Source organism: Lepisosteus oculatus, chromosome 14 (assembly GCF_040954835.1).
Source record: "Lepisosteus oculatus isolate fLepOcu1 chromosome 14, fLepOcu1.hap2, whole genome shotgun sequence".
Lineage (NCBI taxonomy): Eukaryota > Metazoa > Chordata > Actinopteri > Semionotiformes > Lepisosteidae > Lepisosteus > Lepisosteus oculatus.
Genome location: NC_090709.1, coordinates 26,657,200 through 26,727,951, shown reverse-complemented (window position 1 = coordinate 26,727,951; position 70,752 = coordinate 26,657,200). Strand labels below are relative to the sequence as shown.

The following is a 70,752-nucleotide window of genomic DNA, read 5'->3' as shown; positions in this document are numbered from 1 at the left end:
TATGACGTTGGCGGAAGGGGGTAGGGTAAGTACGTCACAGCCGGGGGAAGCCCCTATCACGTGAGAGGGGTGCTGCGGGCGACGAGCCCCCGGGGGCGAAGAGAAGTTGATTTGCGTGGGGTGTGGAAACACTACACGACCGGGCAAGCGAGCCGTTTTTTTTTTTGTTTTGTTTTTTCAGAACATCAGAACAACCGCAGAGATGACCATCGATCCACTCCGGACGTTTCCTTTTTTGTCCTTTTTGGCCTCCAAAATAAAAAAAAAAAAACTGGGATCCATCGTGGCGTTGCCAAATTAAAACGTCAACCACTTTTCGGGCTTTCGTGCTGTCCATGATGAAACCGTCATGGTTGTGTAAGGATACGTTACGTCACAGACCGGCGGCGCTCGGACGTGAGGAGTGTCGTTACGTTTTTGAAACGGGCACGTCAGACAAGATCTCTGACAAGATCTCTGAAAAACCCAAACCTGTAAGATTCAATTTCAATTCAGTTTTTTTTATATAGCGCCTTTCACAACAAGAATGCCCCAAGGCCCCGAACAAAGGAGTTGTTCCACACCCCCGCCACCCTCTGTGTACAGTAGAGCCCCCTGTACTGACTGGAGGAGCTCACCCAGCTGTGTCTGGAGAGAAGCCGGGGTATCGGCTTCAACCACAGGGCTGGGCGGCTTGTTCCCCACCCCCACCCCCTTCTGTGTACAGAAGAGCCTCCTGTCCTGACTCCAGTAGGAAATGTCACCTGGAGGCAACACACCGGCTTCTTTTAACAGATCACCTCGGGAATCGGGAACAACGGAGCTGTGTGCGGACGTCTGTACGGAGGGGTTCAGCGCGGGGGGGCTCCGGGCTCGGGTCTGGACCGGGGGGGTGGGGACTGTCTGTGTGGAGTCTGCATGTTCTCCCTGTGTTCTTCGGGTCCAAAGACAGGCTTTTGGGCTAATTGGCTTCTGGGAAAACTGGCCCTGGTGTGTGTGTGTCCTGTGATGGAGTGCTGTCCTGTCCAGGGTGTGTGAGTGTGTGTGTGTTTGTCATGTGATGGACTGGTTCCTGTCCAGGTTGTGTGAGTGTGTGTGTCTGAGTGTCCTGTGAGGGACTGGTGTCCTATCCAGGTTGTGTGTGTGTGTCCTGTGAGGGACTGGTGTCCTGTCCAGGGTGTGTGAGTGTGTGTGTGTCCTGTGATGGACTGGTGTCCTATCTAGGGTGTGTGTATGTCCTGTGATGGACTGGTGTCCTGTCCAGGGTGTGTGAGTGAGTGTGTGTGTCTGTGTGTCCTGTGATGGACAGATGGTACCAAGCCTGGACACCCATGAGACACTGGCTTCCTCAGAAGACTCTCACGGAGGGCACACTGTCCCTAACCCGGGTCCAGAAGAAACTACCGTGATCTATAATTCCTGCGCCTCGGAAGGGTTTATGACGTCTATGTCCGGCGCCCGCGCCCGTGGACCGGCGGTTTGGCGTCGCGCTCCGCAGCTCGAGCTTCGGTGCGAGGCAGGGCGGGAGGGAGTCGATGTGGCCTCGGCGCCATCTTTGCTGGTGAGTCAATTGTGACCGTTGCGGTACAACAAACCATCAATCAAGCTTTTCCCACCCCGTCCAGTATTTCTGTCGCGGCCCACGTCCCTTACAATCGACAAACTATAAAAAAAACAGTAGCCCTTCGCAACATTACACGCCATTTTTTTTATTTTAAACGTCCGCTAGATACGCAGGTGGCTCGATACCTGTCTTATCCTCGCCGGCGTCTTTATACCGGCAAGTGAATTTTATTTGGGGTCCCTCAGAATTGTGACAGAAATGTCAGTGAACCACAATAAAAAACGAAACTTTTTTTTAAAGGCGGTGAATGGATTTTTTGAGTAACCGTGTAGCGACTAACGTAAGGAAAAAAAAGTTGTCTTTCCCTACGAAGACGTTTTGGTACAGGACTTTCTTTAAATATCAGTTGTGCATAGCGTTTTACAAAAAGTTGATGATGATCTTGGAGATAATTGCAAAGGAACATTGAGATAACTACCAAAACGTTACGTGTGAAACGACAGGACAGAACTTTGAACCCACAAAGAAACAAAGGTATGAAATATTGCCTCGTCATGGGGGGGTTGATAATTGTAGTAAGTGTTCCTAATTTTCGTAAAGAAATGTATATTATGGGAGTCACACGTGAGATTTAGTGTATATACGTTTCATATTGTGCATATATACGGGGTTAAAAAGTGGAATGAGTATGATTATAAACTCGTGTGTCCTATAATCAGATAATTTTTGAACAAGCTTTGATTAGACAGGTGAAAAACAACATCAGATCCTTTTTTTAATATATTCTCACGTCTGAATATCAGCTTCTCCCCTCTGGCCAACATTTCAGGGCTCCCAGGTGTAGATCCCAAATTGAAACAAATATTAATTTGTTACCCAGTTAAACAGTTAATAGAAGTGAGTGACCAGGGTAAATAAAGGTGGGTCAGTGTAAACTGTTTATTCTGGACCAGACTTCGTCATGTGTGATATGTCATGACTTCTTATATTAAGTTTTATCTTTATATTTAGTTCTACATGTGTAATAGATGCGATGTGTGTCCATAAAAAGGTTTCTCCAGGGGAAAATCAAGTTCGTTTTAAAACCGTGTTTCCTTTTTAGGGTACGTTTGCATTCCAAGTGTGGGGTTTTTGCCTTTTTGTATTTTTGCTGAGACAAGTTGCCTTTCTTATACGCGGAGGGATCTGCTCGTGAGATGTCCGCTTGGTCCATTTCTGAGCTCAGTATAAGGTGTAGAAAGCATGACTGTCATCATAACCCGCATCTCACCCAGGTGTGGAATAATGTTGTGACTATTGCTTCAGCAATAACATGCTGATTGCATGTTTCTAGATGGGAATAACAGAGATCTCAACTACTGAGGGGCCTTATTAATAAAGTCTCCACAGCCGAAGCGCTGTGTCTCTTTTCAGCTGGCGATAAACCTTTCCTCGATCCTTTGCGGACTTGTTAAACTGTTCCTGATCAGAATAAAAAACGCTCACGCTAATACACAAGCACCCGTGTCTCGCCAAAGCTGACAAATAAAGAGACGGACAAGCCGCACTGCACGTGTGAACAGGGGAATGAGCGAGCGAGCGGGGATAGGGCGCCTCCTGCGCTTAAAAGCTTACAGCACCTGGTATTCCCAGGCGGTCTCCCATCCAAGTACTAACCAGGCCCATCCCTGTTTAGCTTCCGAGATCAGACGAGATCAGGCGTGCTCAAGGGGGTGTGGCCGTAAGCGAGAGCAGGGCTCGCTGGCACCCTTCTTATTGAGAGGACAGCTCCGTCACCTCTTTTACGACGCTGCTTTTTTTCCCTTGAGTTTTTCTCTTCTTCCCACGTTCTCTCTCTTCACTGCCTTCGTCCCCGCTCTATTTCACTTCAGCCTTTCACTCTTGCTTCCTTTCAATGAGGACGGAGCTGCGGGAGAAAGGGCGCTATAGAGGATCGCTGTGGAGAGCTGCTGCTGTGCTTTGACATCTGAGCTCTGTGGAAAACGATCTCAATACAATTCTGAAAAACGCGACTCTCCGAACGCCAGCCGAACAAGTCTCCACAGCCGAAGCGCTGTGTCTCTTTTCAGCTGGCGATAAACCTTTCCTCGATCCTTTGCGGACTTGTAAAACTGTTCCTGATCAGAATAAAAAACGCTCACGCTAATACACAAGCACCCGTGTCTCGCCAAAGCTGACAAATAAACAGACGGACAAGCCGCACTGCACGTGTGAACAGGGGAATGAGCGAGCGAGCGGGGATAGGGCGCCTCCTGCGCTTAAAAGCTTACAGCACCTGGTATTCCCAGGCGGTCTCCCATCCAAGTACTAACCAGGCCCATCCCTGTTTAGCTTCCGAGATCAGACGAGATCAGGCGTGCTCAAGGGGGTGTGGCCGTAAGCGAGAGCAAGGCTCGCTGGCACCCTTCTTATTGAGAGGACAGCTCCGTCACCTCTTTTACGACGCTGCTTTTTTTCCCTTGCGTTTTTCTCTTCTTCCCACGTTCTCTCTCTTCACTGCCTTCGTCCCCGCTCTATTTCACTTCAGCCTTTCACTCTTGCTTCCTTCCAATGAGGACGGAGCTGCGGGAGAAAGGGCGCTATAGAGGATCGCTGTGGAGAGCTGCTGCTGTGCTTTGACATCTGAGCTCTGTTGAAAACGATCTCAATACAATTCTGAAAAACGCGACTCTCCGAACGCCAGCCGAACAAGTCTCCACAGCCGAAGCGCTGTGTCTCTTTTCAGCTGGCGATAAACCTTTCCTCGATCCTTTGCGGACTTGTAAAACTGTTCCTGATCAGAATAAAAAACGCTCACGCTAATACACAAGCACCCGTGTCTCGCCAAAGCTGACAAATAAACAGACAGAGAAGCCGCACTGCACGTGTGAACAGGGGAATGAGCGAGCGAGCGGGGATTGGGCGCCTCCTGCGCTTAAAAGCTTACAGCACCTGGTATTCCCAGGCTGTCTCCCATCCAAGTACTAACCAGGCCCATCCCTGTTTAGCTTCCGAGATCAGACGAGATCAGGCGTGCTCAAGGGGTGTGGCCGTAAGCGAGAGCAAGGCTCGCTGGCACCCTTCTTATTGAGAGGACAGCTCCGTCACCTCTTTTACGACGCTGCTTTTTTTCCCTTGCGTTTTTCTCTTCTTCCCACGTTCTCTCTCTTCACTGCCTTCGTCCCCGCTCTATTTCACTTCAGCCTTTCACTCTTGCTTCCTTCCAATGAGGACGGAGCTGCGGGAGAAAGGGCGCTATAGAGGATCGCTGTGGAGAGCTGCTGCTGTGCTTTGACATCTGAGCTCTGTGGAAAACGATCTCAATACAATTCTGAAAAACGCGACTCTCCGAACGCCAGCCGAACAAGTCTCCACAGCCGAAGCGCTGTGTCTCTTTTCAGCTGGCGATAAACCTTTCCTCGATCCTTTGCGGACTTGTAAAACTGTTCCTGATCAGAATAAAAAACGCTCACGCTAATACACAAGCACCCGTGTCTCGCCAAAGCTGACAAATAAACAGACGGACAAGCCGCACTGCACGTGTGAACAGGGGAATGAGCGAGCGAGCGGGGATAGGGCGCCTCCTGCGCTTAAAAGCTTACAGCACCTGGTATTCCCAGGCGGTCTCCCATCCAAGTACTAACCAGGCCCATCCCTGTTTAGCTTCCGAGATCAGACGAGATCAGGCGTGCTCAAGGGGGTGTGGCCGTAAGCGAGAGCAAGGCTCGCTGGCACCCTTCTTATTGAGAGGACAGCTACGTCACCTCTTTTACGACGCTGCTTTTTTTCCCTTGCGTTTTTCTCTTCTTCCCACGTTCTCTCTCTTCACTGCCTTCGTCCCCGCTCTATTTCACTTCAGCCTTTCACTCTTGCTTCCTTCCAATGAGGACGGAGCTGCGGGAGAAAGGGCGCTATAGAGGATCGCTGTGGAGAGCTGCTGCTGTGCTTTGACATCTGAGCTCTGTGGAAAACGATCTCAATACAATTCTGAAAAACGCGACTCTCCGAACGCCAGCCGAACAAGTCTCCACAGCCGAAGCGCTGTGTCTCTTTTCAGCTGGCGATAAACCTTTCCTCGATCCTTTGCGGACTTGTAAAACTGTTCCTGATCAGAATAAAAAACGCTCACGCTAATACACAAGCACCCGTGTCTCGCCAAAGCTGACAAATAAACAGACGGACAAGCCGCACTGCACGTGTGAACAGGGGAATGAGCGAGCGAGCGGGGATAGGGCGCCTCCTGCGCTTAAAAGCTTACAGCACCTGGTATTCCCAGGCGGTCTCCCATCCAAGTACTAACCAGGCCCATCCCTTTTTAGCTTCCGAGATCAGACGAGATCAGGCGTGCTCAAGGGGTGTGGCCGTAAGCGAGAGCATGGCTCGCTGGCACCCTTCTTATTGAGAGGACAGCTCCGTCACCTCTTTTACGACGCTGCTTTTTTTCCCTTGCGTTTTTCTCTTCTTCCCACGTTCTCTCTCTTCACTGCCTTCGTCCCCACTCTATTTCACTTCAGCCTTTCACTCTTGCTTCCTTCCAATGAGGACGGAGCTGCGGGAGAAAGGGCGCTATAGAGGATCGCTGTGGAGAGCTGCTGCTGTGCTTTGACATCTGAGCTCTGTGGAAAACGATCTCAATACAATTCTGAAAAACGCGACTCTCCGAACGCCAGCCGAACAAGTCTCCACAGCCGAAGCGCTGTGTCTCTTTTCAGCTGGCGTTAAACCTTTCCTCGATCCTTTGCGGACTTGTAAAACTGTTCCTGATCAGAATAAAAAACGCTCACGCTAATACACAAGCACCCGTGTCTCGCCAAAGCTGACAAATAAACAGACGGACAAGCCGCACTGCACGTGTGAACAGGGGAATGAGCGAGCGAGCGGGGATAGGGCGCCTCCTGCGCTTAAAAGCTTACAGCACCTGGTATTCCCAGGCGGTCTCCCATCCAAGTACTAACCAGGCCCATCCCTGTTTAGCTTCCGAGATCAGACGAGATCAGGCGTGCTCAAGGGGGTGTGGCAGTAAGCGAGAGCAAGGCTCGCTGGCACCCTTCTTATTGAGAGGACAGCTACGTCACCTCTTTTACGACGCTGCTTTTTTTCCCTTGCGTTTTTCTCTTCTTCCCACGTTCTCTCTCTTCACTGCCTTCGTCCCCGCTCTATTTCACTTCAGCCTTTCACTCTTGCTTCCTTCCAATGAGGACGGAGCTGCGGGAGAAAGGGCGCTATAGAGGATCGCTGTGGAGAGCTGCTGCTGTGCTTTGACATCTGAGCTCTGTGGAAAACGATCTCAATACAATTCTGAAAAACGCGACTCTCCGAACGCCAGCCGAACAAGTCTCCACAGCCGAAGCGCTGTGTCTCTTTTCAGCTGGCGATAAACCTTTCCTCGATCCTTTGCGGACTTGTAAAACTGTTCCTGATCAGAATAAAAAACGCTCACGCTAATACACAAGCACCCGTGTCTCGCCAAAGCTGACAAATAAACAGACGGACAAGCCGCACTGCACGTTTGAACAGGGGAATGAGCGATCGAGCGGGGATAGGGCGCCTCCTGCGCTTAAAAGCTTACAGCACCTGGTATTCCCAGGCGGTCTCCCATCCAAGTACTAACCAGGCCCATCCCTGTTTAGCTTCCGAGATCAGGTGTGCTCAAGGGGGTGTGGCCGTAAGCGAGAGCAAGGCTCGCTGGCACCCTTCTTATTGAGAGGACAGCTCCGTCACCTCTTTTACGACGCTGCTTTTTTTCCCTTGCGTTTTTCTCTTCTTCCCACGTTCTCTCCCTTCACTGCCTTCGTCCCCGCTCTATTTCACTTCAGCCTTTCACTCTTGCTTCCTTCCAATGAGGACGGAGCTGCGGGAGAAAGGGCGCTATAGAGGATCGCTGTGGAGAGCTGCTGCTGTGCTTTGACATCTGAGCTCTGTGGAAAACGATCTCAATACAATTCTGAAAAACGCGACTCTCCGAACGCCAGCCGAACAAGTCTCCACAGCCGAAGCGCTGTGTCTCTTTTCAGCTGGCGATAAACCTTTCCTCGATCCTTTGCGGACTTGTAAAACTGTTCCTGATCAGAATAAAAAACGCTCACGCTAATACACAAGCACCCGTGTCTCGCCAAAGCTGACAAATAAACAGACGGACAAGCCGCACTGCACGTGTGAACAGGGGAATGAGCGAGCGAGCGGGGATAGGGCGCCTCCTGCGCTTAAAAGCTTACAGCACCTGGTATTCCCAGGCGGTCTCCCATCCAAGTACTAACCAGGCCCATCCCTGTTTAGCTTCCGAGATCAGACGAGATCAGGCGTGCTCAAGGGGGTGTGGCCGTAAGCGAGAGCAAGGGTCGCTGGCACCCTTCTTATTGAGAGGACAGCTCCGTCACCTCTTTTACGACGCTGCTTTTTTTCCCTTGCGTTTTTCTCTTCTTCCCACGTTCTCTCTCTTCACTGCCTTCGTCCCCGCTCTATTTCACTTCAGCCTTTCACTCTTGCTTCCTTCCAATGAGGACGGAGCTGCGGGAGAAAGGGCGCTATAGAGGATCGCTGTGGAGAGCTGCTGCTGTGCTTTGACATCTGAGCTCTGTGGAAAACGATCTCAATACAATTCTGAAAAACGCGACTCTCCGAACGCCAGCCGAACAAGTCTCCACAGCCGAAGCGCTGTGTCTCTTTTCAGCTGGCGATAAACCTTTCCTCGATCCTTTGCGGACTTGTTAAACTGTTCATGATCAGAATAAAAAACGCTCACGCTAATACACAAGCACCCGTGTCTCGCCAAAGCTGACAAATAAACAGACGGACAAGCCGCACTGCACCTGTGAACAGGGGAATGAGCGAGCGAGCGGGGATAGGGCGCCTCCTGCGCTTAAAAGCTTACAGCACCTGGTATTCCCAGGCGGTCTCCCATCCAAGTACTAACCAGGCCCATCCCTGTTTAGCTTCCGAGATCAGACGAGATCAGGCGTGCTCAAGGGGGTGTGGCCATAAGCGAGAGCAAGGCTCGCTGGCACCCTTCTTATTGAGAGGACAGCTCCGTCACCTCTTTTACGACGCTGCTTTTTTTCCCTTGCGTTTTTCTCTTCTTCCCACGTTCTCTCTCTTCACTGCCTTCGTCCCCGCTCTATTTCACTTCAGCCTTTCACTCTTGCTTCCTTCCAATGAGGACGGAGCTGCGGGAGAAAGGGCGCTATAGAGGATCGCTGTAGAGAGCTGCTGCTGTGCTTTGACATCTGAGCTCTGTGGAAAACGATCTCAATACAATTCTGAAAAACGCGACTCTCCGAACGCCAGCCGAACAAGTCTCCACAGCCGAAGCGCTGTGTCTCTTTTCAGCTGGCGATAAACCTTTCCTCGATCCTTTGCGGACTTGTAAAACTGTTCCTGATCAGAATAAAAAACGCTCACGCTAATGTAGCGGCGAGGCTTCATAATAAGAAAGAATTAAGTGTTCTGAGCCTTCCCAAAAGAGGCCCCATCTCACCCTCCATCTCTGTGGTGCAGCCACAGAGAAAGAATTCATGCAAGCTGATTTAAGATGTTTTCTTGTGATAAGAAACCAGCTCCCAAAGGGGGATGCACTTAGCTAAGCCTGGCTATCATGATCAATGGTCACCCATTGGCGCCTATCTGTCTAGGGAGTGCCAGTTGGACATCTGGACTGCATTACTAAGTGTCAGGACTAAGTGACTCATATCTCACCTTGATCAACCAATCAGGGACTGGTAGGGCCGAGTAACCCACGTGGGACTCTGATGCCCATGAACTTTCAGCCAATCAATGAGCTGAAGTTCCTCCAGGTAAAACAGGCAACACAGAGAGCCTGTGAGTTTCAGAAGGGAGATTCAACAAGATTCAGTAAGATTCTGGAGAGGATTCTGTGGACTGTTCTAAAGGGAATTCAAAGGAGAATTCCAGGGCAGGACGGCCCAGGAGCAGAAGGCTCCCAAGGGCAGGACATTCTCACAGCGCGCCTCCTGACCATCCTGAGACTCAGCCCGGACAACCACGGAACGGCCAGTGTGTCCGAGTGCCAGAACTTTCCTTTGTTCTAAGAGTCTAGAGTGGAGGTTGCCAGAGAGTAACCAGCAGCAGGCCTCGTGAACAGGTCGGAACTGTGGACAGCTGAATCACTATTCAGAACTAGCTCTTCATCAGGAACGAACCGGTCCTCTTCCTGACTTGCTGGGACCCACAGTCATCTTTTCTCCTGTGCACAAACTTTGCCAACTAGCCGGACAGTGAGCATCAGCAGCGCACCGTCGCAAGCCGCACAGCACAGCCTGGCACGGAGCCAGAGAGCGCGGATTGGACAGCAACAGCCTGCAACTGTTTCTTTGTGCCCGCAGGAGATCTGAATCCCCAAAGATTGGATGAGTATTCAACTTCAATGCATTACAGCTCGAGAATTCAATTGTTATCCCAACCAGTTGATATCAATTTAATTCCTAAGAGTTATGTACTTGTTTTGAGTATCTAATGTAGAAGTTGTAACCAAGTTCACTTTACGAAACGGTCTAAATGAATGATATACTGAACGTATGTCCTCTTGATATGTGTAACACTTTGTAACTGATTGAATATATACCTTTTGTATTCTGATAACCCTCTCGATAAGATCTGTTAGGTTTACATGCATATTCTATGTAATAATAAATGTATCCTCGTGTATTAGTACCTGTGTGTGTGCGTTGTTTGAGTTATGTCGCATGGTTGGATTCTAAAGCCATCAAAAGAATCAACTTTGTGATTTACTGCTACAATTAATAATTGTCTCAGTAAATGCCCAAACCCTACAGAACTGGTGCCTTCAGAGAGCCACTATGATTACATATTTGGCGTCCCTGAACCGGCTAAATCTACACTAATACACGAGCACCCGTGTCTCGCCAAAGCTGACAAATAAACAGACGGACAAGCCGCACTGCACGTGTGAACAGGGGAATGAGCGAGCGAGCGGGGATAGGGCGCCTCCTGCGCTTAAAGGCTTACAGCACCTGGTATTCCCAGGCGGTCTCCCATCCAAGTACTAACCAGGCCCATCCCTGTTTAGCTTCCGAGATCAGGCGTGCTCAAGGGGGTGTGGCCGTAAGCAAGAGCAAGGCTGGCTGGCACCCTTCTTATTGAGAGGACAGCTCCGTCACCTCTTTTACGACGCTGCTTTTTTTCCCTTGCGTTTTTCTCTTCTTCCCACGTTCTCTCTCTTCACTGCCTTCGTCCCCGCTCTATTTCACTTCAGCCTTTCACTCTTGCTTCCTTCCAATGAGGACGGAGCTGCGGGAGAAAGGGCGCTATAGAGGATCGCTGTGGAGAGCTGCTGCTGTGCTTTGACATCTGAGCTCTGTGGAAAACGATCTCAATACAATTCTGAAAAACGCGACTCTCCGAACGCCAGCCGAACAAGTCTCCACAGCCGAAGCGCTGTGTCTCTTTTCAGCTGGCGATAAACCTTTCCTCGATCCTTTGCGGACTTGTTAAACTGTTCATGATCAGAATAAAAAACGCTCACGCTAATACACAAGCACCCGTGTCTCGCCAAAGCTGACAAATAAACAGACGGACAAGCCGCACTGCACGTGTGAACAGGGGAATGAGCGAGCGAGCGGGGATAGGGCGCCTCCTGCGCTTAAAAGCTTACAGCACCTGGTATTCCCAGGCGGTCTCCCATCCAAGTACTAACCAGGCCCATCCCTGTTTAGCTTCCGAGATCAGACGAGATCAGGCGTGCTCAAGGGGGTGTGGCCGTAAGCGAGAGCAAGGCTCGCTGGCACCCTTCTTATTGAGAGGACAGCTACGTCACCTCTTTTACGACGCTGCTTTTTTTCCCTTGCGTTTTTCTCTTCTTCCCACGTTCTCTCTCTTCACTGCCTTCGTCCCCGCTCTATTTCACTTCAGCCTTTCACTCTTGCTTCCTTCCAATGAGGACGGAGCTGCGGGAGAAAGGGCGCTATAGAGGATCGCTGTGGAGAGCTGCTGCTGTGCTTTGACATCTGAGCTCTGTGGAAAACGATCTCAATACAATTCTGAAAAACGCGACTCTCCGAACGCCAGCCGAACAAGTCTCCACAGCCGAAGCGCTGTGTCTCTTTTCAGCTGGCGATAAACCTTTCCTCGATCCTTTGCGGACTTGTAAAACTGTTCCTGATCAGAATAAAAAACGCTCACGCTAATACACAAGCACCCGTGTCTCGCCAAAGCTGACAAATAAACAGACGGACAAGCCGCACTGCACGTTTGAACAGGGGAATGAGCGAGCGAGCGGGGATAGGGCGCCTCCTGCGCTTAAAAGCTTACAGCACCTGGTATTCCCAGGCGGTCTCCCATCCAAGTACTAACCAGGCCCATCCCTGTTTAGCTTTCGAGATCAGGTGTGCTCAAGGGGGTGTGGCCGTAAGCGAGAGCAAGGCTCGCTGGCACCCTTCTTATTGAGAGGACAGCTCCGTCACCTCTTTTACGACGCTGCTTTTTTTCCCTTGCGTTTTTCTCTTCTTCCCACGTTCTCTCTCTTCATTGCCTTCGTCCCCGCTCTATTTCACTTCAGCCTTTCACTCTTGCTTCCTTCCAATGAGGACGGAGCTGCGGGAGAAAGGGCGCTATAGAGGATCGCTGTAGAGAGCTGCTGCTGTGCTTTGACATCTGAGCTCTGTGGAAAACGATCTCAATACAATTCTGAAAAACGCGACTCTCCGAACGCCAGCCGAACAAGTCTCCACAGCCGAAGCGCTGTGTCTCTTTTCAGCTGGCGATAAACCTTTCCTCGATCCTTTGCGGACTTGTAAAACTGTTCCTGATCAGAATAAAAAACGCTCACGCTAATGTAGCGGCGAGGCTTCATAATAAGAAAGAATTAAGTGTTCTGAGCCTTCCCAAAAGAGGCCCCATCTCACCCTCCATCTCTGTGGTGCAGCCACAGAGAAAGAATTCATGCAAGCTGATTTAAGATGTTTTCTTGTGATAAGAAACCAGCTCCCAAAGGGGGATGCACTTAGCTAAGCCTGGCTATCATGATCAATGGTCACCCATTGGCGCCTATCTGTCTAGGGAGTGCCAGTTGGACATCTGGACTGCATTTCTAAGTGTTAGGACTAAGTGACTCATATCTCACCTTGATCAACCAATCAGGGACTGGTAGGGCCGAGTAACCCACGTGGGAGTCTGATGCCCATGAACTTTCAGCCAATCAATGAGCTGAAGTTCCTCCAGGTAAAACAGGCAACACAGAGAGCCTGTGAGTTTCAGAAGGGAGATTCAACAAGATTCAGTAAGATTCTGGAGAGGATTCTGTGGACTGTTCTAAAGGGAATTCAAAGGAGAATTCCAGGGCAGGACGGCCCAGGAGCAGAAGGCTCCCAAGGGCAGGACATTCTCACAGCGCGCCTCCTGACCATCCTGAGACTCAGCCCGGACAACCACGGAACGGCCAGTGTGTCCGAGTGCCAGAACTTTCCTTTGTTCTAAGAGTCTAGAGTGGAGGTTGCCAGAGAGTAACCAGCAGCAGGCCTCGTGAACAGGTCGGAACTGTGGAGAGCTGAATCACTATTCAGAACTAGCTCTTCATCAGGAACGAACCGGTCCTCTTCCTGACTTGCTGGGACCCACAGTCATCTTTTCTCCTGTGCACAAACTTTGCCAACTAGCCGGACAGTGAGCATCAGCAGCGCACCGTCGCAAGCCGCACAGCACAGCCTGGCACGGAGCCAGAGAGCGCGGATTGGACAGCAACAGCCTGCAACTGTTTCTTTGTGCCCGCAGGAGATCTGAATCCCCAAAGATTGGATGAGTATTCAACTTCAATGCATTACAGCTCGAGAATTCAATTGTTATCCCAACCAGTTGATATCAATTTAATTCCTAAGAGTTATGTACTTGTTTTGAGTATCTAATGTAGAAGTTGTAACCAAGTTCACTTTACGAAACGGTCTAAATGAATGATATACTGAACGTATGTCCTCTTGATATGTGTAACACTTTGTAACTGATTGAATATATACCTTTTGTATTCTGATAACCCTCTCGATAAGATCTGTTAGGTTTACATGCATATTCTATGTATTAATAAATGTATCCTCGTGTATTAGTACCTGTGTGTGTGCGTTGTTTGAGTTATGTCGCATGGTTGGATTCTAAAGCCATCAAAAGAATCAACTTTGTGATTTACTGCTACAATTAATAATTGTCTCAGTAAATGCCCAAACCCTACAGAACTGGTGCCTTCAGAGAGCCACTATGATTACATATTTGGCGTCCCTGAACCGGCTTAATCTACACTAATACACGAGCACCCGTGTCTCGCCAAAGCTGACAAATAAACAGACGGACAAGCCGCACTGCACGTGTGAACAGGGGAATGAGCGAGCGAGCGGGGATAGGGCGCCTCCTGCGCTTAAAAGCTTACAGCACCTGGTATTCCCAGGCGGTCTCCCATCCAAGTACTAAGCAGGCCCATCCCTGTTTAGCTTCCAAGATCAGATGAGATCAGGCGTGCTCAAGGGGGTGTGGCCGTAAGCGAGGGCAAGGCTCGCTGGCACCCTTCTTATTGAGAGGACAGCTCCGTCACCTCTTTTACGACGCTGCTTTTTTTCCCTTGCGTTTTTCTCTTCTTTCCACGTTCTCTCTCTTCACTGCCTTCGTCCCCGCTCTATTTCACTTCAGCCTTTCACTCTTGCTTCCTTCCAATGAGGACGGGGCTGCGGGAGAAAGGGCGCTATAGAGGATCGCTGTGGAGAGCTGCTGCTGTGCTTTGACATCTGAGCTCTGTGGAAAACAATCTCAATACAATTCTGAAAATCGCGACTCTCCGAACGCCAGCCGAACAAATCTCCACAGCCGAAGCGCTGTGTCTCTTTTCAGCTGGCGATAAACCTTTCCTCGTTCCTTTGCGGACTTGTAAAACTGTTCCTGATCAGAATAAAAAATGCTCACGCTAATACACAAGCACCCGTGTCTCGCCAAAGCTGACAAATAAACAGACGGACAAGCCGCACTGCACGTGTGAACAGGGGAATGAGCGAGCGAGCGGGGATAGGGCGCCTCCTGCGCTTAAAAGCTTACAGCACCTGGTATTCCCAGGCGGTCTCCCATCCAAGTACTAACCAGGCCCATCCCTGTTTAGCTTCCGAGATCAGACGAGATCAGGCGTGCTCAAGGGGGTGTGGCCATAAGCGAGAGCAAGGCTCGCTGGCACCCTTCTTATTGAGAGGACAGCTCCGTCACCTCTTTTACGACGCTGCTTTTTTTCCCTTGCGTTTTTCTCTTCTTCCCACGTTCTCTCTCTTCACTGCCTTCGTCCCCGCTCTATTTCACTTCAGCCTTTCACTCTTGCTTCCTTCCAATGAGGACGGAGCTGCGGGAGAAAGGGCGCTATAGAGGATCGCTGTGGAGAGCTGCTGCTGTGCTTTGACATCTGAGCTCTGTGGAAAACGATCTCAATACAATTCTGAAAAACGCGACTCTCCGAACGCCAGCCGAACAAGTCTCCACAGCCGAAGCGCTGTGTCTCTTTTCAGCTGGCGATAAACCTTTCCTCGATCCTTTGCGGACTTGTTAAACTGTTCATGATCAGAATAAAAAACGCTCACGCTAATACACAAGCACCCGTGTCTCGCCAAAGCTGACAAATAAACAGACGGACAAGCCGCACTGCACATGTGAACAGGGGAATGAGCGAGCGAACGGGGATAGGGCGCCTCCTGCGCTTAAAAGCTTATAGCACCTGGTATTCCCAGGCGGTCTCCCATCCAAGTACTAACCAGGCCCATACCTGTTTAGCTTCCGAGATCAGACGAGATCATGCATGCTCAAGGGGGGGTGGCCGTAAGCAAGAGCAAGGCTCACTGGCACCCTTCTTATTGAGAGGACAGCTCCGTCACCTCTTTTACGACGCTGCTTTTTTTCCCTTGCGTTTTTCTCTTCTTCCCACGTTCTCTCTCTTCACTGCCTTCGTCCCCGCTCTATTTCACTTCAGCCTTTCACTCTTGCTTCCTTCCAATGAGGACGGAGCTGCGGGAGAAAGGGCGCTATAGAGGATCGCTGTGGAGAGCTGCTGCTGTGCTTTGACATCTGAGCTCTGTGGAAAACGATCTCAATACAATTCTGAAAAACGCGACTCTCCGAACGCCAGCCGAACAAGTCTCCACAGCCGAAGCGCTGTGTCTCTTTTCAGGTGGCGATAAACCTTTCCTCGATCCTTTGCGGACTTGTTAAACTGTTCATGATCAGAATAAAAAACGCTCACGCTAATACACAAGCACCCGTGACTCGCCAAAGCTGACAAATAAACAGACGGACAAGCCGCACTGCACGTGTGAACAGGGGAATGAGCGAGCGAGCGGGGATAGGGCGCCTCCTGCGCTTAAAGGCTTATAGCACCTGGTATTCCCAGGCGGTCTCCCATCCAAGTACTAACCAGGCCCATACCTGTTTAGCTTCCGAGATCAGACGAGATCATGCATGCTCAAGGGGGGGTGGCCGTAAGCAAGCGCAAGGCTCACTGGCACCCTTCTTATTGAGAGGACAGCTCCGTCACCTCTTTTACGACGCTGCTTTTTTTCCCTTGCGTTTTTCTCTTCTTCCCACGTTCTCTCTCTTCACTGCCTTCGTCCCCGCTCTATTTCACTTCAGCCTTTCACTCTTGCTTCCTTCCAATGAGGACGGAGCTGCGGGAGAAAGGGCGCTATAGAGGATCGCTGTGGAGAGCTGCTGCTGTGCTTTGACATCTGAGCTCTGTGGAAAACGATCTCAATACAATTCTGAAAAACGCGACTCTCCGAACGCCAGCCGAACAAGTCTCCACAGCCGAAGCGCTGTGTCTCTTTTCAGCTGGCGATAAACCTTTCCTCGATCCTTTGCGGACTTGTAAAACTGTTCCTGATCAGAATAAAAAACGCTCACGCTAATGTAGCGGCGAGGCTTCATAATAAGAAAGAATTAAGTGTTCTGAGCCTTCCCAAAAGAGGCCCCATCTCACCCTCCATCTCTGTGGTGCAGCCACAGAGAAAGAATTCATGCAAGCTGATTTAAGATGTTTTCTTGTGATAAGAAACCAGCTCCCAAAGGGGGATGCACTTAGCTAAGCCTGGCTATCATGATCAATGGTCACCCATTGGCGCCTATCTGTCTAGGGAGTGCCAGTTGGACATCTGGACTGCATTACTAAGTGTCAGGACTAAGTGACTCATATCTCACCTTGATCAACCAATCAGGGACTGGTAGGGCCGAGTAACCCACGTGGGACTCTGATGCCCATGAACTTTCAGCCAATCAATGAGCTGAAGTTCCTCCAGGTAAAACAGGCAACACAGAGAGCCTGTGAGTTTCAGAAGGGAGATTCAACAAGATTCAGTAAGATTCTGGAGAGGATTCTGTGGACTGTTCTAAAGGGAATTCAAAGGAGAATTCCAGGGCAGGACGGCCCAGGAGCAGAAGGCTCCCAAGGGCAGGACATTCTCACAGCGCGCCTCCTGACCATCCTGAGACTCAGCCCGGACAACCACGGAACGGCCAGTGTGTCCGAGTGCCAGAACTTTCCTTTGTTCTAAGAGTCTAGAGTGGAGGTTGCCAGAGAGTAACCAGCAGCAGGCCTCGTGAACAGGTCGGAACTGTGGACAGCTGAATCACTATTCAGAACTAGCTCTTCATCAGGAACGAACCGGTCCTCTTCCTGACTTGCTGGGACCCACAGTCATCTTTTCTCCTGTGCACAAACTTTGCCAACTAGCCGGACAGTGAGCATCAGCAGCGCACCGTCGCAAGCCGCACAGCACAGCCTGGCACGGAGCCAGAGAGCGCGGATTGGACAGCAACAGCCTGCAACTGTTTCTTTGTGCCCGCAGGAGATCTGAATCCCCAAAGATTGGATGAGTATTCAACTTCAATGCATTACAGCTCGAGAATTCAATTGTTATCCCAACCAGTTGATATCAATTTAATTCCTAAGAGTTATGTACTTGTTTTGAGTATCTAATGTAGAAGTTGTAACCAAGTTCACTTTACGAAACGGTCTAAATGAATGATATACTGAACGTATGTCCTCTTGATATGTGTAACACTTTGTAACTGATTGAATATATACCTTTTGTATTCTGATAACCCTCTCGATAAGATCTGTTAGGTTTACATACATATTCTATGTATTAATAAATGTATCCTCGTGTATTAGTACCTGTGTGTGTGCGTTGTTTGAGTTATGTCGCATGGTTGGATTCTAAAGCCATCAAAAGAATCAACTTTGTGATTTACTGCTACAATTAATAATTGTCTCAGTAAATGCCCAAACCCTACAGAACTGGTGCCTTCAGAGAGCCACTATGATTACATATTTGGCGTCCCTGAACCGGCTTAATCTACACTAATACACGAGCACCCGTGTCTCGCCAAAGCTGACAAATAAACAGACGGACAAGCCGCACTGCACGTGTGAACAGGGGAATGAGCGAGCGAGCGGGGATAGGGCGCCTCCTGCGCTTAAAAGCTTACAGCACCTGGTATTCCCAGGCGGTCTCCCATCCAAGTACTAACCAGGCCCATCCCTGTTTAGCTTCCGAGATCAGACGAGATTAGGCGTGCTCAAGGGGGTGTGGCCATAAGCAAGAGCAAGGCTCGCTGGCACCCTTCTTATTGAGAGGACAGCTCCGTCACCTCTTTTACGACGCTGCTTTTTTTCCCTTGCGTTTTTCTCTTCTTCCCACGTTCTCTCTCTTCATTGCCTTCGTCCCCGCTCTATTTCACTTCAGCCTTTCACTCTTGCTTCCTTCCAATGAGGACGGAGCTGCGGGAGAAAGTGCGCTATAGAGGATCGCTGTAGAGAGCTGCTGCTGTGCTTTGACATCTGAGCTCTGTGGAAAACGATCTCAATACAATTCTGAAAAACGCGACTCTCCGAACGCCAGCCGAACAAGTCTCCACAGCCGAAGCGCTGTGTCTCTTTTCAGCTGGCGATAAACCTTTCCTCGATCCTTTGCGGACTTGTAAAACTGTTCATGATCAGAATAAAAAACGCTCACGCTAATACACAAGCACCCGTGTCTCGCCAAAGCTGACAAATAAACAGACGGACAAGCCGCACTGCACGTGTGAACAGGGGAATGAGCGAGCGAGCGGGGATAGGGCGCCTCCTGCACTTAAAAGCTTTCTGAATTCTGAGTACGTACGGGATCCTCGGCCTTGCGCTTATAACAAAGTCCAAGTCCCTTTGCAGACAACAGCAGTTGTCACATGATTGTCTCTGAGGATGTGCGACAATGGCCAAGGAGAGCCCCGATCTGAGCTTGCGCTCACTTTTTGACCAAGACACAGGTGTGTGCTGATTGGTTGAGAGTTTGGCGGGCATTGGAGACCCACGTGGTATTACCACGCCCTGCGTGAGATATGAGTCACTTACTCTTAACACTTTGGAATGCAGTCCAGATGTCCATTTGGCACTCCCTAGACTGATAGGCGCCAATGAATGACCATTGATCATGATAGCCAGGCTTAGCTAAGTGCATCCCCATCTGGGAGCTGTCCCTTATCAAAAGAAAACATCTTAAATCAGCCTGCATGAATACTTTCTCTGTGGCTGCACCACAGAGATGGAAGGTGAGATGGGGCCTCATTTAGGACAGCATACCACCGCTTAATTCTGTCTTATTAACAAGCATTGCTGCTACAACGGCATCTCTCCTGTCAAACTTCCTCCTGACTTGTTTGACAGGATCTGGGCCGTGGTGAACAGTGGGAAAGACGCCCTGTGGAGAGTGAGGAACATGGGGCTGTTCAAAGGCATCGAGGTCCCAGTCAAGGCAGCAGGTAGCCTGGCCCTGTTCATCACCCAAGAGAACTATTACCTCAGAGATCTGTGGAGAGAAAGGAGGGAGGAAGCAGAAAATCTGTGGGAAATAGAGAGCATAGGTCAATATCTCAAGAAACTGTGAAAAACATTATCATGTTTAAGTAAAGAATGTGATTTACACCAGAAAAAAAGAAATTGTTGCTATGTAACTGGTACCGTGTCAAAATGTAATGAGATGTGATCATATATACTGTTTTAAGTATGTATATTAATGTAAAGCTTTCTAATTTGTGATGTCCTGTATTTTTTTGTGAAAAGAAAATAAAGTTCTTAAAAAATCGATTCACCCAGGGCGAGGCTCGACCATTGCACTCCGGCTGTGCTGACCCCTGCGAATTCCCCAAATGTGGGAATCTCGACTGCATTATTTCTGGTAGTGGGGGACTGCGTTCGCGCTCTCCCCTGTTGTGCTTGGTCCAATATCAGATACGGGAGAGTTAGGACACCACGAGCTGCGATAGGATCCCAGTTCGAAAGGAGTCGATGCCACTGCTGGTTCCCGGTTTCTTTTAGTTAGAGGTCGGGAGAAGCATTTCAAGCTGGTTACACTACTCCTTCCGGACATTCATTCCCTTTTCAAAGTCAGTCGTTTTGCTGTAGTCTGCATTATTTAGGCTGATTATCGAGGTTAGCCTTTATTTGGTCATGGGGGCCTCGGTACTGTATGCTAATTCTCAAGACAGTTTCACCCGTTTTCTGATTGCTAGGTTCTGTACCAGTGCAGACATGTCAAACAGTGAATGGCTGTACCTCTATTGTATCCGTGCTCAATGAATGAAATCAGTAATAAATGAATATATGTATAGTTATACGATAAACAAGTGGTTTATCGACTCATCTTCATTTGCAGATTTAGAGGCAGCTTCGATATTCGTTTAACAAACGTTTTTTTTTTTTATATGGGTCACACACATGCCATAGCAACAAAACATCTCTAGAGATGAGGCTATAGATCACCTTTCCATCCTCCAGGTTTTCCTCCCAAAGCCTACGGCACCAACGGTGACCCCTGCTGGCCGAGAAAGCAATAGCTTGCAACACCTGGTATTCCCAGGAAGTCTCCCATCCAAGTACTAACCAGGCCCAACCCTGCTTAGCTTCCAAGATCAGACAAGATTGGGCACATTCAGGGTGGTGTGGCCGCAAGCGAAAGTCGTGGCGCCTAACTCGCTACTTGAAGCTGTGTGTGGCTGGGGCTCTGTGCCCCCCGAGTTGGACTGAAGGATCGTTCGTGTGCAACTCTTTGGAAAGGAGCCTCTTTCCAAATCGCATTGCGTACCTGGATGTTGGCGAATGTGCTCCCTTGTGTTGGCTTGTCCCGCACTGGAGGAGAACAAACAAACTGCTCGGAGGAGCACAAGGCAAGTCTTCACAAGACAAAAACCTCCAGTGCACAGCACTCAAAACATTTCTGGGCTGTCGCGTGTTTATTTCAGCACATAAAGCGCACCAGTCCAACACGTCGGCCGGGCGCGCGGCGCCTCCGCCCTCTTGTGGCCTTGCGGCGTCAGAGCGAGAGGCTCCTTCTCGCTGCCTTTCCGCTGTGTTGCAGAGCCCCGAGAGGGAACCTGGAGCGCACACTTTGTGGGGGGCGGGGGACCGCGTTCGCGCTCTGCCCCCGGTCTCTTGCGCGAGTACTAAATCTCACGGCGCCAGCCAGCGGCCAGGAGACAAGTACAATATCACGGGACAGGGGGGCCTCGTCATTGATTGTTACATATGAGACGGGGATTAGGAGGAGACCCCGACTGATTGGTAAAGGGTAACACTAACACCAGAGTGACACCCCCGGCGTCTCTTTTTGAGAGACGCCCTGGGATTTCTTAATGGCCAAGGAGGGTCGGGACCTCGGTTTTATGCCTCCCCCGAAGGACGGCGCCTGTTTGTGCAGCAGAGTGTCGCCATCAGGAAAGCCACACAGACCGCAGGGTGAGCGCTCCCTACTCCCAGTCACACCTCTTGCAGGAGCAGCAGCAACCTGAGCTTTTCCGGGGTGAATCTCCCATCCGGGTGCCGGCTAGGCTCACACCTGCTGGGCTGCCATGGGTGAGCCCAGTCGAGAGTCGCAGGTTGAGATCTAGTCACCGGGGAGAAACGATACAAGCAAAGGATTACTCGGCTCCCAGCACTTGAAAAGACCGACAAATGACTTGTTCCCGCCGGAGCTGAATGTACCTGAATGTTGTAGTGGTTTGATGGGTTTACTGAGACAATTATTAATTGTAGCAGTAATCACGAGGTTGTTCGTTGGGGCTTTTAGAAAATCAATCGTCAGAACAACTAACAACGCACACACGCGGGTTCAATACACGGGATACATTTATTAATATAAACTGTGCACCAAACATATACTAGTCTGCCAGGATACGAGTGGCAGACCTTACTGTGAGGGTTATCAATATACAAGGTATATAATCTCGAAGAGATGCAAACACAAAGAGATACACAACAGAGAATATATGTCAATATATATCGTTCGGTTACCAAATCGCTAATCAGTGTTATTACCCACTGTTACTCTAAACTCGGAAGTAAATACATTACTCATGAATTAAATTGATAACAACTTGTGTTGAGGTACAACTGAATTCTCGAGCCGCAATGTAGAACATGGGGTTTACTTATCCACTGTGTATGGTTTTGGAATCTCCCGGCACGAACACCAAACCAGCTGACAGGCTCTGTTGCAGCCTCTGTTGCAGCGGTTGTCCAATGGGCGTTGTGTCGGCGTTCTCTGGCTACCGGCCAACCAGTCAAGGTGCAGCTCGGAGTAGGACGGGCGGAGGAATCTGACTGCGGCGCGCAGGGCAGTCGTTGCTCCGAGGGGATCTACCAGCAGTCCGGCTGGCTAGTAGAAAGTCTCTATGCACAGATGTGACCGCGAGTCCTCACAAGTCACTCTTTTGCCTGGGAAGAAGCTGGTTCGTTCCCGGTCCAGCGCTGCTTCTGAATAAGCTATTCAGGTTGTCGACGAGGGTCCAACTGTAGGCTGCCGTTGAGCAAGCGGAGCATTCACGTTGGTAGAATTCTGAGTACGTACGGGATCCTAGGCCTCGCGCTTAGAACAAAGTCCAAGTCCTTTTGCAGACAACAGCAGTTGTCACGTGATTGTCTCTGAGGATGCGCGAAAATGGCCAAGGAGAGCCCAGATCTGAGCTTGCGCTCCCTTTTTGACCAAGACCCAGATGTGTGCTGATTGGTTGAGAGTTTGGCGGGCATTGGAGACCCACATGGTTTTACCACGCCCTGCCAGTCCCTGATTGGTTGGTCAAGATGAGATATAAGTCACTTACTCTTGACACTTAGGAATGCAGTCCAGATGTCCATTCGGCACTCCCTAGACTGATAGGCGCCAATGAATGACCATTGATCATGATAGCCAGGCTTAGCTAAGTGCATCCCTGTCTGGGAGCTTGTTCCTTATCAAAACAAAACATCTTAAATCAGCCTGCATGAATACTTTCTCTGTGGCTGCACCACAGAGATGGAGGGTGAGATGGGGCCTCCTTTAGGACAGCATACCAACACTTAATTCTGTCTTATTAACAAGCATTGCCGCTACAATAGCAATTCAAATACAACAGCCACACTGCTGAAACCATATGTTTTACACACCAGACAGGCCCCCTAACCTCATACAACCTTGCTGTGGCTGTGACCCCTTTCTTTATTTTTTTATGATGTTTTCAATATGGCACCATTAGACAGGCCGTACATGGTGATAGGAGGGTGCTATTCACGAGTCAATAGCTCTTCAAGCACAACAGCCACAGTGCTGCAACCAGGTGTTTTACACACCAGACAGGCCCCCTAACCTTATACAATCTTGCTGTGGCTGTGTCCCTTTTCTTTATTTTTTTATGATGTTTTCAATATGGCACCATTAGACAGGCCGTAAATGGTGATAGGAGGGTGCTATTCACGAGTCAATAGCTCTTCAAGCACAACAGCCACAGTGCTGCAAACAGGTGTTTTACACATCAGACAGCTCCCCTAACCTTATACAACCTTGCTTTGAGATGTGGAACATTTCTTTATTTTTTAATGATTTTTTTACTGTAATCAACTGTTGTGCTCATTAATAATAATAATAATAATTGCTTACACTTATATAGCGCTTTTCTGGACACTCCACTCAAAGCGCTTTACAGGTAATGGGGACTCCCCTCCACCACCACCAATGTGCAGCATCCACCTGGATGATGCGACGGCAGCCATAGTGTGCCAGAACACTCTGAACCACTATCAGTGAGGAGGAGAGAAGAGAAATGTAGCCAATTCAAAGAGAGGAATTATTAGGAGGCCATGATTGGTAAGGGCCAATGGGGAAATTTGGGGATATTGTCAGTATCACTATACTGGGGCATTAGGAGCACATGGACCACAGGGTGAGCGCCCCCTGCTGGCCCCACTAAGGAACAAAGGAACCTTAGTTTTTCCCAGGAGGTCTACCATCCAGGTACTGACCAGGCTCACACTTGCTTAGCTTCAGTGGGTTGCCAGTTGTGAGTTGCAGGGTGATATGGCTGCTGGCCATAATCAGCAGCCTTCAGTACTGAAGCAGGTGTGAGCCTGGTCAGTACCTGGATGGGAGACCTCCTGGGAAAAACTAAGGTTGCTGCTGGAAGAGGTGCTAGTGGGGCCAGCACCACCATTAGGCAGGCCTCCTGACCTTTCACAGTCATGCTTTGTTGTGTGAAACTTTAATTATCTTTTTAGGATTTTTTGAACATGGCAACTTCCACCGAGATGGGTGGGGGGTGTCGGGGTGCTCTTCAATAGCTTTTTCATCTATACACACAAACGGATGTAACCAAGACACTCAGAACCTGTCACGCAGGGGCTGACTGCTGAGGATAGGGATCCAATGCGGTGCCCTTGGTAGGGTTGGCGCGAGACGCAGGCATAGTCGGAGTAAACAGGCAGGGGTCCGAGTCCGGGAAGGCGTATGTCGAAGAAAACTCAGTCTTCACTCAGGTTGGGAGATTGTCAACAGAGATCTTTAATACAATCAGCTGAAGGGGAGCATATCACAGAGAAAGGGTTTCCCCTAGCACTCAAGACATGCTCACTGGACTGAAGTTATACTGTCCTTTTTTATACATTAAAAGTAGGCAATACTTTAACATATCAAAGGAACATACAGGGAAAGGGGCAGTGTCAGAAGTCAAACAAACAGGACAGGGGGGTGCCATTTGGCATCCTACAATCTGTTTCAATTTTCTCTGGTTGAATGGGTGTGAGGAATCACAGGCTTTAGTTTGCACCTAAGACAGTGGTCTTAGGTGCGAACAGAAAACCTTTCCCACGCATAGTCACTGTCCTGACCTTTTGACTCGGTCTTCCACACGTAGCACAGGCGTAGGCACAGAATCGACAGGCGAAAGTGTAGTCGAGGGACTGGCAGGGGTCGGAGTCCGGGAAGGCGTAGAAGTTGCGTCGGTGTGGATTCAGAAGGCAGAGGCGTAAACGAAAAGTCAGGCTGGGGTCAGGATCCGAGAAAGCGTAAAACAGGCGAAGGTACAAAATCGAGTGGCTAAAGCGGGGTCGAGGTCCAGGGGAGAAGTCGTAGTAAGGCAAAGGTGTAGTTAGTACGTAAGCTCCGGGAGAGAATCTCAATCGTGAGCAATGACCGGGGGGCAGATGAAGGTTTAAGCAGAGGCCTGATTGACACGTGCACGTTTGGTACGGGGAGAGCTCGTAGGAATGCGGGAGCACTTGCCTGCGTGAGGGAGATTCGTGGCAAAACCAACAGAATCAACCTGAACTCACAGAAAAACAAGAATGCCCCCGAGACACCTGCACCCCCCTCGGACCACTCTGGTATCAACACCCCCAAACCCATCCATACCAGCTAACAAGACTCAGAATCGGTGCAACCCTCCAACCTGGACCAAGAGCAGGATGGGACAAGAACCTGCACCACACTACGCACCCCTCATCCAGACCAGCAGGACAGCCAGACCACAGACAGCACCATCATGTAACCCCCCTGTTCATTCCAACAGAAAAGCCGAACTGACCCCCACCAGCATGGCGACGCTGCAGCTCTGGTCACACCAGCAGGCCCAATGGGCTCAGAGCTGGGGGACATACAGATGCAGCCATTCAAAATGCGTGGGCGATACCGCATTATTTTCCGGTACGCTGTACGCAGTCTACCGCAAGTTACCGGTAAATACCGCGAGTTACCGGTAAATACTGCTAGTTACCGTAAATTCTCCTATAATATGACAAGCAAAATAATAGTATCCGGAATTTCGGCAAGGTGGAGCTAATAAAGCTCAACCTCTCATGTTTGAGCTGTGGCCATCAAAGTCTTTAACGAAGATATTACTAATAGTATTAATAATGAATGACTTTGGACAAGCTGTAAGTGTAAACTCAAAGTATTGCCCTGGTCAACATTCTTTTTTTCATTGACCGTCTTTGTAAAAGTAACACCACAGCATTTCGCAATCACGCATTTGTTTCCAATCATGCAAAGTACAGTAATTTTTGAGAATCGATTCACCATGCCTTTCACATGCTCATAAAAGAGATTGATTTAGGAACATAAACATATTACTGTATGAAAACTGTACTGTATACAGTATGTATATGTATATTTAATGTCTTAACTGTGCCCGTTTAAGTATTGAATATTCATATCTAATTTTACCACTGAAGGGAAATCTTAGTAGCTGAGCATAAAAAGAATAGGAGCATACTGCAACGCGTGTGAAGGCCATAAACGATATTAATTTTGGAACATAAACATACAGTATATGGCTGGTCTCAGTACTTTAAAGAAAACATACACGAAACATGGTTTCATTATGACCAGAATCGGTCTTGAGATATTTTTAACTTGATTTACAGTATTTGAGAGGTATGTCTTAACACCGATACTACAGTGCTTAAGTACTGCTCACGTATATGTTTCTAGGTTTATATTATGCATTTCATACGATCAAATTACTTTTGAGCAACTAATAAGAAGCGCGAAACGGTATGCGTTTTAGTTTCGTTTTGTGCTGGGACCCGTGGATTGATTAGAGATATCAAGTACATACAAGTCATTTTTTAAATGTTGTAGTTCGTCTTGAAAAAATGTTGCGAGTACATCATCTATCAACAATTACACAGGTTCTGTTTCCATATTGCGGATTTTGGTTACGTAATATTATTTTCTAGATTTCACGTTGTGAATATATGATTTGGGCAAACAGAGACGCAAAGAAGTACATTATTGGTTGTTGTTTTTTTTTTTTTGCAGTTTTATCTAGAACAAGCGATGCTTAAACCTTTGTCTGATTCTTGTGAAACTACCCACACGACAGTTACAGTACCTAGGAGTTGACTTCAGTGATGTCACTGATGGGATGTTTCTAAAAATCCATGGTCTGTGATTGAAACCTGTAAAACCGGTTTAATTCGTCACAGCCAGCACTCTTCAGGTGTGAGGGTCTTCTGCTCAGAATGAAACGCTAAAATGTTTGTGTATATTCTAATGGTAGTGGGGGCAGGGTGTGTGGGAACAGCTTTGGTTGAAATTGCATTGGAGATCTATGTTCTTCACACCTGAAACATTTTCTCTGAAAGCATTTTCTCTGAAAGCATTTTCTTCGCAGTTTAACCGATCTTGTTACAGCATGTTACAGTTTACTATTATTAACCATATTAATTTTAAGTGCTTAATGTAAAATCTTGTAAAAATATATTTTCATTGTTCAAATATACATTAAGTCTGACTATCATATAATAAGTTAAATACAAAACTAAAGAAAAAATAGGGTTAAATATAATTTTAAATATTTTGCTAACAATGTTAACTGTTTATGAATAATAAAATATATTAACTAAGGAGTAGGATGGCACAGTTGTTAGTATGTTTTTTGTTTTGTTTCTTTTTCATAAATACAACAGTAGTACCTGATGTCTCAGTGGCTTTCAAAATTAAATTATGCATGCAAACCTGTGAACTAGAAAGATAACTAAGATATCCATCCATTTATAATGGTGGCAAAGTGGTTAGCATTGCTATCTTGCAGCACTGGGGTCCTAGGTTCAATTCCTGCCATCCTGTGTGTGTGGGGTTTACATGTTCTCTCTGGTTTTTCTCCATATGTGTGATATGACTCCCTCTCGCACTCCAAAACATACTGGTAAGTTAATTGGTTTATGGGAAAACTGGCCCTGGTGTGTGTGTGTTTGTGTCTGTCTGTCCTGTGATGGACTGGCGCTATGTCCAGGGTGTATTCTGCCTTGTGTCCGTTGCTTACTGGGATAGGCTCCAAATCCTCTGTACTGGATAAAGAGATTAGAAATGGAAGTAAAGGCACTGTGCTGATGGAACTATACACGGTGTTAGAAACCCACTATGAAATGGCAGCATCTCACTGAGAATAAAATATTTTATAGTGCTGGCTTAAGGAAACAGCCTTTCCACCTCTCTTGCACATCAGTATCCATACCTAGTTATTTAAACAAATTGCCTCTAATTATAAACATCTTAATATGCTGGCTCTGTGGATCCGCATCAGCTATGTTTGCCCATTCCTTCAATTCATGTGCATCCAACACACAGTTCAACGCTAGCAACTACACAAAATCTAAAATATGAGCTCTACTTGCCACTTACAATACCAACAGTACCAGCTAACTTTAGTAGTGACATTTTCATGGATCTTTTTAACAATAAAATTTACAACATCAGACTTCAGACACAATTAAACAGGCCTCAAAAAAGTCTGGTACAAACATTTTCAGCATGGAATAAACCGTTACTTTAATGGTATAAACCTTAAATGGATTCATATTCTCAATAAGATTTGGTGCTCAGTAACATGACTTAGAAAATGACAGAAGACATACGTATCATGCTTATCCTTCTATTTTTCATAATCGTAAACTCCTTAAGGCAGTTACATTTTCTCTGTTCTGACCTGGAGTTACAGAGAAATTTAAATTCTAATAAGAGATTTGTAATGAGGAAAGTCATATCAATCACTCATACAGTACCAGGATTTGCAATTACAATACAAATACTTTCTTTCTATATGTGTTTATTTTGCAGTTTGAGTCTATGGCATTCCTTTGGGGGTCTATACTCCAAGGCATGACTTTTTTATGGGAACATGACATTTTTTTAAACATATATTTTTGTGGTAGTAGGGCGCAAAACATCAGTATTTACTGCTATTAATCACTGTACGATTTATAGTTGAAATCTGAGCCTAGATATAAAGTTAGATATAAAGTTAAAATCTCGACAAAGCAATGTAGGAAATACAGAGAAAATAAATCCTTTCTGACATCTAAAATCAGTTTCGATCAAGGTCTCTAAAACGAACAAGAAAAAGAGGATTTTCGGAGGGCAATTACGCTGTGTTTATATAGAATAAGTGATTTATGAGCAATCTAATTTCTTGTTCGTTTAAAACAGTGAAATGTCAGCTGCAAAAGATCGCACCAGAAACAACACTCTCTCTGCCTGTCATAGACGTTCAGGAAAGGCTGAATGAAGTCATGTCAAGTACAATAATTCGGTGATCAATAATAACAGTTGTATTATATCCATGGAAATATATTCATTATATGCCAGCGAACCTCACCGTGCCAGGCCACCACTGCGTCACAACACACAGCTGCCAGTGCACCTCTACATACCCGACCACCACTGCATCACACAGCTGCCAGCGCACCTCACCGTGCCAGGCCACCACTGCGTCACATAGCTGCAAGCGCACCTCACCATGCCAGGCCACCACTGCATCATAGAGCTGCCAGGGCACCTCACCGTGTCAGGCCACCACTGCGTAACACCACATAGCTGCCAGCGCACCTCACCATGCCAGGCCATCACTGAGTCAGAGATTAAATAAAACCTCACTCGCACCAAATAAATTTATATTTCTAAATATCACAACATGATCGAATTTAAGTCATTTTAATAACAATGAATAGTCACCTAGGCGTTACAATATAAAAATTTATATTGAATTAAATAACGTTTTGATTTAAATCGCAAATGCGGGTTTAAATATATGTGTTTTTTGATTCACAATCAGACAAATGCAACATAAATTGATATCTTTGTCTTCTAAGTATCTTAATAAACTTTCAGCATAGCTTTCTCCCCGTTTAGATTTATTTTGGGATCAAACGTGGAAAGATTAGATTGTAATCGTTTTTATTTTTTAAATACATTTTAGAAAAGTGTAATCTATACTAAAAAGCTGTACACCACCTGCTATAAAGATACATATTGTAATACTTTCGGGTTCGAATAGGACAGACACAAGAACTTAGACTTGCGGAGTTAAAGCAAGTAAAGCCTTGATTTTATATATCACCTTTAAAAGTGGCATCTCAAAGCAAAGTAAATACCCAACACTGATTGTACCCATCTGTCATGCTAATAAAGCAGCTTGAATTGAATTGAGAGGGGGGGGGGTATATTTGCTTTGTGTATAAAGTACATTGTGAATGTTTTCACAGCCTTCACTTTGTCGTTTTTATGCCATTTTTTGACCACGCACGAATATTCCTATGTCCGTATCTTCACAAGGGAATCAGTGCGAATTTTAATACTAATTAAATGACCGCGGGCACTTTCCACCCCCTCTACATTCTCAGAGTAGAACAGACTAACCTTCTAATGAAAGACGGTCCACCCCCCACGGACAGGAAAAGTGCCCACAGGCACTTAAACTTAATATGGTCAGTAACAGTAAACAGTAACATGGTCAGAAGGAGCACGTACAAACGTTTCCGAAATAACCACATGTAAGACTGATGCTTAAAATGTTTAGGGAGAAAGTGGAATACTGGTGTGTATTTTTTCTTTAAACTACCAATACCAGCCATATACAGTCTGTAACATAGGGATTTCTATATGTCTTTATTTAGTGGTTACATTAGTGACAAAGGCTAAACTTTTAGCTTCAGTAACGTGTACATATCTCCCCTTTTTATAAAACGACATGGTTGAAAACTGTTCCAGAGCCACTGTTGTTTCATCAGTGAAAAGTACATCATGAAATGCCTCTCCCTGTTCAATCCACTGGAAAAAAGAAAAGGAGCATAAAGCTTCTGATGGTCATAAACGATATTCATTTAGGAGCAGCATCAGAGGTATGTTTTTAACTGCACTGCATTGGAGAGAATACCATAGTGTGTTTTTTTTTTTTACTCCCTGGTGGAAACTGGCTTCCAGAAGAATCAGTATGGCTCAGAGATTAAATAAAACTTCACTCACACCAAACAAATGTATATTTCTAAATACCACAACATGATCGAATTTAAGTCATTTTAATAACAATGAATAGTCACCTATGCGTTACAATATAAACATTTATATTGATTTAAATCGCGTTTAAATCACCTTTATTTAAAACCCATAAATAAAGCTGATACTGTTTAGACTTTTAATTATTTAAAACTGTATTAAAGCAGCACGATACACAATGCAACGTAAATCGCTATCTTTGTCTTCTGTGTAATAATGTTCACCTCTCTGTCCAGCAAATTTACAATAGTAATAATAATGAACTTTATTGTATATGGCGCCTTTAAAGGTGGCTCCTCAAAGCGCTTTACAGGTTAAAAACAATACTGTTAGGCTGGGAAAACGTTTTTTTTTTAAGAAATACAAAATGAGATATAATGATATGTTCCGGCTTAGACATTAACGAAGAGCATAACGCGTGTACTGTATACACTGCAAGTACAACCCCCCTCTCTGCAGGAGTGCTGGCTGTGACGAACTGAACCGGTTTCACGGGTATTTTCAAAGTAGGAGGCGAGATTTCCAGCGAAAGACACCTCCCCCCCCTCAAAAACCCAGTAAGTACAGTACTTACTAGTTAAAGGCTAGGCTCCTCAATGAAATCGCTTTAACATGCTAATGCATTGCTGTAACAGTCCGGGCGTGGCAAGCCTCTAATTTCAACCCGACTACGGCGAAAGGAACCCTTCTTTCATTAGAAGACAATGAACATATTTTAGCCCTGAATGAATTAATAGCAAACATGGTTTACATAAAAGACATTTTTCCAAGAAAGTTTAGCCTTTGTCACTAATGAAACCACTAAATAAAGACATAAATATAAAAATCTTAAGATTTTTAAAATACATGACTTTGCTAAAATTTTTTTGAAAATAAAAACAATTACAACCGCCAGGGGAGAGAGAGAACAGGGGAGGGATGTTGGTTTTGCATAAGGGGCGGGGCTATGGGAATTTGGTCTGTTTGGGAATGTGTAGTTACATGTTCTGGCTGTTTGTGAATTATCGTTGTTGAGTATGGAGTGTTGAGGTATTGATTTTGTGTAATGCTTTATGTTGAAAATTGAGGTGGATTTTGTTTATGATAAACAGGATAAACTGGGATGGGAGGAAGGTTTGGTTTTGCATAAGGGGCGGGATTATGATAATTTGAGGAATTTGCGAGAGTAAAATTGTTTGATATATTTGATTTTGTATTGTGGTTGTTATCTATGTTTTTGGTTGGTATTATGTTTATATGGTTGTTTTTGTTGGTTGGTTGTTATTATGGTTATTAATAATACGATCTATAGTTGAAATCTGAGCCTAAATAAAAAGAAAAAGCAAGTGATTAGGTTTATGAGCAATCTAATTACTTATTCGTTTAAAACGCTATATAAAATAAAGTTTATTATTAATTTGCTGGACAGAGCGGTGAACATTATTATGCATAAGACAAAGATAACGATCCTGATCAGTTTAGAAATCTGTGTACACTGTAAGGTTTTTACTTCTTAAACTTTTAAAATACACGTTTTGAATAGAAAGAAATCCTCTTCCTGGTACAGTATGTATAGCAAACCAGCACGTCTTTTTTTCTCCAATCAGAGGGGTGTCAGATGGTGTCAGCCAATCACCATTCTGAAGCCCTACCATAATCTCTGGTATGGGGAGACCCCAGAATTCTGTCCCATAGTTTAGACAGATGATAGATACTTTTATTGATCCCGTGAGGGAAATAAAGTAAATCATTTTCATTTTAGGAAATTATTAAACGCTCGGTTAAAAGCAAAGGAGATTGTCTGTTATAGTGGACATAAAAACAAGAGTTCGCTGGCATTATATCCTGGAAGACACAGACCGGTGCCAGACCAGTAAAATGCCTGATGAACTAGGGATTGGACAGTTTCCAAGTGCTTGTACAATCGATGGAAATGTTCAAATAAATGTGCAAAAGAAAGAAACAAAATAATCATTTATTTCTTTATCATATTGGGTAGCTAATGTCCTCTCTTTGCTAGTTAGTGGCTGTGTTTCTGCGTTGGGTAGCAACGGGTGACTGTTCTCAGGCGGAAGATGTAAACAGCTTTATGTTCGTGTTAAATAATTTTTTTAAATTAAAATTCATTCCATACAGCAATCGCATATTTGGGTACCGTTTCATAAAACTTTCATGCTTAAAATGTTTAGGGAGAAATGGAAAACTGGTGTGTATTTTTTCTTTCAACTACCAAGACCAGCCATACACAGTACAGTTTACATACATACAGTAATGTTTATGTTCCTAAATTAATATCATTCATGACCTTCAGATGCGTTATGCTCCTCTTCTTTTTATGCTCAGCTACTTAAATTTCCCTTTAGTGGTAAAATCCATATAAATATTCAAAACTAAGCGGATTAAAATGTGCACAGTAAAGACATTAAATGATTAAATCTTTGCACTACCAACCAATGCACCACGAGTGCCCCTGTCGGTCATTTTGGCCAGCCAATCACTTACCGCGGTGCCCTCCGGTGCCCTGCGGTGGCTTGTGGGTAGGTTACTGTACCGCGGGTTTTTACCGCGCATTTTGAATGGCTGCATCTGTACTTAATTGGCTTTATGATTTGGTATTGATTTTGTATTGTTGTATTATTAACTTTGTGCTTTCTGTGTTTTTATCGTATTGTGGACTTATTTTTTAAACAAATGCTTACAAAGGCAGACACGGCACACATCTGTTTATACCAGCGGTGAATTGTACATTTTTATTAAGTACAATCTACTGTGCATTTTTGGGAGTATAACAGATTCGATATAAAGTGGCAAAAATCTAAAAGGGGAAAATACCCAAGACTGCGTGTAAAGCCCTTGTTGTGGCTGTTGTTTTATTTTTAGATAAAAATGGCGTAGTGTGCACGAAATGTTGCAGAAACACAATCTAATATTTTAATAACTGTTATTTTAATAATTTGATAAGTATGAGGCCCCAGATCCAAATCTTCGGTTCTGATTTTTTAAACATGATATCTTCCCTTCCTCTCGATGTGAGCAATTGTTTTTTTTTCACATTGCGATCCAAAGAGCCTCAGACGCACAGTCTAACAGTAACCAAACCAGAATGGATTCTGCTGGGAGCCGGACTGAGCTCATTCTCACTCCCTGTGTTGAAAACAGAATTATCTCTTCCCCGAACATCGTCTACAGATCACTTGTGTGCTTTTAACCTTCTCGCAGCTACAGGCGAGACTGAAGCTGGAGATGTGAAGGCACCCGCTGGTGCATCTTCTCCAAATTTCACTTCTCTTTTTTTTTAAAGTAGATATAGCCCTGAAAAAAGCATTAGCTTTATCAGTTTTTACATTAATCGATTTTGAAACAAATATTATATTTTTATTGCAATTTACATAATAATAATAATTATTATTATTATCATCATCACTTACACTTATATAGCGCTTTTCTGGATACTCCACTCAAAGTGCTTTACAGGTAATGGGGAATCCCACTACCGCCACCAATGTGCAGCCCCACCTTGATGATGCAACGGCAGCCATACTGTGCCAAAATGCTCACCACACATCAACAATCAGTGGGGAGGAGAGCAGAGTAATGAAGCCAGTCCATAGATGGGGATTATTAGGAGGCCATGACTGGTAAGGGCCATTGGAAAATTGGGCCAGGATGCTGGGGTTACACCCCTACTCTTTCAAGAGATGACCTGGGATTTTTAAAGGCCAGAGAGAGTCAGGACCTCAGTTTTACTTATCAGCCGACGGACGGCACCTGTTTACAGTTTAGTGTCCCCGTCATTATACTGGGGCATTAGGACCCACATGGACCACAGGGTGAGCGCCCAGCGACAGAAACCAGATGGTACTGTGTGTCGGGCTCGGCTGCAAGCAGGACAATGATGTCACGGGGACAAAGTAGAAAAAATCAGAACGGTTCTGTAAAAGACCTGTGTCAGCTGTCGGTTCGCAGTCTGGACTCTAAATCCATCGATCTGATTTCAAATCTCTCTAACACCTGAGCTGTGGCTTCTTTTGAGTAGTTATTCAGGAGAACATTATGTTAATCGTATAGATGAATCGTTTAATATATTCAGGTGGATAGCTACTTCAGCATGCATATCTGCAAAGAAACAAGTAATATTGTAGGTTTATTCCATGCTGAAAAGAGAAGAGAGAAAACAAACCTGAAGAAGTTTTCATAGCTGAAACGTTGTGTTTTCTCTCTTCTCTTTCAGCATGGAATAAACCTATTACTTGTTCCTTTAATATATTGTTCGGTTGAATTCAAAATGCTTTACTACTACAAGAGAGGATTATAGTATGGAGGATGAGACAAATTTATGATTTCTTGGAAGAAAATGGTTTTACTTTGCATTCGAAATGAATCAAAACTTTTGCGTGACACACAAGCCCTTTGTCTTTTTTAAAGATATCATATTTTTAAACAGACAAGTATAGAAAAAGTTTTTTTTTTTACTTAGAAATTTTGGATGGGGGTGATGCATTACTAGTAGTGGCACTGAGGTCACTATGGTGCTGTTGAGCACCATAAGGTTAGGGCCAGTGGTGTAATGTATAATGCATCTGACTTTGGATCAGAAGATTGTAGGTTTGACTCCTGTCTGACTCATGTTGCTTTTAAACCAGTAGTAGATTTTCTTTATGTAAATTAACTGCAGCTGAAAGCTATAGAAAACACATTGGCTAAATTGCAATGAACTGTCGAACTGTTTTGCACGAAGCTGCAGACTACTTAACACGGTACTGTCTGAAGATCAGCTCCTGCTCTGAGCTCAATAGCAATGCAAAACTGTGCGTAACAAAGCTGGCGAGCAGCTGAACTTGTGCTAAATAGTCTGTTCGGTGATGAGGGTTCAGTACTGGCGTTGTTCTAATTAGCACGAACTGCACAGGCTGAATCAGACAATTTCAAATAGTCTGATCAGTGTAGGACAAGTTAATGAAGAATTATTACTTTGTCTGTCTCTTGTTTGTATATAAATGAATGTCTCTGACAACTTAATGTTAGTTTTTAATTTAGTTTTACGATGTTGGTCAGGCGTTGACATATGCACAAACACACGAAATGTCTCACTCCTGATTCAGCTCATGAAGCAATACGAGTGAAGCAATTCCTCCTGCTTCTCGTACAACCATATCAGAACAGAAGCCCGTGTCACCCCGCTCTGATTCAAGAGCGACTCACATCTTGACAGGGTGCTTGGCATGAAGGGGGGGTACTGTCACGCCCTCTGCAGCCAGAGGGCGCTCCTTCTCTGTCCTGTCCCTAGTTTCCAGCCTGCTGTCCTTCCTGTCCCTCTCTTTCCCTTGGGCTATATATTTCCGGGTCTTGCACTCTGTCGTTGCTCAGCATTGACGTTTGGATGTCCTGAGACCCGCCTAGCACCAGGGCGCCCCACGTCCGCTCCCTGAGGGCATAGGTTTCTATATGGCATTCCTGAACTCTTTGCACTAATGAGCCCGGGCCTTTTTCCCGTCTCGCCGCTACGCATATGGGTCTTTTTCCACTCTCCTACTCCCCATGGTTAGTCCCTTTGGACGTCCGTGACAGGTGCCCCTTTGGAATGGTTTTCAGAAAATGTGAGAAAAGGAAAGTTATGTACAGTAAGCTCTCACACACAGCTCTCAAACACAGCATTAGAGATTGGAATCTGATTGTAAAAAAAACTGCCCGTCTCCCCGCCATTTAACGTTGCTGTTGTTTTTATTTTACATATTGTTAGCATTTTAATGAATTGTTAAAAGATTTATACACAAATCGCTAAATACGAAACGTAAAAACCCAACTGTAAGCAATTGACCATTCATATTCCTGAATTTTAAATACCTATGTTTATCTGTCTCCAAGTGCCTGGTGCAGCTATTTTGAAAGCATACCTCAAGGAGGACTTTACACGCAGTCTGGGGTATTTTCTCCTTTTACATTTTTGCGATTTTATATCGAACCTCGTATACTCCCAAAAGTGCACAGTAGCTTGTACTGTGTGCCCTGTTTGCCTTTGTAAGCATTTGTTTAAAAAATAAGTTCACAATATGATAAAAACAGAGAAAGCACAAACTTAATAATATAACGATTCAAAATCAAAACCAAATCATAAAGAAAAAGAGTCAATTTCCACCTGCACTGATATCCCTTCAAATGTTTTATAAGAACTATTGACGTTTATAGAGTAGAAGCCTGGTCCATTTCTTCTACTAAACGAGACTATGGGAGTGAGTATTTTGATGTCGAACTGGGATTTAAATAAAGAGGAACACTACACTACATTGGGCTACGCGTGTGACAAAACGTTTATTTTAGACTTCTCGATAGCTCAGTTGCTAGCTCTTAAAACTGTAGAAAAAGCAGTGAGTATGTCTTATGTCCCTGGTCTGAATCCAGTTTGAAGGGTGGTGTTTTCTTGTTCCTTAATCAAAAAGTGAATTGCGAATTTGTCTTTCACTTTGACGTTCACCCGAAAGCTCAGTATACAAAGAAGTAGAGGCTCCTGTTCTGAATAATCCTCACGTCTGATTGTTTTGCTCAGACCTTTAAAATGTACACTGTGGACTATTTGCTCTTCCTAACACAATTAAAAAGCCGCCGGCAAACTTATCGATCGGGAGTTTAGTTCAGTGATAGCGCGCGCTTAAGTTTTCTATCGCCGGCATCTCTGTATTCTTTTTAAACGCGATATTTTTTATTCTTCGTGTGTGAATTTCAGGGAGACTCATAAACCCTTTCTCTGTTTTTAAGATACATTATTTTAAACCAGACATAATGAAAGACATAGTAATTAGACACACGTACAAAACACATGAATCTAATTGAAGAAACTTTTGACCGGGGCGATGTATTACTAGTAGCGGCTCTGAACTCAATGTGGTGCTGTATAGGAATGCAATACAAACGCCAATGGCACAATGGATAACGTGTCTGATTACGGATCAGAAGACTTTAGATTTCTACTCCTTCCTGGTTCGTGAAGAAGCTTTTAAACCACACTACTCAACACTGACATCGAAGTGTGTGCGGTCCTACACAACCTTACTATCGACTAGATGAGTCTTCTGTTCTATCTCCGATTCTTTCCGCACATTCCTGCTATTTCACCACCGTTATTGTAGGATAACAGCCACAGACACGAGAAGATATACTATTCCGAACAAATGTCTTAAATAATCAAGTTGAAAAGGGTGACAATAAGTTTTTGTTTCTTTAACGTAACCTAACTTTTGCCTGTAAAGTTCACATTATTTTCTGTAGCCGCAAATCCCCAATATTTCTGCTTTCTCCCGAGAAACACAAGCGTGGAGTCAAATCATATTAAATAACACAACACATCTATTAATTTAACACCCAGATGTGACAGAACACATGTAAGACTTACACACAGCTTTTAATATGATATAGTGAATTTGCAGGTATCCTGGGGAGGGAAGAGAACTGATATTAAGGAAATACATATTTAAAGGGGATGTAAGTCTTAAATGTGTTTTGTCACATCTGGGTGTTAACTGAATAATTTTCTAGCATTATTTATTGTGTTTTGACTCTATACTTGTGTTTCTCAGGAGAAGGCAGAAATATTGATGTTTACATTTATATTCACATTCCCGGTGATATTGACATAGGTACTCAACTATTTACTTGTAGTTTGACTAGTGTCAAAAGTTGAAAATCTCTGAAAACATCAAGATGGCTAACGACGTGCAAAGAAACTCAATCACATTTAGAGAAGGTAATGTTTAGATCGGATTAATTCGAAGTGTGTCTCTGGGTGCATTTGATCTACGAACGTTGTGTTTAACTGAAGCACACCCTGACTGAGTGTGCCATAGAAACTGACACATGTCATATTTTTCCACATTCACAGATTTTTGGCTAAAGTAAAAAAAAAATCGTTGTCATTTTCTTGCCAGCTGGCAGTAATTCTTTTGAACTGATAACAAAGACAAGCATTTTAGCTTTCGCGATGTGTGGAGTTCTTGAAAAACAAGTTGTGCCAAAAACGAAATAAACACCTCCATTAAACTTAATGCAGAAGCATGTTGTCTATAACAATAAACGATGCAAGAAGACAGGAAGAAAGGCACCGCTGGGATTTAAACCCAGGATCTCGTGTTTATTAAAGAGGCGCTTTAACCATCTAAGCCACGACACCAGCAGAACTCTCTTCTTTTACTGCCACTTGGACACACCGCTCTGAGACACCTGCGTTCAGTAAGCCCTGAGTCTGCTGGCTGAGCAAAGCTGCCTCCTTTACACGGAACAGGAGCCCCGACTGTAAGAGAAATGAAGAGAAATGGCTTTTATTGGGCACTTTTCATGTCCAATGCTCTTGACATCTCCCAAGGGCGTCAGAGTTCATTTACCACACTTTTCCTTTCTTTCTTCTTTCTGTACTCTTTGATGAAACAAAACGAGAAATCATGTAAGGGAAAATGTATTTTTTTCATGGAGAAAACATGCACAAGGAAATGTGTTTAGAAGAAGTGAGTTAACATGAAAAGTGACCTAATTTACCGGAGCAAATGCTCACCTAGCAAGATCTGCTTTACTACAAGAGAGACGTAGAGTGAAAGACGTGATCATTTCACGCCGTTGTGGAACGAAACGCTTTTGTCTTGGAATTCTAAATCAATTAGAAATTCAGAGCGACACATAAAGGCTTTGTCTGCTTAAAAATGATGATTTTTTAAAACTAAAAAAAAATGTAGAAAACACGTTTCTCACTTAGAAATTTAAGATGGGGGTGGGGTATTACTGGTAGCGGCACTGAACTCACCATGGTGCAATTAATTTACGTGACGGGCTAGTGGTTTAATGGATAACGCGTCTGATTTCGGTTTATAAGATTGTCGATTCGACTTCTACCGGGGCTGTGTGATTCAAATCAGGCTCCTCAGAAATAGATGTCTGTTATGTAAATGAACCCCACCTGAAAGCAAACGTTGGGTCTGGGTTCCTTTCTTTCCTGCATGAAATAGCAAATCATTACAAAATAAAACACCAACTAATGTCCAATAGTCCAATAGTTAGTCATTTAAGTAAACATGAATATACTGTAAGGTCTTGGTACATGGGAGTGGATTTCAACCACAATTAAAAGAAGGGCAAATTATAATTACAGGCTTCAGACACTTTTTCATACAAAAGTGACCAAACACTCCCTAACTTTCAGGTTTGCTTGAACCTGTAACAGAAAAGCGGTTTGAAACTTCCATTCTCTGATGTCACTGTCTCTAAAGTCGGACGTGATGTTTCGCGGATGTGCAGTGTGCCTTTTCTCTTGTCGTGTTCAAGATGAAATGCTGCATAAGCTCCTGACTGGGTGTTCTGTACTGTTCTGTTATTTCGTTCGGATTACCTAGGTGGTGTACAGCTAAAACCCGACTGCATGGTGTAAATTCCGAGTTCGACACCAGCAGCACCTGCAAACACATCAGCTGACCTCAACGTGATTTGAACACGCAACCTTCTGATCTGGAATCAGACGCACTACCATTGCACCACAAGGTCACTTGCGACAAGTGCTTTTAATTCACCCAAAGAGAAAAATCAGCGTCCCTGAAAAATATTGTTTTCATTCTCTCCTGTGAGGAGCGCCGCTCTTCCAACGAGGGTCTCTTCTTCCCAGACCACAGATTATTCATCCCGCCTGGCTCTCTCACAGAGAGCAGACACACCGTCTCCACTAATGTGTTTACTACATCTATAGATCTGACCCCCTACAGCCCCGATATTCCTGGACAGGATATTTACCACCAGCCTGGTGAACTTCTCATCTTGACCTCTCCCAGGAGGAGCACAATTAACACAGAATCCTCTCTCCATTTAGCAAATAACACAAAACACTGTTTACCTGTCAAGACAGAAAACCAGGCTGCTCCAGGTGAGGCTTAAACTCACAACCTCGGCATGAGTCCACTGAATATGTCATTTTACATGGCCTGAACCAGGAAAGAGGTTGGAAGTCAAGAAGTTATGGTTTTGTTTTAATACTTGCCTACTCTTTTAATTTTTTGGTCAAATCTTTTATTTGGGAGTACTTTCAGTGGATGTTAATCTTTGTCCCGATGCATGATTCTGGGCCATGGTGTGTCTTGAATAATGTTCTTATAGGCTTCAGTTTGGAAAAGTGCGGTCTTCAGAAGCTACCGAAACCGCTAATGGTTACATAACACTTAATGCAAAAGCAACGTTCGGGTTTGAAAAAAAATATTACTTGCTATGAATACAAACACTGTTACAGGAGGCGTGTTAGGGCTATTTTAGCTTAGATCATCAATTCATCTTACATTTCTTCTCCATCTATATCAACAGCGTCATCGCTACTGAGCACTAAAGGCAGGTCCTGGCAATACAATCTTCTTTAGAAAACATTTTTAAAACTATTTCCACTACCATACATAAAGTAAACGATACCGATTGCACGCAACTAATAAAATCTCTTATCCAGGGACGTTGTAGCTAGATGCAAATTCCAATCGAAAATGTATCAGCTTTAAAATTTTCTTTTGGATCCACAGGACGATCAGCATGAGTCTCAAAATATACCTGTGTTTGATTGTACAGCATAGATTGTACAGCATGTATGTTTACATTTATGTTAAAATTAAGGTAAATATATCAAAATATCAACATCCAACTTCACAGTGCTAACGTACTGTAACAGTGCTTGTCAAATTCTCAAACAAATCTGCGTTATATTTCTAAACTCTTTTAGCAGAGGACGCAACAGGAGTATAAATGATATCTCCCGCCAGCCATTCAAAGATACTTTTTCAAGGGTGAATATGGATTTCTGGGGAGTTGCGGTGTTGATCACTATTGGACTTCCCCGGTCTCAAGTGTTGTTGTTGGACACGGGCAAAAGACTCGCATTTTCTGCAAATATGAAGAGGGTTAAGGTTTCGGCTTTAGCGGAGACAGTGTTTACATTGACAATAATAAGAAGATCGTCCCTGGGTGGGTTTGAAACACCAACCTTTCAGTTAACAGCCAAACATGCTCGCCGATTGCGCCACAGAGACTGATGAGAGAGGCTTTTCTCCATTCGCACCTTTCCGGTCAAAAAATAAACATTGCTTGCATTTTCTTGCCAGTCGGCAATATTCCTACTGCTCTGATAGCCAAGAATTACATTTCATTTTTCACAAGCTGTATGAATTTCTTGAAAAACAAGTTGTTGCAGAAAGGAAATGCATTCATGCTTTAAACTAAATCAAGCCCTATGCGGTTGTCCAAGATGGTAGTTTCTGCACAAAAAGACAGGAAGAAAGGCACAGCTGGGATGTGGAGCCAGGATCTCCAGTTAACGAGACAGGTACTTAAACCGACTCAGCTATGGTGCCGGCAGAATTCTCCTCTTTTATAGCCGCTTGGACACACCACTCTGAGCCATCTGCATTCACGAAGCCCTGAGTCTGCCGGCTGAGCAAGCTGCCTCCTTTACACGGAACAGGAGCCCTGACCATAAGAGAAACGAAGAGAAATGGCTTTTATTGGGCACTTTTCATGTCCAATGCGCTTGACATCTCCCAAGGGGGACAGAGTTCATTAACGACACTTTTCCTTTCTTTCTTCTTTCTGTACACTTTGATGAAACAAAACGAGAAATCATGTAAGGGAAAATGTCTTTTTTCATGGAGAAAACATGCACCGGGAAATGTTGTGTTTAGAAGAAGTGAGTTAACATGAAAAGTGACCTAATTTACCGGAGGAAATGCTCACCAAGCAAGATCTGCTTTACTACTAGAGAGAAGTAGAGTGAAAGACGTGATCATTTCACGCCGCTGTGGAACGAAACGCTTTTGTCTTGGAATTCTAAATCAATTAGAAATTCAGAGCGATACATAAAGGCTTTGTCTGCTTAAAAGTGATGATTTTTTAAAACTAAAAAAAAATGTAGAAAACACGTTTCTCACTTAGAAATTTAAGATGGGGGTGGGGTATTACTAGTAGCGGCACTGAACTCACCATGGTGCAATTAATTTACGTGACGGGCTAGTGGTTTAATGGATAACGCGTCTGATTTCGGTTTATAAGATTGTCGATTCGACTTCTACCGGGGGTTGTGTGATTCAAATCAGGCTCCTCAGAAATAGATGTCCGTTATGTAAATGAACCCCACCTGAAAGCAAACGTTGGGTCTGGGTTCCTTTCTTTCCTGCATGAAATAGCAAATCGTTACAAAAAAAAAACACCAACTAATGTCCAATAGTCCAATAGTTAGTCATTTAAGTAAACATGAATATACTGTAAGGTCTTGGTACATGGGAGTGGATTTCAACCACAATTAAAAAAGGGCAAATTATAATTACAGGCTTCAGACACTTTTTCATACAAAAGTGACCAAACACTTTCTAACTTTCAGGTTTGCTTGAACCTGTAAAAAAAAACAAGGTCTGAAACTTCCATTCTCTGATATCACTGTCTCTAAAGTCGGACATGATGTCGCTACCGTTGCACCACGAGGTCACTCGCCACATGTGCTTTTAATTCCCCCAAAGAGAATAACAGTAATGCTAGAATAACAGTAGTATTAAAACTACTACTACTACTGTTAATTCTCTAACAGTAACACTATAATTATATTTAATATTAACATGAATATGAACATTAAAACTAAAACTATCAGTAGCGCTATCATCATTAATACTCACATGAACACTAGCATTAAAACAACCAGTTGTACTCTCATTAATATTAATATGAATACACTAGTATTAGTATTTGTTGCTACCCATGACGTCACATCGCTCTTTGTGACGAACGCGATACACCTAGACGCGCACAGTGACATGGCGCCTGTCCCCGTGGTTACCATACTTATGATTTATAAACACTGGAAAAAATACATGTAAACTGTTACTTACATACATTTATCAACTTGGAATATATTTTTTTAGCTCTAGGATACAGTTACCTAAATAATAATAAGAATAATCATTGTTTAATTTCGGTTTGAACATTTTTTACACTAAACGCACTACAGTAATTGATCGATACAGTCTTTATTGACTGTTTTCTAGATATTTAGAACAGGATCAAAACCAGAAAAAGAATCAGTACTCACCAATCGGTGAAGCTAATTGTTTATTCTACGGTTTTTTAATTGAATTAATTGGTTTTCGATAGATAAGTGATCAATAACTCTCCTCCGTGCGCACCCTGTGCCTCCCGCGGTCTTGCTCTCTGATCCAGGCGCTCAGGCTGGTGTCTGTGATGTCACAGCGCTCTTTGTAACAGAGCAGAGCGCGTCTCCGCTGGAGGAGACTCCTGTCCGGAGCCTGGGGGGCTTTTCTTACAGATATAACATCCCCCCCAAAAAAGAACACACCGGGCTGTGAAGAGAAGCGAATCATAACAGTTGTAAAAGGAGAGCGACAAACCAAGGAATGAAATTCATTAAACAGGAAAAAAAATAGTTTACTTCACAGATTAATGTGTTACAAGGCGTACCCGTGTGGAGCAGTAGAGAACGAGCACAAGTCCCTGTAATAAGTGCTTTTAAATGTTTTAAACGAATCATCAGAGTATAGAAGCCAGGAGGTTTTATTTCCAGCCTGCTCTCAGTTCCATAGGTAGTCTGATTACCTGTTACAATAATTCATCTAATTGTAAATTTATAAGACTGTGAGACACCTGTGAGAGACATATGAGAGCTGGTGATTCCCTGGGCTGGTGTGGAATCACACACAGACAGGCCTTCTTCTGTGTGATCTGAGTCCCACTGCTGAGAGCTACAGACTGGTCAACTGGTCACTACTGTAGACACGACCATCGGCCCATTGGCTACTAATAATCAATATACAGTGTACTGACCAAAGTGTCACTACTTGTGTTTATTACATAAAAAGATAATTCCACACTCACGTGTGTTATAAAACATTTATAAAACATGTTTGGAGACTGACATACAGTAAAGAAAGTAATACTGAAGGGCTGGAGGTCCTGGAAAGGGTTAATAGAAGCTTCTTGCTTCTGACCTGGAACAGAGTCCACAGCTGACAGATCAGTGAGTCTTGAGCCCAGTTCACAGAGAGGAGAACCAGGAGCTCTTCTCTGTCTCTAAGTGGCTGTGAGGAAGGAGAAAATGGGGAGATGTAACCTGAGTCCAGGCTGTTCTGCCTGATATTATTCATGTAACAGCACTGATTGTCTGAATGTCCTCTGGTTCTGGATTGACGGATAAAAAGAAGTATGGAGCTTCTGTCCGATTGTCTCTGAGCTGTGAATCTGACTGAGAAGAGAATAATGATTTTTTATTCTGCCTCTGATAATTTTTCTGTTTGCCAAGTGGTGTTACATCCCCTTCAGAAACTCTGCACAGACTGTCAGAGTGAGAGAAAAGTAGAGAGATGGACAGATAAGAGCACACGCAGCGAGAGATACATACGTCTTGATTTACTTTGAACCAAGTGTTCATTTCCTTTGTGGAACAAGTTGTTTCTGAACTTCAAGAAATTCATACAACTTATATAAAATATAAGTCTTGCAAATCAGGACAGAAGAAATACCGCAAGAAAATGTCAGTGATTTTTCTCCTTTTAACGAAAAGTGGAGAAAAACAACGGCAGTGCATCTCCGTCGGCTTGATTTAGCTTAATACAAGTATTCACTTCATTTTCTGTGGATTACAGACTGCGAAAGATGAAATAAAGTTATTGGTTATTCATGGTCAGTGCAGAAGAAATACTGCCGGCTGGCAGGAAAATGTCAGTATTTTATAATTCTTTAACTACAAACGTGTGAACAGCAAAAAGCAACGGGAGTGTGTCTCTGTGCAGCTGTTAAATGAAGGGCTGGTGGTTCAAACCCACTAAGGGACGAGCTTCAGACTGTTCCGCTGTAACCATAATCTCTGCTAAAGCTTGATGGGATTTCTTCGCAAGCCCTCTTGAAATTTGCAGGAAATATCTATTTTACTCATGTGGAACTACAAGTAAACAATTAAGTACCTGTCAATGTCCAAGAAAACCATTTTCACGTGTGGAATTTTATCTTCAACTGGCTGTCAGGAGAATTCATTTATACACCCGTTGTATCCTTAGCAAAGTATCTTTTTTACATAACACGCTTTCGAGAAACAAACTGTGTATCTAGCTTTGTTAAATTAAAATCGGCACATCCCAGTTGGCAAAAGAAGTAGAATATACGACTATTAAACGCATACTTTAGACGTATAAATGTGCTCCGTAACTGGTCTACAATGAAATTCTAGTATACGTATATTGTTATATGTCAATTAGACATCTATGATTATATATAAATGGTTGGAGTTCTATTATACGGATAAATTTAGAGGACTAATATACATATATAGTTAAAGGTCTATTATACATCAAATAAATATTTTATAGGTGTAGAAACTAGTAAATAAAGCCAATGATTTGTTTTAGAAATTTATTCTTAAAATATACAATTATTCACACCTGAAAAATATGTAGTTCAAATTATACATTATATACAATATTGTAATCAACAAATGGCTAATCATCATAAAAACACAACTAGTAAATTTCAGTTACAAATTCTAGTAAAATGGCAATATATATTGTAATGACAAACAAACTAATCACATGATCCCGCTAATATTTAACTCAAAACCACATTTCGATTCAAATATAAATTTTAACATTTACAACTTCTATATTTCCACGAAAATATAATTCATGTAGCACAAACGCTACTTTCTAAAAAAGACAGAATGAAACTGTTTGTTTTGTGTTTCATGGTGATCCTCCTCTCGATACTAATGCAATGTTTAATATGATCCCTCGAGAAACAAAAAGGAGTCCATTTCCGCCTGGAATGATTGATGCCCCATCAAACATTTTGTAATATCCCCGGAAGTTTATACAGTAGAATCCTGGTTCGTGGCTTAAATTCAAGGTAAACAAGACTAAGGAAACGAGTTGGAAACTTGATGTCGAACTGGGATTTAAATCACCCGGAACATTTCACTACATTGGGCAGTATGTGCCAAGGAGCATTTGATAGCTCAGTTGGTAGCGCGGAGGACTGTAGTGGAGTCAGCAGGGAATCCTTAGGTCGCTGGTTCGGTTCCGGCTCGAAGGAAGGTGCTTTTTGTGTACTTTAATCAAAGATTAAAAAGAGCGAATCTTTTTCTCTCAGACATTGATCAAAAGCTCAATAAACGACGAAGCAGAGGCTCCTGTTCCAAAGTCAGCCCACGTCTGATTGTCTTGTTTTGGCCAATATCTGATCTTTGAATTAAGGGAATACTCTGTTTGCTTTGTAATTAAAAAAAAACATACAGTACAAATGTCAATTTCATTTTGGTTTCAAGATCGCAATTTAGTGTGAAACATAAAAGCCAGCTGGATAAGCTTTATTAATTTCCCTCACGGGATCAATAAAGTATCTATCTACGTCATTTACAATGGCCTTTCAACTAATAGCCCGTGCAGGGATCAAACCCTAGCTGTTGGTACACTACGAGTTGCGTAAGGCTCTGTAACGCGCAGATGAAAAACTAACTTCTGCTTCTTCATTATATACACAGTGAGCTATATATATGCGAGCTTACTGCCTCCTACGGGCTCTGTATTTGTTAGCGATACAAGACCGGCCGTGGAGAAATGAAGTGAGGAGGGTGTGTACGTTAAAAGGCTCGTAGCGTCCCTGGAAGGGCTCAAACCACCACCCTTTTGGTTAACAACTGAGCCACAAAGACGCATGTACAGCTTAACACTTCTCGGTCTCAGTGAAAGTGATACACTCCGTAAAATTTACAGAGATTAATTTATTTTAAAAGGAAAATCACCAACAGCGGCCGAGATCTACTGGAGTTTTTTCATTCTATACTGCGATTTCTGAAGGGTACCCTGTGAAAATACGAGTTTTGACGAGAAGGGATGGACATATAAGGTCAAAAGGCTTGGGGAATTGAACTTTAAGGTGAAGACTGCGGGTTCAGTAGCAGCAGAACCTGATCAGTATCAGTTGACTCCGATATACTTTGAAAATGAACTTGGGGATTTAGAGTCAGACGTGCTACCGTTGCACCATGGGGTACTTAATTTAAAAAAAATAGAAAAAACAATCAGTGTTCCTGGATCTGTAATTGAGAACAACACCTGCACAAGAGCTGCGCAGGAAGAATAAAATGTGGTAAGAAGAGACTCTCTTCGGAAGAGCTGCGCACTTCACATGAGATTTTTTTTTTGTGAAGCTGATTTGTCTCCTTTGGGGAATTCAAAGGCACGGACAGCCGTGACTTCGTGGCGCAACGGTAGCGCGTCTGACTCCAGATCAGAAGGCTGCGTGTTCAAATCACGTCGAGGTCAGCTGTTACTTTTTCAGGTTCTGCTGGTCCTGAACACGGAATTCACACCATGCAGTTGAGTTCTATCTGTACACCACATAGATTAGTACATAGAGCAGTACAGGACACGCAGTGTGGAGCTCACAGAGGCTTACAGTCTCCAGCATTGGAGTGAAGGGGAAAAAAAGAACTTTGTATTTTTTTAAGAGAAAAGGCCCAGTTCACATCTGCTTAACATCACGTCCAACTTTAGAGACAGCTACATCAGATAATGGAATCCCGGAAGTTTCAGATAACTTTTTTTAATACAGGTTCAAGCAAACCTGAAAGTTAATGAGTTTCCGGACACTTTTGTTTTATTAAAAAGTGTCTGAAGCCTGAAAATGTAATTTGAAAAAAAAAACCGCTATTGGACATTAGCAGGTGCTTTTTGTAACGATTTGCTATTTCATGCTGGAAAACAAAGGAAACAGACCCAAAGTTTGCTTTCAGGTGCGGTTCATTACATAATATACATCTATTACTGAGGAGCTTGAATAAAATTTACACAAGCCAGGTAGAAGTCGAACCTACAATCCTATGATCCGAAATCAGACGCGTTGTTTATTAAACCGCTGGGATTTCACATACCCTGAATTTCCCCATAGTGTGCTCAGCGCCGCTACTAGTAATGCACCGCTCCGTCTAAAATTTCAAAGTGAGAAACATGTGTTTTCTGATTTTTTATGAGTTTTAAAATATAATCTCTTTAAATCAGACAAGGGGTTTATGTTTCGCACTGAAATTCCGATTGACTGAGAATTCAAAGAAATACTGTTTTCTTTCACAACACCGTATAATTATCACATCTACCAGACTCTCCAACCTCTCCAGACCTTGCTGGTTGAGCAATTGCTCCGATAAATTAGGTCACGTATCATGTTAAATCATTTCTTCTCAACACAACATTTCCTGGTGCACGTTTTCTCTATGAAAAAAAGACATTTTTCCCTTGCACGATTTCTCGTTTTTTTATCAAAGCTAGTGTCGCAAAAGAACTCTGTCGCCCTTGGGAGATATCAAACGCATTGGGCATGAAAATGCCAGATAAAAGCCAGTTCTCTTCGTTTCTCAGTGTCGGGGCTGCTATGTAAAAGAGGCAATTTGTTCTGAGCGCAGGTTCAGCGCTTACTGAACGCAGATGTCTCAGAGCGGTGTGTCCAAGCGGCTGTAAAAGGTGATGGTTGTCCTGTCACCGTAGCCTAGTTGGTTAAAGCGCTTCTCTGTTAAACAAAAGAACCGGGATTCAAATCCCAGCCGTGTCTTTCTTCCTATCTTGTAGTACAGAACGTATCATTTCGGGCAATCACAAAGGGCTTGATTTCGTTAAATGCATGTGTTCATTTCCTTTCTGGAAAACTTGTTTTTGATTAAATTCACACAGCTTGCGAAAAATGAAATTCAATTCTTGGTTATCAGTGCAGAAGAAATATTACCGTCTGGCAAAATAAACGGTAAGAGAGCTTTTTTTTTAACCGAAAACTTGGCGCAATCGGTTAGCGCATTTGGCTTTTAACTGAAAGGTTGGTGGTTCGAGTCCACCCAGGGATGGGATTCTTCTGCAGTATAAACGTTGTCTTAAGTCAATTGGATTTCTCAGCGAAACCATAACCATTTTAATATATGCAGGAAATGCGAGTGTTTAACACGTGTCAGGGTCACCGGGAAATGTCCAATAATGCCCAACATTGCAACTCCCCAGAAAAAATTATCGTCGAATCTTCATTTATACTCCAGTTGAATCCTCTGCTGAAATATTTTAAAAATACAATGCAGGTTTGTTTGATAACTTGACAAGCATTGTTACGATAGCACTGTGCAGTTGGATTTGGATATTTTGACATATTTACCTTAATTTTAAACATACATACTATACAGTCTATTGTAATTTTAAAATAAGTTAGCTGAGGATGTAAAGGGGTGAAAGGGAAAGGTCAGAGGGTATAGTAAAAACAAGGATTAGGTTAGGATTGGTGGAGGTGGTAGGGGTGTTGATGGTTTTTCTCTGTAGAGGATGATTGAGTTTTTTATCCTTCTCTGAAGTGAGAAATTGGAAGAGTTGGGAGTTGAGGGATCTGATGAGGTTAGTTATAAAAGGAAGTTGATGTGGAGCTGTTAGCCGTAAAACTTCCTAAAGTCTTTAAACTGCAGTAAGCAAAGATAAAGGAAATAATCTTTGCTTACAGCCCTGTCTTTCTCACACCTGAAGAAGGCTCCACGGCCAACACGTTATGTTTCCTTTCTTCTCTTTTCAGCATGGAATAATCCTTTACTTTTTCCTATGCAGCCTACGCATGCTGACACAGCTACCCACCTGATATATAACATTCCTATAATCACAACTATGAATGTCCACTGTGGGTATTTTTTCCATTATTATTTATTTTGGCATTGAAGCATATTTTATGTAATACTGAAGTGTCATAATCACTGAAAAACATATTTTTTCATTTAGAAAGAATTAAAAAAATATAAATCACTATGAATTACATTTAACCTGTTCTGATCTAGGTTTTCTATATACTTTAACATGCCATGTTCAGAATGTCACAACGCAGAAATGCAACAGTGAAGTTTTGTAATTACAAATGTTCGTGATGAGTGATTTTGTCTCTCTTACCTTAGTGTCAGAATACTAAGATGTTTTGGTAACGAGGAAGGAGGGAAAAAGTAATTCAGCAGAAGGGGTGCTATTTTGTTGACTATAAATCCTCACATGCCATGTTCAGAGGGTCATATTAAAAAAATGGTACAGTAAATTTTCTTATGCTTCATGATTTTCATAATTTGTTACATTGTGTCTCACACCTTTGTGTCAGAATTCTGAGATGTTTTTTTCTAAACAGGGGCCATCGCAATACAACAGAAAGAGCAATTAGCTTTTCCCTATAAATTCTCTCATGCCACATTCAGAGGGTCATATTTTAAAAATGGTACAGCAACATTTCCTGAAGTTCAGGATTTTGAGAGTCTGTTACACTGTGTCTCACACCTCAGTGGCAGAATTATGAGACGATTTTATAATCAGGAGGGAGGGTCATAGCAATAAGCAGAAAGTGTCATCACCCTTTGCTCATCCTCCGTTAACCATATATTCTCATATGCCATGTTCTAAATGTCCCATTTTAAACTGCTATAATAACATTTCTTGCAAAATGCAAGATTTTGAGACTTTGAGAATTCACGTTTTGCCTTTGTCTTATTTACTTGTTGTCTAACATGCCAGTTTGTGTTATTGTGAGTTTTGAAAATTGGTTTTCGATTTTCTGAAATGTGTTTCATACAAAAATGCAATTTGGATAATCATTACTTACATATTCCCCTTTACTGAGGATATGTGCAGTAATCAACTCGGATTAGTATTTTTAAAAATGACTATAGAGAGCCATCTACAGGCGAAAGGCGGCATAACATCACAGCAGCAGCACTTAAGGTGGAACGAAAAACGCGAATAAGAAGCTGGCGAATAAGCAGCCAACTTCAGCCTCGTTAATGCAGCAGGATTGGGTGAGGTAGAAAAATATTTCTTCCTCTGAATCCTAACATTTTTGTAGGTGTTCTAGGACTTCTCGCCTCAGATAAAGCTGCCAATACATCACTTATTTCTACTCCATCAATATCAGCAGTGTTATCAGTACTGAGCCCTAAGTGTAGGTCCTGTCATCATATAAAAACTTGAACGTATCGACTGCATTCACCTGAAAAAATCTGATAAAATTGAAAAATACATCGGAAACAAATTTGCACTGTTTTTTTTTTCAGATCCAGAAGAGAATCATCATGAGACTCAAAACAGACCTGTTTTTAATTCTTTCCAGGAGGAAAGATTATTCAGATGCAAACATGGGTCCAAAATCAATGTACTCACCTATCTGTGTTGCTTCTTCAAATCCTTCAACTGAACGTCGATATTGAGGGATGATTTCATACAAATTTTGGTTTTCTTTTAAAGCAAATTTTATTAAAATATGAGCCTCTATTATAGTTGTCTTGGATGTTTCGCAAGGTATAATAGACCCCCTTGTGCCCTCTGCTAAAATATTATAAAATACAACAATCTTTATATATATATAGAACAGCATTTATGGTTACATGTATATTAAAATTAAGATAAATATACAAAAGTATTGAAATACAAATGTACAGTCCTAACATAATCATGCTGTCCAACTGTCTTTTTTGCTTTTCAAGTTCTCCAACAAATCTGTGTTGTAATTTTAAATATTTTAACTAAGGGTGCAACGAGAGTATAAATGAATTCTCCCGCCAACCATTTGAAGGTCAAAGTCCGTGACTGAATACGATTCCCTTGAATGTTGGCCATGACTGGTCATTCCCAGTGATAACGACTAATGTACTCACTTGTTTACTTGTTGTAGTTCGTCACACAAAAAAACTGCATTTCCTGCAAATATCAAGTGGGTTAAGGTTTTACTAAGAAATCCAATTAAGTAGAATAATGAGAAATGGGCTCGAACCACTAACCTTTCAATTAACAGCTCCCAGAGACTCACGTGCATCCCTTTTCTCCATTTGCAAGCTTTTTGTAAAAAAAAAATACTTTATTCTTGCCGGCCTGTGATATTTGTTTTGCACTGATAAGCAAGATCTGTGTTTCATCTTTCGCAAGCTGTATGAATTTCATGAAAAGCAAGTTGTTCTAGAAAGAAAATGAAAACTTGCATTTAACAAAATCAAGCCGCACGTGATCATCCATAGTGATACATTCTATAAGACAAGACAGGAAGAAAGACACCACTGGGATTTGAACTCAAGATCTCCTGTTTAATAGGAAAACGCATTAACCAAATCAGCCAAAGTGCTGTCAGAGTATTAACATCATGTCTGATGTCAGTGATTGCAGCTGACTATCGCTGGAGGACAGTTCACTGTGAACAAGTCAGCCTGCATAATGAGGGGAAGAGACCGGCCTCTGTGATGCACTATAGAGTTACACTAACCTTCTGCCCTACTGTTCTCTGCTGCATTCTACCCTAGCAGATAAATATTGGTTTCCATGCGTGTAAGGTTTCTTTTTTTTTGTCAAATATTTTCAAGCATATTTTTGCTGTTGAAAATAAGTGGTTTGTGGTTTTGAGTGTTGTGTTCCTCTTCCCTTAGTGTCACCCAAAGTGATACATTGTGCTTTGGCAATTCTTCAGGCTATAGTGTTAAGAGGAGCTCAGTTGAATTAGTTTGCATAGATAAAGTATTTATTTTCCTTTTAATCCTTTAAAGCATATTACATTGTCAATACATTGTATCTTTCTTCTTACTAATGGTCATCATTTTTTTTCTGGCTTGATCTCGTAATCAGATATTTCAGAATCTTCCTTAAAAACTAGTAAAAGAAGTGGGACAGATTCATGCACATTAAAAAATATGAAAGGGTAGCAGGACACAGTAACCACCAAACATCTCGTAGATTATGAATGTGCCTAAAATATTTCAGTACTTTAGAGGGTTCTGCCAGTTTAGATGTTGTACTGTGCCTGTCTGATTTATCAAATGTGTCATTTAAATCTCCCGTCATTTCTATATCAGTCTCACAGTAAAGATTGCAATTCATCCCAAAATGCCAAGTTTCCCACTGATGATATGTACAAAGAAATTAATGTACATTTTCCAATAAAATCAACCAATTTAAAATCAAATGCATCCCTCCTCATCTGCTGTTGGAGAGAAAAATGTCAGAATAAATACAGATTTTAGAAGTCAGGAGCATTGATAGTCCTATTTTAAAATTATGCTAAAATGCTCAATATATTAAAAAAGTTCTATAAAATGCAAAAAAAATTAAAACATATTAAAACAAGGTAAAAAGAAATGATACACAGTTATAAAGATCAGGAATTATCAATTTGAAGTTACAATCCACTTACAATATGCCAAAAATGGCAAGGATATGTAAAACAGGTGTATACATTTTTTTTTAAAATAAAACAAGTTAAAAATAAATACTAAATACTTTTAAAATTCAGGAATGTGATTGGTCAGATGCTTATGATGAGTGTTGTTGGTGTTTCGTGTGATTTAGCGAAATGAAAAAATATTCAATTTTAAAACGGCAAGAGCTCGTATGAAAAAAATAGTTCGTAAGTATCTTTGTTGTAACAGCTGCGCCAGAACTAGTGTATTCATATACATCAGAAAAGTACCTGAACTTGACTGGTTTATATTCAGTTATGTGCATTGGGAACAAAAGGGAGACTTACATGGATTTTATTAGGTTTTAGGAATCAGAAAATGTATTTTTACACGTTTATGCCTACGAGCAGAAATAACTTCCTGCTTTCAGCGCTTTAATTGTTTCCGCTTGTAATCTCGAACAGAGAAACCCAGTACTGACTCAGTTCCTGGGATTTAAGAGGGATGTATGAAGACAGTAAAGGGGAGTTTTTTTTCCCGCTGTAGAAGGCGGTGTGACGAGTCTGGAGGGAGGAGACGCGCATTCCGCACGGGGAGCGCAGAGCAATGAGTTTCACCTGCAGCTCGCCGAGTCCTGTCCTATATAACCGCTGAGCCCGGACACACACAGCGTCTTCAGCCAGTGTTGGGGATGCACTATATCAATAGTTTTTTTTTATGCAGAAGCTGGGATTCTTTTGCTTTTATAATAATAATAATAATAATAATTAGTGGATTATTGGAGTTAGTGGTTACTATGCTAAACTGGCGCGAATGGCGCTTCTATTTCTTCTGTCTGCTCAAACACTGCTGGGCAAAGTTTAAATTAAAACCCTTTTTCTGAAACACTGAGTGTGAGGGGTAACAGGTGGAGTTTAAAGCCAAATAAAGGGCTGTATTGGATTAGGTAGTAGATTGCGTGAGTGACGAGTAACGAGCTCGATCAGACCCAAACTCCATACGTGCGGTAAAGAGAAGAGTACAGATGCAGCCATTCAAAATGGGTGGGGTATTCCGCAGCATACCCCGGTAGGCGTGTCGCGGTGTCACGCAGTATCACGCGGTTAATCGCGTCATTTGATGCCATGCCGGAAACTATCCGCGTCACCTTGTAAAACCGCCGGGGGGAGCTTAACCTCTCATGTACAGCATTTGAGCTTTTAATTTTGAACTGTGTATTACAGCATGTTAATCATCAGTCATTAAAATGTTCGTATATTTTATTAAAGCAAGATTGCTCAGTTGGACAAAAATACACAACCTACCTTTATCAGAAATATTTATGCATCAAAGCCTTTACCAAAGATGTTACTAATAGTATTAATAATGAATGATTTTGGACAAGCTGTATACTCAAAGTATAATTTCTTTAGCACATTTGTACAAGCACTTGGAATCTGTCCAAGCCATACTTTGTCAGGCATTTTGTTTTACTTCAACGGGCATAAAAACTCCCTTGCTTTTAACAGGGCGTTTCATAATTTCTAACTACGAAAATGATTTAAAATGCGACACCTATCATTCAACTAGAGCTCAAAATATCACAAGGATCCTCAAGAGCACAGCAAAGACTGTATTAAAAGATACTTGTATGTATCAACGCTTTCTTTTCCGTATACCAGATTTTATGGAATCACTTCAGAAGGGTGTCAGCCAGTCAGATTCCAGGAATCGGTACTTTAAAGGAAAAATACACACTGGTATTCCATTTCTCCCTAACGATTTTAAGCATCCAAGTATTTAACTAGCATGTGAAATAGCATGTGAAAAAGTGGTAGTTTTAAGCTTTTCTGCTAATATAATATGGAATCGCGTATCAAAAAAATTGAATAACGATATGATTATATTCGTGTACTGCGACAGGGCTGTGTAGGGCTGTTTCGCCTCTCTCTTCATGTGACTTCCCTTGTAGCCTACTGGTCTACGTGCCCGATTACCAACTCACGGGTTGTGTGTTCAAATCCAGCTGGTGCTGGACTTTTCTCTTAACAAACATTACTTCAAAAAAATAGAATAGCGATAGTATGGACAGTCAATTGACTTTTTTTTTATTTCAAAATATCACAACATGATCGATTCTAAGTCATTTTTGATATCAATGAATAGTCACCTTCTTGCCTTCTGACAACAGTCCCTGCTTCTGCTTCCTGCTTCTATTGTGTGTGTGTGTAATGGAGTAAATTTTTATAGAGAAATGGAGGCTGGACAGTATGCGTTACAATATAAACATTTATATTGATTTAAATCGCAAACGTGTGTTTAATTGTGTTTTTTTTATCATAATCAGGCTAATGCAACATAAATTGATACAGTATCTTTGTCTTCTAAGTATCTTAATAAACTTTCAGCATAACTTTCTACCCATTTAGATTTATATCTCTTGGGATTTTGGGATCAAACGTGGAAGGATTAGATTGTAATCATTTTTATTTTTCAAGTACGTTTTAGAAAAGTGTAATCTATACCTGCCCAGACTGAACGCCTTCCTATACCCCGCCTTTCATTCCTGTAATGCTCTTCCCCACGCACCCCAGCCGGGCGCTCTTCGGCCTCTGCCTGGGGCGAATGTATATTTTGATATTTACACCCGGCGCGGCACCGAGGGAGCGTCTGCATTTAAAACTTAGTTTTTAAAATTAGTCAAGCAATATGAAGCATCTCCTTTTACTTTTAAGTCCCTTAAATACATTGAGCACAGCTTTCTCACCACTTAAGATTGCTTTTTGATACCATCCTTACACAAAGCAGAAACTTTCCGATGACATACAGTACAAGTGGAAAGATTACAGATTTTAATCGTCTTTAATTTTGTTACGTTATACGTTTCATCTAAACAAACACCACAAAACTATTCTCGATTGTACGTCTGAATGTTATGTTACACCTACAGTAGTTCACTGCTTTAAATACATCGAATTAAGAAAGTTATGTGTAGCACTTTAGATCTTTTTTTCTGAACCAGGGAAAATCTGATCATGTTTCTCTATAACAATAATAAACTTTATTTAACATTTCACCTTTAAAAGTGGCATCTCAAAGCAATAAAGTAGATGGAAAAACAGTTAAAAGGGACCAAAGTAAATACCAGACAAACGCAAATGCGTTTTTAATAAAATGCTTTTATTCATTCAGCAGAGAGTGAGAGGGACATCCAGCAGAGAGAGACACACACACACCGGTTTTCATTGACAAAAAGTAATTGTTTTTTTTACATTTTTTTTACATGTTTTGTTTGTGGACAGACTGTCCACAAATGTGAGACTCTTTCTCAGACTTACATTCCCGAATGTCCTCCGCCCTGGTCAACAATCCTAGGAAGAACACGAAACAGCCTGTTAATGAAATTGTTACAATTTTGTTCGGTCAGTTCTTCCTCACAGAATTTATAGATCGCATCGATCAGTTCCTGCTTTGTGACGGGCTTAGCAGTTTTCCGAACGTAGTCTTTCAACGAATGCCAAACCATCTCTATCGGATTTAGATCTGGTGATTCGGCTGGAGTTTTCACCCAGTTCACTCCTTCTGCTATAAGCCTCGCCCTTGCTGCTGTGTGTTTCGGATCGTTGTCTTGAAAGAGACGGTGCCTTGATCCAAACTGCTCCCTGATATATGGGGCGGCATGGTGTGTGACCACGACTTCCTCGAAGAATACACGGTCCATAATTCCTTCGAAAATAAGTGGTCCCGGGCCTCTTCTAGATATACCCCCCCAGACGTGAACCTTCAGTGGATGTTTGGGCTTTGGCTTGTCCACATGTCTCCCCTTTTTGCAAAATGCCATTGTTGAAAACTGTTCCAGAGCCACTGTTGTTTCGTCGGTAAAAAGTACATCCTGAAATGCCTCCCCCTGTTCAATCCATTGGAGCGCTTGCTTGAGTCTTTCCTCTTTGTTTTTTAGTCTTATCATGGGGCATGTGTTGGTTTTTCTGTATCTCCATCCAAGCCTCCTGCGTACTCTTCTTATCGATGTCGGGCTAATGGTCGCACCGAGGTCAGCCCAGAGCCGTCTTTGGACTTGCATCGCCGGTAGCTCATCATTTTCATCAGTCAGTTTGTCGATAGCTCGCACAATAGGACTTGAAAAAAAAGAGATCAACAGTTAGTTTTAAAAATAATGTGCGTAGTTGTATTTACATGCAAGAAAGGTATTTTTAGAAATGTATTTACCTTTGAATCGTCCTCGGTTTAGATTCTCTTTGCCTCCTCTCCCCTTTATAATGCCTTCTCACTGTGCTTTCAGAAACGAAGATGTCCATCAAAGCCAACTGCTGTACAATGTCCCGTGTTGACTTCCCGTTTCTTTTCATCTTCATTATTTGGTGTGAGAGAGTCTTCGTGATTTTGGTCATTGTCCATCTCCTTACCAAAGCGATACAGTGGTGCAGCTTGAAATCTGTACCTATATACTGTATGATATGGTACAGATAAAACTTACACTATACCGATGAGCTAATGCCAGGGAAAGACACTCCTATTTTATTTAAAACACAATACGCCAGGAAATGTGTCTGATGCATTAGCAAGTTAAAACAATTGGGTCGAAAACCTGGGCGTAACACCATTTCCTTTTTCTGATCACTCGCTTTCTGGATACACGTCTCACCTGTCCTGTTCTTTGTTTTCCTGGTTTGCTGATTAAGCCTGCTGCGGTCCACTCCTACCCTCACACCTAAAGAATACTATTTTAAATTTCTTGGCGCAGTTCATTAACCATTGTATGTGCTGTCCGTGCCCAAAATGCAATTTTAAAAAAAGTCAAAAACCGCGCTCAAAATGCAATTTAGAGCTCTCTGGCAAGAGGAGACACCCAAATCAATGTAACATGCCACAGTTTGTGCATGAACAGGGTTATACTGCCTATTCCCTTTGATACCCGATTTAAAAAAATAAAATAAAAAATGTTTTGAATCCCCGGCAGAACCAGGCATCCATATGAATCAAGTAACAGGTTTATTCCATGCTGAAAAAAAGAAGAAAGGAAACACATTCCATAAGAATTGACTGAGCTCCTATTTTTTTTATGCTCAGCTACTAAGATTTCCCTTCAGTGGTAAAATTCAATATCTACAACGGGCACAGTAAAGACGTTTACTGTACTGTAAGTCTTTCTACGACAGACCAACGGACTACGAGTGCCCCTGTCGGTCAACCAATCACATACCGCGGTACCCCGCATCATCATGCGTCACGATGCGCGACGCCGTAGCCAATTACTTCCGGTACGTGTCTGTACCGCGCACTTTGAATGGCTGCATCTGTACCTCCTTGTGATGCATCAAGAATACACAAAACTACGGAAGCCCCTTTCCGCCCGGAAGTGGAAAAAAAACGCGCTATGGTATCTCATATTTGCGATTTCGAAATTAACCCCATTTAATTCTGTCCTTTTGTTATTGTAATGGATTCAGGTTCTAGGGCCTGTGCACTTGCTGCTCCCGCCCTAGTTCGTGCCTCACTGTATAGGCTTGAACCCAGGTCTTGCCAACTAAGTTACGGCAGCGTGGGGAGTCTGGTGAGGGCCACAACTTCCCGGGGTGTGAGCGCCAGCCGCGGCCGGGTATCAGACTGGTTGTCCGGCCAGCTGGCTTATATTCTACACAAGCCAGCACGTGTGAGCTTTAAGAGAAGCAGGACGCTGGTACCTGAAATGGACTGGCAGTGGCAGGCCGACTTGGTGAACATGAGAGACTACAGTGAGTTCAACGATGGTTTCTGTTACATCTCCTCACATATAGACATGTTATAAGTCTGGAGGTGTCGTGACAAGTGATTTCCGAAATATATTTCAAGAGGGTCGTACTCCTAAAATGCTACAAACTGATGACAGAAAAGAATTTCTTAACAGGACCTTCCAAAATTTTCTCAAATGTGAGAATATTGAACAATTCATTATGGCCAGTGATGTGAAGGTTAGTGTAATAGAGAGGTTTAACAGAACTTTTTCCACAGCACGTTTTATTTCATGTATGAGCTGATCGATATTGCAGTAGTACCCTCTAGGTAAGGTACATGTTCATCAGCGATTAGACTATATGGACAGAAAATCTTCATCTTGATCAAACGTGTTTAGCGTATGCGGATAGTGCAGCTCGACCAGACCCACTTCCCAGCCCCTGTCCAGGTCAATCGCCTTTGCCAGATGCTCTGTGAAGCACGCGCTGGTGTTCTTTGGAAACATCTTTGAGGATGAATTACTGGCCAGCGTAACCTAGAAGACATTGGGGTTCATTTTTCAGCACCTCTATATTTCTTTGACCTCGGAAGCCTTTACCCAACTATTGAATTTATCGCTCTATCTGCGCCACTTTACCAAAATCTGTTTGTTTTTTTCATGCCCCCTGGCTGCTTTAATCTTTTGGATGCGAAAGACGCTCTCAGAATTGGGGTTTATCTTCTGTAGCTGTTCTGTGTAGAAAGAGCCCTTAATGTCATCGCCTGCGTAGTCCTGCAGTTTGTAATAGAGTCTCAGAGCCGTGGTCCGCTCTTTGACAATGAAAATTTCATCTGTGAAGGTCTGTTCATACCCCTTCTCAAACATTCCCTTTTATTTTGGACACCCGCACATGATCACCTACATTAAATGAAAACTTTGACGGTTTTCGCTTAAAGTGTTCGCCATAGACGGTTCTCCACATCTCAAGGGAGTTATCAGTCGTAACAGAAGCCGTGGGTCGTTTAATAGTCATGTGGTAACTATGATTATAAAAGTAAATAAGATCAGACAGATCGATATATCGAAAGGTGTTTTTGTGTGTCAGGTACCTCCACATTTTTGTTTTAATAGTTTGGTTAAACCTCTCTATCACACTACTGCTCTGTGGGGGAAGGAGGGACATCCACCCTATAACAACACCATTGGTTGAAAAGGGGGTGGGACATGGGGTTTTAAAGTTTTGACAGACGCTGCACACCACAGTGGGGCAGACTTGAGTTTTAGTAGCTCTCAGTTACCAGCATTGGCTAGCAAGGTGCCCGGTACGTTGATTTCGGCCATTGCCCCTGTGAACACATCCCAATCTTTTAGCTTCTTACCGGCCTCAACTGATTGCTGTTGTGTGAGAGCCCTGACAAGATCAATCATGTGAGAGCCCTCAACGGGTGCCCCCTTGTACACAAATTTTCTTTAATTCCCGGCTATTAACGGTTTATTGTGTGCCACAGTCTTTAACAATATCTCGGCATTTCTCTGGAACCACTGAGATGCACTGTCTAAAATATACCCAAAGTCAGCGTCGGTCGATGACGGCTGTTGTGGTAATGCGTGTGATAGATCGGCGGGTGCATTTTCGGGTCGTACAACAGTTAAAGTCCCCTCTTCAGAAACTTCCTGGCATACTAATGTCAAATACCGTTGTAACAGCTGATTATATAATTTCACGTTTTCATATTCAGGCAGATGCGAGTTCTAAAAAATGTCTCTCATTTCGTCATCCAACCTGCGGGTTGTTATTTTTCTCACATCGGTTTCTTTGCCGGACCAGTCTAGGAGTCGATCGAGCTGTTTTTGAGGTACAAGGTACATTTTTTTTCATTGTGGTCCATTATCGGTGTTGTAGAAGCTCCGTAATCAATGGTACTACAATACTCAACAGTGTCCCGATAAAACTGCCGGACTGGTTCACCAAGAGTCTCTTTCTTTTAAGAAAAAGACCCCTTTGACTCAAAGTCTTTAAAAGCTTATGCTTTCTCTTCAGGGTCCCAAACTGCTTAGCAGGCTTAGCTATTCCCTGTACAAGATCATCTGAAGCCCCACAGAGAATAGCTTTCCGGTGACTGGGGCTGGCTTTTACCAGAAAATGTAAGTGTCAGGTTTCTCCGAATGCGTGAAGACATGACGACGGCCCGAACGTGTTTTTTTGACTGAGTCTGTGGTTGCGAGATCACCGACTTTTAGATTCTTTAAATACATAAGCCACGGGTACATCTGGGGGGAAAAGACCTGTTCACAAGCGATAGTCATCTGGGGTGTCGGCATTTAAATCCACCAACAAGTAACCGAAAGGTTTTTTAGTAGCGTCATCAAACGCTTCCAAAAAAATCGGGCTTTACCGGGATACATATGCCGTGACAGGGTTGGAATCTGTAGTTTATCTCTAGGGTTTTTAAACAGCACCATGTACTTTGTATTTAACGCTATGGTTCTACTTTTCCGGCCTTGACAAAACACATTTTGGACGATATACATGATGCTGAGGTTTCGGTGGTGTACGTATTTTGTAAAAGCTTTTTCTATCTCATTATTTTCACACGCAGACTCCATCAAATCATCAACTATAATCAAATTTACTCTATCCGGTGGCAGTAGCTGGTCGTCGGAAAACGACGTCGGTAGCCCTTCTATAAACTGAATGTATGGAAATTTCACAAGCAACTCAGCGTATAGAGGTTGCCAGCAGCTGTAACACCAGACTATGTTTTCGGGTTTACGAGTCATAACGGTATCACTGTTCTCCAAGAGCTGTTTTATAAAATAACTTTTACCGCAATTCGAGGGTCAGGACAAAATGCATGAAAAAGGGTGTTTTAACCTGACATCCATCGTGTTAATATCCGTAGGGCAACAATGTCAAATTTTCTTGCAGCACCCGCTTGTCGTACACCACCTTCTGGGTTTTCTTTAAGGTCCGGGTCTCACTGCGCCAATCCTTTTTAACACGCACGATCATCGGCTGTTGAATAGAAATGTGTTTAAATTCCCGGCACTCTGCAAAAGGGTTAACGCCATAGTCAAAAACCAAGTCCCGCAGACTCTCAAAGTTAACTTTTTCACAATTGTTCACATTGAGCGTAATGCCTTTCACCTTTAAACAGGCTTTCCCACCAGACAGCTTGTACCCGTACGACTTGGGTCCTGTTGATACAAACTCGGTGATGTGTTGTCCAGCATCGATTTCGCTGGTCAGCTCACCCAGATAGTCACCCAGCCCCGGATTCCACTCACCCTCCCGGCTCACAAAGATAACGGAATCTGTGTCGTGGTACAGACAGCGGCCTTGCAAAGCATTTAGCAGATTGTATAACTCCCAGCGGGCAAAGGCGGTTGTAAAGCTAGCGATGAAAATGTTAGTGTTTGAATGGCCTATATAGTGGTGTTTAGTGTTTAGTGTGTTTCCACATAACACAGGCTGTGTTTTCATTGATAAACTTGCAGGCTGACACCTCATGATATGGCGTAAATAAGTACCTGAACAATTCATCGGGGTTTCTCACAATGGTGGTCTGTGGTAAATTGTCTCTTTGTCCATACTTCCCCCACAAACTGTTCAAGGCAATTTTTGAAAGCTGTCTTTTGGCCGGATTCTTTTTAATGTTGCTGGGGTCCAGCCGGACACCCTCTTTTTCATAATATTCGCTGATATATCTTTGTTGTTTCGCGACATCTGTACACCCCTCTGGAAACCCCGAAGCTTCCTGTTTCCCTTTCAGATGCAGTTTGATGTAGTCTGTAAAAAGATCGTGTGAGGCCTTTTCGAAATGCCTAATTTCATAAATTTTACCCACTCTATACCCCAGATCTAAGGCCATAATTCAGGGGCGCACCAGACACCAGTCAAGGCGCGATCTTCATCACCGTGCTCACAGGGGGTGGTCTGTTTTGTTTCACCACATGTACGACAGTGTTGACAGTTTTTTTGTCAATTTTGGTTGGAAGAACTGGAAAGTACAAACATCTGGGTGGGTAAACTTTCACCTTTGCTAAACCGAAATATTGTTTTAAATAATTTAAGTTTTTATAAATTATTCGGGGGTGCCCCAGTGGGTATTTTTTAGTTTTGTTCACAAATGGATACAGACTGGTGAAATCATAGTAATGGATTTTTTCACCGGGCTGCGCTGTGTAATGCAAACAAATCTCATTTGTTCTCCCCCCCAAAAAGCGACTCGCGCGGTTGCAGAGGCCTCTGGTAACTGCGCAGCTGTTAGAAATTTACCCAAGTCTCCATTTTCAACAAGCATGTCTCTGAACTCGTGCTCCCACAAAACACGCACGTTAAAACCTCTCATTTTGAGAAAATTAATTTTCACCATCGTCTTTCTGTACAACCAACCAAAAGTAGTGTTTGTCAGCGGATTAAAATCGTTTTTACAATAACAAACGCTACAACCGTGAAAAAAGCAACCGTTGAACTCAAAGGCTGTCGGCACTCCGTCAATTACAGCATAACCATCCAGAAAATATGGGCCAACCTTGAACTCACCGGCCGTGGTTAACGCGTGTTGGATTTTAATGGGCTCTGTGTGTTCGATGTACATAAGCCATTGAATGCTGGGTGTAGAAAATCGTTTTTGCTGGCGGTGGTAATTTTCATGGGGTAGCAACGCAATCGTCTCTTCCTGTAAAAACATAAGTCTGAACATAGCCATGCAGACACTAGCGATGGTCACAAACTGAAAGGGGTCGATGCAGACAACGCAGGCGGCCCCTGACTCAGTCACGCGTGTCTGTCTGGTCATATTCATGACCTCGTCCCGAAACCTGATACAGCCTTCTCTTAGAATTGCCACATCCAACTGGCAGTAACGTTTCAACTCTCTCTGTAAGTTAAATACACTTCCCCTGCATTCTTCTTACCAAACCAAAAACTCGGCTTTCTTGCTCGGCAGCACGTAGTTAACGCCGTAAAGTTCTGGCGGCGGCATCGGTCCGACATAATTTTGGTTTTCTGAAGTGTTCATCAAGTGTGGAAAATTCCCCTTAGCCCCAGGGAACCCCATGGCGGCCGGCAGTTTGCTTAATTTCATAGGTAGAACGTTTAAAGAATCGATAAATCTGATGTTCAGAGCTTTTACAGTCATACACATTATCTTGCCACCCTGATTAATTAGTTCAACGTCCATCTTTTCAGCTAACAACTGTCTGATCACTAGGTAATTGTCATATCCCTTGCCATTGTGCGATATGAACGTATGGTTTTTAAAACGTCTATCGATAAATTTACACACAAAATCCTTTAGACAAGTTTCACCATAAAATTCCCAGCTTCGTTTGTCAATATGAAGGGCATGGACGTAATTTGGTATGTGTGTCCCTGTTTCTTGCATGCATTCAAAGTCGAAAAAAATGTACTTGTTTGAAATTTTGGGGTTGTCCAAAGGCGGTATGTAGCACAAATCTGTGTCTGGGGTGTCGATCACGTTGTTACAACGCGAGCAGTTTCTCTTTACATTTGTGACTTGCGAGGTTATAAACCCGACATTTCTCACAAAAGACCCTGCGCTCACACTTACTCACACCCGTCGCTGCATTCCGCAAGTGTCTTGCCAACCCCTGAGAGCTACGACAAAAGACCTTACAGGCCGGGCAATTCTGAATTTCGGCATCAATTTTGCAACACTGGGGATCTAAACAGGTTTTACAAGCTTTAACACAGGCGTGTGCGTTCTTGTGGCTATACGCCACATGGCAGTTAGTGCAAAAATACGCCGCCCCCACAAAAGCTTTAATATTTAAAACCCCATAAAAATGCTCTTCATGCAGTAGAACAAAAAGTATTTTAGAAATTTGGTGGTGTGGGTCCCGTTGTAAAATATTTCCAATCACCCTGGTCGTGGTACAAAATTTTAATGACCACCTTTAAATGTTTTTCAAAAGCGGTAATGTCTGACAAACTAATTTTCCGATTCTCTGGAAAACCCAACTCTTTGTGCATTCGTTTAGCGGGCACCCCCCTGCATATTCCTAACTATCGTCACCACTAAGCGGTGGCTGTCATTGGTGAGAACCTCTGTGTGGCTCTGTAAGAGGTCCGAGATGTGGCTTAAAAAATCGGCAGCATTTAATTCTCCGGGGTGTCTCCTGCGTGAGAACAAGGGCTTGTTAAAACCACCCGCAGTCAAACGCAGCTGTACAAAATCATTCGCCCCGATGTTTGGAGAAAGTTCATCCAATATTCTCTGGACTGCACCATGCACAGCATCTATAGCCTGTACATACGAGGTTATTCTGTCGAGATTAACAAAACGAAATTCTTCATGGTGCTCTGTTGCTCTAAAATTATTATAAGACCTGTTATAACTACGTATACGCTCCAGGAAAACTAAGGGGTCTCTATTCGCCCCTGCACCGCTACCAACCTGATTCAGATCGTTCAGTACAACCGGTTCTCGGTTACCGACATCCTGTTTTGCTACAACAACCTCGGGCCTTAAGTTATTTTCTACCACGGCATTCTCATTGCGTGGTTCGGGCGGCCCTTGGGAAATCTGATGCCTCTCTCTGAATCTTTGACGACGCAACAAACATGCTTTTGCCAGTTTAATTCTTTTATTTATGTACAAACGCTTGCTGTTGGCAAGCGCTCGGTCTTTTAAACACTTTTTAGACCGCATGTTTAGTCATTTATCACCGGGGTTTTGCACCAATGAAGCATGAAATATCATCATCATGGTCTGAAATCCTGAGCTTAGAGCTGCATCTTCTGTAGAAATTATATCTAAGAGGTTAGCGGTGAAAACCTGGATCTGTTTTGGAAACAAGGTTTGTACACCGGCTAAAACCGCTCTTAGATGCTCTAAAGCTCGTTTTTTGGCCACCTCATTACTGATCGCCGTTGATAGTGACTGTGTAATACCGCGCACTGAATCTAGCACATCACCCAACACCAAGTCTTTAGGGGCGTTATGATTTCTCTCCGCAGGCTTGACACGTCTGGCTTTGGTCAGGGTCTTAACAGCCGTCTCCGATGCAGTCACCACCTTAGGGTCCGACGTTTCCGCCACATTTGTTTCGCCGCTCGTCGATACAGCGGCTGTGTGAAAAAAAAAGACTTTTTATTACCACGCCAATGCTCCACATCTCAAAATCAGAAAACTACACGGTGTTAAAAATAAAAGACTTTTCAACACAACAATCAATGAAATCTAAACTGTCAAAATCAGAAAACTACGATAACTATGATAAAAACGCCACACATGTGGCGCATCCTTACACACAGGGCTGCAGGTGAATGGAACAAGTTACACGGACATGTTGTTACACCGGTTTCCTTTACGGCTGTGGTGGCGCTACTGGGTCAAGCGGCGTGGTTAACGGCCTATAGACTCACGCACAGACCAGTCGCTTTTAACTTTAAAAGCTAAGCAGTTTTAAAATAAGGTTTTTTAACACTCCCAAACAGAAAAAACACTGGGGGGTTCTACAGTGTGTATTCCAAAATACAGCGTCTTTTGCTCAGAACCTGTGGTAACACCATCCCGCTGATTACGCAGGCAAATTTTTTTGCCCTGCTAGATCAGATCGCCCAGTGTGGTTCGCATGGCTTTAGACACGGGGAGCGGAAGGGGTTTATGAATGCTTTTTCAGATGCCGCAAAGTTTCTCAGCAATGTTGGGGTGGTGGTTACGTGTACCGAACTAATTTTCCGCACCAACATTTAATTGTTGAATGCAAACAGGAGCCAGTAACGCGTGTGTGCTGCGTTGTTTCAGTGTTTGAAAACCCCCACTTGAAATAAAGCGGTTCACATTTCACATACTTGCAAACTGGAGTCTGTAACTTGTGTAAAAAGTGCTGCTGCGCTGTTTCTGTGTTTGAAAACCCCCTGTTGAAATAAAGCGGTTCACATTTCACATGGTGTTTGTCCTGCGAATTCTTTCCGTGAGACTTTACGCAGTCAGTGTGTGTGTGTGTGCTTGCACCCCTGCTGCTTTTGAGACTCAGCTTGTGCAGCTTATAAGCAGCCTGGCCGGACAACCACTCGGCCACCCGGCCACGGCTAGCGCCGCTCACACCCCGGGATCTCGCGGCCCGCACCAGACTCCCTGCGCCGCCGTAACTACCCGATTTCCTAGGGTTATAATAGAGCGCACTCAACCCCACGGCAGACATGGTCCCCTTACAAACCAATACACACTTTCACACACCTAAAGCGAGGGATGCACTGCCTTGGGGCTTTGGGACCCTGAGGCTCCGGACCGACCGGCTGGGGGGGAGGCGGGAGTTCCAACAACGACACACCATTGGCTCCTGAGGGGGTGGGACATGCACAAATAACAACACGCCATTGGCTGGCAAGGGGGCGGGACAGCCAACCACCGCAGACTACCATTGGCTGGAAAAGGGGGCGTGGTACCTGTCAAAAGTTTGACGAAAGGTGTCGCTTTATACTACTAACAGGTCTGTTTTGAGTCTCATGATGATTCTCTTCTGGATCTGAAAAAAAAAACAGTGCAAATTTGTTTCCGATGTATTTTTCAATTTTATCAGATTTTTTCAGGTGAATGCAGTCGATACATTCAAGTTTTTATATGATGACAGGACCTACACTTAGGGCTCAGTACTGATAACACTGCTGATATTGATAGAGTCGAAATAAGTGATGTATTGGCAGCTTTATCTGAGGCGAGAAGTCCTAGAACACCTACAAAAATGTTAGGATTCAGAGGAAGAAATATTTTTCTACCTCACCCAATCCTATTGCATTAACGAGGCTGAAGTTGGCTGCTTATTCGCCAGCTTCTTATTCGCGTTTTTTGTTCCACCTTAAATGCTGCTGCTGTGATGTTATGCCGCCTTTCGCCTGTAGATGGCTCTCTATAGTAATTTTTAAAAATACTAATCCGAGTTGATTACTGCACATATCCCCAGTAAAGGGGAATATGTAAGTAATGATTATCCAAATTGCATTTTTGTATGAAACACATTTCAGAAAATCGAAAACCAATTTTCAAAACTCACAATAACACAAACTGGCATGTTAGACAACAAGTAAATAAGACAAAGGCAAAACGTGAAGTCTCAAAATCTTGCATTTTGCAAGAAATGTTATTATAGCAGTTTACAATGGGACATTTAGAACATGGCATATGTGAATATATGGTTAACGGAGGATGAGCAAAGGGTGATGACACTTTCTGCTTATTGCTATGACCCTCCCTCCTGATTATAAAATCGTCTCACAATTCTGCCACTGAGGTGTGAGACACAGTGTAACAGACTCTCAAAATCCTGAACTTCAGGAAATGTTGCTGTACCATTTTTAAAATATGACCCTCTGAATATGGCATGAGAGAATTCATAGGGAAAAGCTAATTGCTCTTTCTGTTGTATTGCGATGGCCCCTGTTTAGAAAAAAACATCTCAGAATTCTGACACAAAGGTGTGAGACACAATGTAACAAATTATGAAAATCATGAAGTATAAGAAAATTTACTGTACCATTTTTTTAATATGACCCTCTGAACATGGCATGTGAGGATTTATAGTCAACAAAATAGCACCTTTTCTGCTGATTTACTTTTTCCCTCCTTCCTCGTTACCAAAACATCTTAGTATTCTGACACTTTGGTAAGAGACACAAAATTACAAATCACAAATCACAAATCCATGTGAGGATTTATAGTCAATAAAATAGCACCCCTTCTGCTGAATTACTTTTTCCCTCCTTCCTCGTTACCAAAACATCTTAGTATTCTGACACTAAGGTAAGAGAAGATTTGTAATTACAAAACTTCTCTGTTGCATTTCTGCGTTGTGACATTCTGAACATGGCATGTTAAAGTATATAGAAAACCTAGATCAGAACAGGTTAAATGTAATTCATAGTGATTTATATTTTTTTAATTCTTTCTAAATGAAAAAAATATGTTTTTCAGTGATTATGACACTTCGCTATTACATAAAATATGCTTCAATGCCAAAATAAATAATAATGGAAAAAATACCCACAGTGGACATTCATAGTTGCGATTATAGGAATGTTATATATCAGGTGAGTAGCTGTGTCAGCATGCGTAGGCTGCAAAGGAAAAAGTAAAGGATTATTCCATGCTGAAAAGAGAAGAAAGGAAACATAACATGTTGGCTGTGGAGCCTTCTTCAGGTGTGAGAAAGACAGGTCAGTAAGCAAAGATAATTTTCTTTATCTTTGCTTGCTGCAGTTTATCTTTGATGACAACATCAAAGATGTTAGGAAGTTTTACAGCTAACAGCTCCACATCAACTTCCTTTTATAACTAACCTCATCAGATCCCTCAACTCCCAACTCTTCCAATTTCTCACTTCAGAGAAGGATAAAAAACTCAATCATCCTCTACAGAGAAAAACCATCAACACCCCTGCCACCTCCACCAATCCTAACCTTGTTTTTACTATACCCTCTGACCTTTCCCTTTCACCCCTTTGCATCCTCAGCTAACATATTTGAAAATTACAATAGACTGTATAGTATTTATGTTTAAAATTAAGGTAAATATGTCAAAATATCAAAATCCAACTGCACAGTGCTATCTTAACAATGCTTGTCAAGTCTCAAACAAACCTGCACAGTATTTTTAAAATATTTCAGCAGAGGATTCAACTGGAGTATAAATGAAGATTCGACGATAATTTGTTTTGGGTGAATATGGTTTTCTGGGGAGTTGCAATGTTGGGCATTATTGGACATTTCTCGGTGACCCTGACACGTGTTACACACTCGCATTTCCTGCAAATATTAAAATGGTTATGGTTTCGCTGAAAAATCCAATCGACTAAAGACAACGTTTACATCGCAAAAGAATCCCGTCCCTGGGTGGACTCGAACCACCAACCTTTCGGTTAACAGCCGAACGCGCTAACCGATTGCGCCACAGAGACTGGTGTGTTCTTTTCTCGAATCAGAGGTTTTCGGTTAAAACAAAATCTCTTACCGTTTATTTTGGTAATATATGGTAATATTTCTTCTGCACTGTTAACCAATAATTGAATTTCATTTTTCGCAAGCTGTGTGAATTTCATCAAAAACAAGTTTTCCAGAAAGGAAATGAACACATGCATTTAACGAAATCAAGCCCTTTGTGATTGCCCGAAATGGTACGTTCTGTACTACAAGATAGGAAGAAAGACACGGCTGGGATTTGAATCTCGGTTCTTTTGTGTAATAGAGAAGCGCTTTAACCAACTAGGCTACGGTGACAGGACACCCATCACCTTTTGCAGCCGC

The 70,752-nt window shown here is 43.2% G+C and overlaps 14 non-coding genes and 8 pseudogenes across 14 annotated transcripts; 2 read left to right on the top strand and 20 right to left on the bottom strand.

Annotated features, from left to right (window-relative positions):
• Positions 1-3,150: 3,150 nt before the first annotated feature.
• Positions 3,151-3,269, bottom strand: LOC138244222 (5S ribosomal RNA). Its single transcript, XR_011192835.1, has one exon. It is a non-coding gene; the product is annotated as a 5S ribosomal RNA (ribosomal RNA).
• Positions 3,270-3,806: 537 nt separating this feature from the next.
• On the bottom strand, positions 3,807-3,925 carry LOC138244221 (5S ribosomal RNA). Its single transcript, XR_011192834.1, has one exon. It is a non-coding gene; the product is annotated as a 5S ribosomal RNA (ribosomal RNA).
• Positions 3,926-4,462: 537 nt separating this feature from the next.
• Positions 4,463-4,580, bottom strand: LOC138218627 (5S ribosomal RNA; annotated as a pseudogene).
• Positions 4,581-5,117: 537 nt separating this feature from the next.
• LOC138244220 (5S ribosomal RNA) lies at positions 5,118-5,236 on the bottom strand. The gene has a single exon (XR_011192833.1). It is a non-coding gene; the product is annotated as a 5S ribosomal RNA (ribosomal RNA).
• A 537-nt stretch (positions 5,237-5,773) lies between these two features.
• Positions 5,774-5,891, bottom strand: LOC138218363 (5S ribosomal RNA; annotated as a pseudogene).
• Positions 5,892-6,428: 537 nt separating this feature from the next.
• On the bottom strand, positions 6,429-6,547 carry LOC138216593 (5S ribosomal RNA). Its single transcript, XR_011180305.1, has one exon. It is a non-coding gene; the product is annotated as a 5S ribosomal RNA (ribosomal RNA).
• Positions 6,548-7,084: 537 nt separating this feature from the next.
• On the bottom strand, positions 7,085-7,193 carry LOC138218764 (5S ribosomal RNA; annotated as a pseudogene).
• Positions 7,194-7,730: 537 nt separating this feature from the next.
• On the bottom strand, positions 7,731-7,849 carry LOC138244219 (5S ribosomal RNA). Its single transcript, XR_011192832.1, has one exon. It is a non-coding gene; the product is annotated as a 5S ribosomal RNA (ribosomal RNA).
• A 537-nt stretch (positions 7,850-8,386) lies between these two features.
• Positions 8,387-8,505, bottom strand: LOC138245225 (5S ribosomal RNA). Its single transcript, XR_011193838.1, has one exon. It is a non-coding gene; the product is annotated as a 5S ribosomal RNA (ribosomal RNA).
• A 1,992-nt stretch (positions 8,506-10,497) lies between these two features.
• LOC138218837 (5S ribosomal RNA) lies at positions 10,498-10,606 on the bottom strand (annotated as a pseudogene).
• Positions 10,607-11,143: 537 nt separating this feature from the next.
• LOC138244217 (5S ribosomal RNA) lies at positions 11,144-11,262 on the bottom strand. The gene has a single exon (XR_011192830.1). It is a non-coding gene; the product is annotated as a 5S ribosomal RNA (ribosomal RNA).
• Positions 11,263-11,799: 537 nt separating this feature from the next.
• LOC138218940 (5S ribosomal RNA) lies at positions 11,800-11,908 on the bottom strand (annotated as a pseudogene).
• Positions 11,909-13,900: 1,992 nt separating this feature from the next.
• Positions 13,901-14,019, bottom strand: LOC138217616 (5S ribosomal RNA). Its single transcript, XR_011181328.1, has one exon. It is a non-coding gene; the product is annotated as a 5S ribosomal RNA (ribosomal RNA).
• A 537-nt stretch (positions 14,020-14,556) lies between these two features.
• On the bottom strand, positions 14,557-14,675 carry LOC138245223 (5S ribosomal RNA). The gene has a single exon (XR_011193836.1). It is a non-coding gene; the product is annotated as a 5S ribosomal RNA (ribosomal RNA).
• A 537-nt stretch (positions 14,676-15,212) lies between these two features.
• Positions 15,213-15,331, bottom strand: LOC138219002 (5S ribosomal RNA; annotated as a pseudogene).
• A 537-nt stretch (positions 15,332-15,868) lies between these two features.
• On the bottom strand, positions 15,869-15,987 carry LOC138218974 (5S ribosomal RNA; annotated as a pseudogene).
• Positions 15,988-17,979: 1,992 nt separating this feature from the next.
• On the bottom strand, positions 17,980-18,098 carry LOC138217804 (5S ribosomal RNA; annotated as a pseudogene).
• Positions 18,099-19,580: 1,482 nt separating this feature from the next.
• Positions 19,581-19,745, top strand: LOC138243642 (U1 spliceosomal RNA). Its single transcript, XR_011192295.1, has one exon. It is a non-coding gene; the product is annotated as a U1 spliceosomal RNA (small nuclear RNA).
• Positions 19,746-20,369: 624 nt separating this feature from the next.
• LOC138217823 (5S ribosomal RNA) lies at positions 20,370-20,488 on the bottom strand. Its single transcript, XR_011181444.1, has one exon. It is a non-coding gene; the product is annotated as a 5S ribosomal RNA (ribosomal RNA).
• Positions 20,489-40,038: 19,550 nt separating this feature from the next.
• On the bottom strand, positions 40,039-40,110 carry trnaw-cca (transfer RNA tryptophan (anticodon CCA)). Its single transcript has one exon. It is a non-coding gene; the product is annotated as a tRNA-Trp (tRNA).
• Positions 40,111-47,834: 7,724 nt separating this feature from the next.
• Positions 47,835-47,906, top strand: trnaw-cca (transfer RNA tryptophan (anticodon CCA)). Its single transcript has one exon. It is a non-coding gene; the product is annotated as a tRNA-Trp (tRNA).
• A 22,426-nt stretch (positions 47,907-70,332) lies between these two features.
• On the bottom strand, positions 70,333-70,406 carry trnan-guu (transfer RNA asparagine (anticodon GUU)). Its single transcript has one exon. It is a non-coding gene; the product is annotated as a tRNA-Asn (tRNA).
• Positions 70,407-70,752: the final 346 nt, after the last annotated feature.